Source organism: Erythranthe guttata, chromosome 12 (assembly GCF_056151865.1).
Source record: "Erythranthe guttata isolate IM_541 chromosome 12, IM_541, whole genome shotgun sequence".
NCBI classification, from domain to species: domain Eukaryota; kingdom Viridiplantae; phylum Streptophyta; class Magnoliopsida; order Lamiales; family Phrymaceae; genus Erythranthe; species Erythranthe guttata.
Genome location: NC_142544.1, coordinates 4,728,375 through 4,800,463, shown reverse-complemented (window position 1 = coordinate 4,800,463; position 72,089 = coordinate 4,728,375). Strand labels below are relative to the sequence as shown.

General features: G+C 35.4%; 4 protein-coding genes across 4 annotated transcripts; 2 read left to right on the top strand and 2 right to left on the bottom strand.

The window, feature by feature from the left end:
- Positions 1-6,247: 6,247 nt before the first annotated feature.
- Positions 6,248-8,242, bottom strand: LOC105950273 (uncharacterized). Its single transcript, XM_012973626.2, has 4 exons — positions 7,977-8,242; positions 7,733-7,888; positions 7,522-7,662; positions 6,248-7,292 (listed from the first exon to the last, which is right to left on the bottom strand). The coding sequence occupies exons 1-4, from the start codon at positions 8,240-8,242 to the stop codon at positions 6,248-6,250; spliced, it is 1,608 nt and encodes a 535-aa protein (XP_012829080.2).
- A 1,848-nt stretch (positions 8,243-10,090) lies between these two features.
- Positions 10,091-22,654, top strand: LOC105950086 (phosphatidylinositol 4-kinase beta 1). Its single transcript, XM_012973401.2, has 16 exons — positions 10,091-12,222; positions 13,724-13,909; positions 13,991-14,039; positions 15,092-15,224; positions 15,553-15,997; positions 16,105-16,185; positions 16,274-16,396; positions 17,662-17,731; positions 18,687-18,784; positions 18,877-18,981; positions 19,121-19,174; positions 19,811-19,954; positions 20,112-20,165; positions 20,271-20,345; positions 21,644-21,727; positions 21,816-22,654. The coding sequence occupies exons 1-16, from the start codon at positions 10,546-10,548 to the stop codon at positions 21,915-21,917; spliced, it is 3,480 nt and encodes a 1,159-aa protein (XP_012828855.2). The 5' UTR covers positions 10,091-10,545; the 3' UTR covers positions 21,918-22,654.
- A 20,469-nt stretch (positions 22,655-43,123) lies between these two features.
- Positions 43,124-44,064, top strand: LOC105950053 (metalloendoproteinase 2-MMP). Its single transcript, XM_088826757.1, is given in 2 exon segments — positions 43,124-43,552; positions 43,555-44,064. Coding segments are annotated over 2 exon segments (939 nt in total).
- Positions 44,065-52,367: 8,303 nt separating this feature from the next.
- On the bottom strand, positions 52,368-65,561 carry LOC105950091 (callose synthase 5). The gene is made up of 42 exons (XM_012973407.2): positions 65,036-65,561; positions 64,740-64,840; positions 63,701-63,822; positions 63,489-63,585; positions 63,238-63,348; positions 63,000-63,128; positions 62,816-62,908; positions 62,420-62,511; positions 62,211-62,337; positions 61,946-62,083; positions 61,795-61,871; positions 61,636-61,714; positions 61,427-61,552; positions 61,228-61,342; positions 60,762-61,099; positions 60,394-60,446; positions 60,244-60,304; positions 60,072-60,153; positions 59,941-59,990; positions 59,735-59,821; positions 59,113-59,235; positions 58,924-59,015; positions 58,728-58,815; positions 58,500-58,660; positions 58,118-58,241; positions 57,937-58,031; positions 57,761-57,860; positions 57,481-57,632; positions 57,284-57,393; positions 57,063-57,185; positions 56,903-56,971; positions 56,468-56,657; positions 56,228-56,339; positions 56,023-56,142; positions 55,821-55,936; positions 55,653-55,736; positions 55,337-55,449; positions 55,022-55,251; positions 53,437-54,234; positions 53,295-53,345; positions 53,010-53,195; positions 52,368-52,930 (listed from the first exon to the last, which is right to left on the bottom strand). Exons 1-42 carry the CDS (start codon positions 65,217-65,219, stop codon positions 52,700-52,702), a joined length of 5,730 nt encoding a protein of 1,909 aa, XP_012828861.2. The 5' UTR covers positions 65,220-65,561; the 3' UTR covers positions 52,368-52,699.
- Between the last annotated feature and the right edge of the window lie 6,528 nt (positions 65,562-72,089).

Genomic DNA, 72,089 nt, shown 5'->3' with positions numbered 1-72,089 from the left:
ATTTTTTGCAGAAAAAACCATCAACTGAACCCATATCCTCAATGTCATTTTTGTTGCAAATCCAGAAAAATAAAAAGGGAAGAAGACAGCCTTTTAGTCATTTTTTCCATGTAAAAGATTAGAAGAAAAAACTTCGATTTTGACCTCAGCTTCACCATTCTCGATAACCCAAAACTTGAATGAAATTCACCATTCTCGATAACCCAAAGCTCACTGTTGATGGAGAAGAGACCCTTGGGGCAGCGGCGTGAGCTATGAAGAATATGAATTTGGCCGAATTTTTTTTAAGGAAGAATTTGACCGAATTTGGCTAAAGCTCACTGTTGTTGATAACCCAAAGCTCATTGTTGTTGTTTCTTTATTGAGATACGATATTGTGTAGATACGTAAGAGGAACGACATCGGAGTATTGCCCGCAGTGGCGACGAACGTAGAGATGTAGTGGGTTTCGCTGCTCAACTGGGGTCAAACACAAAGATAATGGCTGTTCGCGGAAAAGAGAAACAAGGGTTATGTGGACATTGTGGAAAACATGGGCACGATGCCAAGACATGCTACCAAATCGTTGGGTATCCGGAGTGGTGGGGAGATAGGGCTCGAACAAGTGACAGAGGCCCAATTCGAGGAAGAGGAGCAGGACAATTTGGGCGCGGCAGAGGAGGCGGTGCAAGAGTGAATGTAACTCGTATGTCTTCTGAAACCGAGGCTCAAAGGCATGGTACTCCTTCTGATTCAGATCCTCGTGCATTCACCGGACTCAGCGGAGATCAATGGGCAACTTTACTTGAGATGATTAATGCAAATAAAGGTGGCATGGAGCGACTCTCTCGTAAGAAAATATTTGATGAATGGGTCATAGACTCGGGGGCCTCGCATCACATGACGGGAAACATAGAATTATTGTCCGACTCGTATGAGATAACACCAATTCCGGTGAAGCTTCCAAATGGAAAAGATGCGATTGCCTTGAAAGAAGGAAAAATATTTCTAGGAAATCGTCATTATTTGCATCGTGTTCTATTTGTTCCGTCCATGAATTGCACTCTTATTTCTGTATCAAAATTGACGAAAGAATTGAATTGCATTCACCTTTACTGATGAATTATGCGTGATACAGGACCGCACCTCGAGGATCCTGATTGGAGCGGGTGAGCAGTGCAATGGGGTCTATCTTTTTAGAGCAATCACACCGGCACGAGCCTGTAAAGCTAGTGGATTAGATGAGCAGGAATTGTGGCACCGACGACTTGGGCATCCGTCCAAGCAGATATTTTCTTTTCTTCTAGTAATTGAAAGTAGTATTAGTAGTAGCAACAATCAAGATCATTGCGATATTTGTTTTCGAGCAAAACAAACCCGAGATTTGTGGGTTTATCTTTTAATTGAAAAGAAAGAAGTTGAACAAACAATTAAAAATTTTTGTGCTATGGTTGAGCGTCAATTTAAGAAGCAAGTTTCAACTGTTCGAAGTGATAATGGAACCGAATTCTTGTGCTTGAAATCGTACTTTCAAACACAAAGAATTATCCACAAAACGTCGTGTGCCGGGACACCCCAGCAAAATGGTCGTGTGGAACGCAAACATAGACATATTCTAAATGTTGCTCGAGCTTTGCGTTTTCAGGCAAATTTGCCTATTCGATTTTGGGGTGAGTGTATCATGACTGCAAGTTATCTAATAAACAGAACTCCCTCCTCGTTACTTGGCGGCAAAACTCCATATCAGTTGTTGTTGGGAAAACCACCACAATACGCGCTCTTGCGAACATTTGGTTGTCTTTGCTATACCCATCGGGTTGATCGAGGCAAATATAAATTTGGGGAAAGAAGTAGAAAATGCATTTTTTTGGGTTATCCTCACGGCAAGAAAGGATGGAGAGTGTACGACATAGAATCTGGAGAATTTTTAATCTCTCGTGATGTGGTGTTTACAGAACATGTGTTTCCCTTTGCATCGCCCGTCTCACTCGAATCTGATAACACGTTGCGGCAGTTCGACGACGTCTTTGTTGACGATGACTTGAATGAGTTGGGTAGTAACGCGTACAACGTGAGGGGGAGTAACACGGCAGAAGTTCAAGATACAGTAGTGCACCATGGCACCGGGGAAATAGGAGAAGTGGCGGTTGTAACTGCAATTGAGCCCGCACTTGAGCGTTTGGGAAAAGGCTGTAGAGATCCCAAACCTTCTATTCTGTTGAAGGACTTTGTCACATATAACGCTCGATGCTCTTATGACCCCGTATGCACGACACCCGACTCTCCCAAAGGACCCTCAGGTACTACTCTTTATCCCATAGTTAATTATGTGACGTATGATAAATTTTCTGCTAGGCATCGAGCTTTCGTGGCTAAGATTGATGCAGGCTTCGAACCCACTCGGTTCTCTGAAGCAATGAAAGACAAAAAATGGAGGGAAGCTATGAGATAAGAAATACAAGCTTTGGAAAATAATGGGACTTGGACGTTGGAGACTCTACCTTACGGTAAGAAGGCTATAGGGTCGAAGTGGGTATATAAAATTAAGTACAAGTCTGATGGGAGTATTGAGAGGTACAAGGCCCGTTTGGTTATACTTGGGAACAACCAACAAGAAGGAATTGACTACAACGAAACATTTGCGCCGGTGGCGAAAATGGTAACTTTGAGGATTTTTTTGGCGGTAGCTGCAGCGAAAAATTGGGAACTCCACCAAATGGACGTACATAATGCATTTTTGCATGGTGATTTAAGTGAGGAGATGTATATGAAATTACCTCCAGGGTGCGCTTCTGCTGATCAAACAAAGGTGTGCAAACTAAAGAAATCGCTCTATGGGTTGAGACAGGCTCCGCGGTGTTGGTTTACAAAATTGGCAACGGCTTTGAAAAAATACGGTTTTATTCAATCGTATTCGGATTACTCGCTTTTCACATATTATAACAATGTTATTCGCTTGAGTGTGCTCGTATACGTTGATGATCTAGTCATTGCTGGGAATAATTCTATGGCCGTGAATCATCTCAAAAAGTACCTTGGAAGTTGTTTCCATATGAAAGATCTGGGTGTACTTAAATATTTCCTCGGGATTGAAGTAAGCCGTAGCTCAGAGGGAATTTTTTTGTGTCAACACAAGTATGCGCTGGACATTGTCGCTGAAACCGGGCTGTTAGGGGCCAAACCAGCTTCTATTCCGATCGAGCGAAATCATCGTCTCGCCTTATCAGAACAACCTCTTATGACTGCTCCAGAGAAATATAGGCGATTAATCGGTAGGCTGATTTATTTGACGATAACCAGGCCAGAGCTTAGTTATTGTGTGCATACTTTGGCCCAATTTATGCAGAATCCGAGAGAAGATCATTGGGAGGCTGTCTTGCGTGTCGTACGCTATTTGAAGGGGCGTCCTGGACAAGGTGTGTTGCTGCGTTCTGATAGCGATTTGCATTTGTATGGGTACTGTGATTCGGATTGGGGTAGTTGTCCATTGACGCGTCGCTCATTGACGGGTTTCTTTGTGATGTTGGGTGGATCACCTGTCGCCTGGAAGACGAAGAAGCAACATACTGTCTCCCGATCATCGGCTGAGGCCGAGTATCGTTCAATGGCCACAACCTGTTGCGAATTGAAATGGTTGAAGGAAATTTTGAAGTTTCTTGGTATTTCACATGCCAATCCAATGCACTTGTATTGTGATAGTCAAGTCGCGTTGCATATCGCTGCCAATCCGGTTTTCCACGAAAGAACGAAACATATTGAGATCGATTGTCATTCTGTTCGCAATGAGGTCCGGAATGGAAATATTGCTATGTCACATGTGCGCACGTATGAACAACTGACCGATATTTTGACCAAGGGACTCGGTAAACCTCAATTTGATCAATTTCTTCGCAAGTCGGGCATTCACAATCTTCATGCGCCAACTTGAGGGGGAGTATTGAGATACGATTTAGATACGATATTGTGTAGATACGTAAGATTATATTATACGTATATTAGGTAGTTAATTTATATAGGAATATAATCTTCTAGCTATGGTAGGATTTGTAGGTGTTTAGGATTTCTTTCTTGCTCATGTATATATACGGGTTGTGACTCAATGAATAGGAGATAACCGTTTTCTCTTCCAAACATCTTTTTACATTCTTTAAGGAAGAATTTGGTCGATTTTTTTCGATTTTGTGTGTCTGGTGTTATTTTTTGGCAGAATTTGTTGTAAGAAGATGAGTAAAATGGCGGGTTGAGATGAGGGCTGACGGGAAAAAGATAGAGTCCCTTTGTTTTTTTTTTTTAATATATATTAATTTATATTTTCTTTTATTTTGTTTGATCAAAATTAAAATATTAGCAAAAATAAGTAGGGACATTAGAGTCATTGCACGTAAGTCAACAACTAATTTTTAAATAAGGGGTTGTGTGTTTTTTAAAATAAAATATAGGGGGGTTTTTGTTAATTTTTAAAACATAAGAACTTTTTCAACAATTACAAATAGCACAGGGGGGTCCGTGCTATTAGCTCACAAATTTTCATATAAAGGGGCAGTGTGCTTCATAAAATATAACATAGGGGTTCATCGCTAATGTTTTTAATACGAGGATTTTTTCGTCAATATGAAATTAGACAGGGGTTTGTATGCAATTAACTCATAATAGTATCAAAGGTGAGAGGGGGAGCCAATGAAGCAAACGATCGACCGCAAATAATACCCTAGGCTTATGCACATTTTACTAATCAAATTTCAAATGAATTAAGAATGGACATTTGAAAGAAAAATATGATGACATTATGATTTTTTTATCAATAAACTATTATTTAATTAACTATGTGCACACCAGCATAATTCTAATTAAGATATTTTGGCCTCATTAATTTTGAATTTACTACGTTGACCCGATCCAATTTTTCCACCATATCTCTCTCAACTCCTAGTTAGGGTAAATTACACCTACATTTCTAATGTATACTAAAATAATTTTAAGATCTCCGTGGTATTGATAATTATAGTCACACCGCTAAAGCAATTATTGGAGCCAAGATTTCATGTTCTGGAGACCGATATGCACTATATTTATTTTCGCAGGGGCTTTAATGCTACCATAAACAAAACTATATAAATCTTATATGAAAATAATTGGATTTAAGAAATGTTGGGGATACATGTCACCCCCTAGCTTTATGTTGTCTCCACCACTTCCTGAAACTAATAATCTTTTAGAACCATAACGAAATAACTTATCCAATTATTCTATTAGGGTCTCTAACAATGTTTCGGGGGGGGGGGGGGGGGGGGTTCTCATTGTAATTAATAGTCCGACCAATATGGATCTTAGAATTTTTTTAGCACAGCTCAGGGGTGTAGGCGTAGTTACATAATTCCTTAATCCTTTGCCCCTTCCAAATTTAAGTAACTGAAATACTATTCATAGTGCAACTTTTACCACCTTGCAGTGCGATTTATTTCATTTGTAACTTTCCTTAAAAAAAGAAAACCAAATTCGTCCGCTATTTCGTGTGTTATATTACAAAATCACACAACAATTTCGTGTATTTTTACACGAAATTTACGTGTTTATTATTATATAACAATCATACACGAAACTGTTGGATTGAAAACATTCTTCTCCTTCGTGAAATAAAACACGAAATTACACATTATATTTCGTAGAGTTTTCCACGAAATATAATGTAATGTTTCATAATATTTAGTACGAAATCACTAATTGATTTGTTTTTTTAATTTAACCAACTTATTTCAAACATTCAAATAAATAAAATAAATTAACATAAATATTCTTAAACTCAAGTAAAAAAAAAAATTGACCTAAAAAATTCAAATACAAATACAAATTGAACTAAAATTCAAATACAACTACAAATTGATCTAAAATTCAAATACAAATATAAATTGAACTAAAATTCAAATGCAACTACAAATTGAACTACCAACCAGACTTTAATTGTTCATACAAGAGTAGTCGGGGGTTTGAACATTTTGAGTAAGTGCCTCAGGTTTTTAGCTGTATGATGTACCCATGCCGGATGGATAGGTGGTAGAGAACTATTCGCGACCAAATTAACAAATATGAAATAATTGTTGTGCAATGTCACAACAATCATACATGATAAGTGACCACTGCCAAACATAGGAAGGTAAGTCATACTCCCTACTTGGGTCAAAAGTACCACTAATGCATTGTATTTGGTAGCAATGCCCAATCCATTTCATTCATGTCCATCCAATAAGCTTGTGGACAAAGGCCCTGAGGTTCAGTCACACTTGCGTATGACCTCAGCGTATCCAGTACTGCCAAACATCGTCATGTACACTTTAGCATGCTCGTATAACTCAATAAGCAACTCCCCTCTCACTTGCGGCCATCTTTTTTGATCCCCGTACACGGCTTGAGCAACGCACCGGTACCCACAGTTGCCATCAGCCATCACGTTAACATAATCTTGAATAAGACGGACAATAAATCTGAGCACGAAAGAATAAAAGTCGATTCCTTCATGTGCAGGTATCGTAGGGGCAACAAATTCTTGTGTGGGAATACGTGAACCACGACCTTTCATCTTAGATTGAGGCGTTCCATCAGTGCTTCTCTCAACCTTTGCTTTAGGAATCTTTGCACCAGATGAGATTTGGCGATCCTTGGAACCACAAGACGACTTAATTGTCTTCTCATCAATATGATACTGCCATCCGGAAGGGTCTCTCTTTGTCGAGTTATTCTTTGGTCGTCCTTTGGTCTTAACAAATGATGGCTCGGACAGATGCGACGTAGACGGATAAGCGATGCCACACAATGATGCCACAATATTTATCTTACTCGTGTAATTCATCTTCTTCAAATTGCAATTCAGGTCATCAATCTGTCTATCCACAATCGCCTCGCGGTTTACTTGATACTCAGGTAGCTCCGAAGGTTCAACTGCCATGGTACTCCAGAATGGATGCAAGTCTGAAATGACGAACGTGTCATTATCTTCCATTTTCTGCAAAATTTTGCACGCGCAAGGGAGCACATGAGTATTCCAAAGACAGTGTGTGAAAATACTCGGATCTTGCATCGCCGGGGACTCCATCTCTTGATCCAATTTCTCTAATGCCAGATGCGTAACATAACAAATCAAACCCTGAAAACGCGGTCGGGATGCAGTATGCTTCCTTATCTTGGATGATAATGAAAAATCGCACTTCAGCTGACTAATTTGGATATAAACTTGGTCCCGAAGTTTACCTTGCACGTTATCCAGACCTCGGATAGAAGCATTTAACCAACCCTTCGCAGAAGAATGAGTACTCTCCACCCTATCCGATCACAACAACAATCAAAGTATACAACGGCAATCAAACTACAAAATAAATATTATTTTTATATAATATATTTTATCATTTAAATAACTAAAACATGTAATACCCCTTGGTTCTCGTGTTGCCAAAATGATACACATTGGGGGTATAGGCTCGGACAAACTTCTCCTTGTATATCAACTACGTATCATTCAAATACTGTATCAGTCTAGGATATCATGCATACCGTCCAACAATTTCATTGTAATTGTAATGATACTCTTCTTCGGTTTCTGATTTCACCAGCTTAGCCCACAATACAAGTCGGAATTTTAGACCTTGGTCTTTGTTGCCTCCCATAAATTTCGTCGCATTTGCCTCAACATTTCTGTTTATTTGGAATATACACAACATATGATACGAAACTGGGAAGACATTTGACAGTGCTTTCAAAAGACCCAACTCCCTGTCTGTCAAGATCTAGCAACTCTCTCAAACAATTCAAAGTCCACTCGTAGGTGTCTGCATCTTCATGCGACATAAATGCAACATCAACCGTAAAATTCCTCCCAACTGGAGTTATCCCAATTATTTCCAAAAGATGCATTCCATACCTACAACAATGTTGTTTTTACATATTTAAACAATACAGTACATTAAAACACAACAATCATAATTTGAAGAATCGTAATTTTTACTCACTTATTGGTTTTGTATGTGCAGTTCATCAATATAACATACGGGAATAGCCGTAGTAACTTAATAGATTCGAGACATGCAAACATAACATTTGTTATTGTGTTGCTCTTTTCACTATCGACGCGATGCCAATATCGATACTCGCCTTGTTGAAAGTTATGCATCATAGTCATGCCCTCCATTTCATCACATTTTATCTTGGCCATCTCATTGTAAACATGCTTCATAGAGGTTTGTATCGTCAGATCATCTTTCCTCAATCTATCCATGATTAACATTGGCTTCACGTGAGAATTTCTCAATCCTTTAATTCTTGCTTTCTGTTGTGGAGTTATACGACTAGTCGTACCATGTCCGTGAGGAAACAAAGCCGGAGGATGAGTATGCCTGCCATCGCTGACAGTCAACCGCCATAATTCATCAAACCTTGACTTTTTGCCAATCAATTTGAACGTACAACCACATTTTTTTGAATGTTTCTAGGATCTTCCACATCGATATTCGTGTGTCGGCCATGTCCGTATTTGTCACACATCAAGTAATGTGCATTCCCCCTTCTAGACTGACAAATTAAACGGTAACACTGACTAACTGCAGTTGCTTTGGCCCACTTGATTAATTTTTCCCTACTATCGAACACAATATCAACTTGGAAAAAGTGAGAGAAATCTTCATATTCGTTTCACTCCAAAACTGAGGGATCAAAATACAAATTATCTTCATATGGCTGCGTATGAAGAAAAAAAAAACAGTTAGATACTTGCACAAAAAATAAAAATAAAAAATAACTAGGGATTTCGTGTAAAAGTACACGAAATAAGTATGTACATTTCATGTACTAATGTACGAAACTCAAAACAAAAACAGTTTACTGCCTGTTTCGTATGGTTTTACACGAAATACTAGTTATAATTTCGTAGTGTTTTGTACGAAATTATTGGTAAACATGAATATGATGTTAATTTCGTACATAACACCACGAAAACGACTTGAATAATTTCGTGTAGTATACGAAATGACTGAAAATAAAAAAAAACCCAAACAAAAACGTAAATTTTTACCTCATTTATGGGATCGATGTTGGCCATCTTGATAATTGTTGGGTTTTAACTGATTGTAACGAAAACAAATCACGATCTACAAAAGTTGGTATATTTTGAGGTTGAGAAATTTCGAAAAAAAATAAAGAATTTCTTGACAAATGAATTATTTCGCACTATAACTGGAAAAAAATGCACTATGAATAATAAACCCCTTTTAAGTAATTGGACAAAACTTTACAAGTCCATATATTTTTTCTTATTCAAGTATATTTAGCTACTAGCTTAAGGGTTGATTTATTACAATTCTTCTAATTATCTAGTTCTATATTCGCAAATTACATTGACCTGTCAAAAAAAAGTATCATTATACTGAATTATGATGGAAATACATGAGTCTAAACCATAATATAAATTTTTTGCTAAAATTTTAGTGGCGACAAAAAAAAACATATCTTTAAATATTTTTAATGAAATTTGATAATTCGATTATTTATCGAACCGTACGATAAACCATAAGAAATTTGGCGTACCAAAATTTCAGTACGATATTACCGAATGAACACCTCTAAATTATCATATGGATGGGTTTTTTTTTCGTCAATAGTTGAAGGGTGACTGTAATTATGCAAACAAGACTTTTTTTTTTTTTTTTAATTTAACCTTATATCAGGGGTAGCAGTAATTTGCCAGTTTTTAAAAGTACATCCATTCCACTTTTTTATTTGAAATTTTATAATGAGTAAAATAACAAAAAAAATCATTATCCAAACACTTCAAAAATTAATTCTAAAAATAAGATTTATCATTTAACAGCTTGTCAGCTCTTTATTTTTTTTTCATACGTAAGAGCTTATCAACTATTTAAATTAAGTTTAGCCAAATGAACCCACACTATCATTATTAAAAAAACTTATCTGGCAATTACCTTTTCAAAATTTTGTATCTAAACTAAAAAATATTTTGTCATTACTTCATTGAAAAACTTATCTAAATAGACTTTGGTCTAAAAAAAAATGAACAATGCGAAGTTGGTATAACCAAAAAAAACAAAAATATATAAATAAATTATTATTTTCCAAATCTGCTGGTACCAAAGTTTCAAAACACGAGCAATTGAAAAACCAGTCGCAAAACGCAATCACAAATTCACATGTGCAACAAAAATTTCAAATTAATTTTTTTCTCGCCAACAGAAAAATTGTGCATTTGCTAACTCACCCCCACTCCAAACTTCACCAACAATCAAATTTAAATTAAAAAATAAATAAAATAAAAATACAAATCTCCGCGCACGTTAGCACCCACCACCACCACCTCTTTTTCCTCCCACGATTCCCCCCCTATCCCGGCGCCGGCCAAATCACACGGCGTCGTTGAAAAACCCAATTGCCCCGCCTCGTATTCCCATTCTCGATTTTCAAACGATAATAGATACACGGACGCGGATACAGAGTTTTTAGAATCTGCAAAAAAAAAAATTAGGGGTTTAGGGCTTGGAATTTCATGATTAGGATGAGCAGGAATTGACGATGGTGAGGCTACTAGGATTGACGCGCGCCTTCGGAGACTGGACCGATTCACCTCGCGAGGTGACTCGGACGATTCCGACGAGTGAAACCACCGGGGAGAGCGGGTGGCTAATCAGATTCTTTGACTCGTCCTTCTTCTGCGAATGGATCGCCGTCAGCTACCTCTACAAGCACGATCATGCCGGTGTGAGGGACTATCTCTGCAATCGTATGTATACTCTCCCCCTCTCCGGCATCGAGAGCTACTTGTTCCAAATCTGCTACATGTTAATTCACAAGCCTAGCCCCTCTCTGGACAAGTTTGTAATCGATATTTGTTCGAGATCGCTGAAAATCGCGCTGAAAGTCCACTGGTTTCTAATGGCGGAGTTGGAGGATGTAGATGATAACGAGGGGATTAGTAGGATTCAGGAGAAGTGTCAGTTCGCCGCCACTTTAACAGGCGAATGGCCGCCTTTGATTAAGCCGCAGCAGCAGGGTATTAGTTTTATGTCGATATCGTCTAGTATTAATGATAATGGAAGTAGCGGTAGTCCGATCGGTAATCAGGTACTGAACAGGTTCTTGTCGTCGAAGCAGAAGCTATTGTCCTTGACTTCGTCGCCTCCGAATGCTGCATCGGTCTCTAGGTCGTTCTCCTTTTCGCCGACACCTGGGAATTCGATAGTGCATGATGACAGTGGTAAGGTGATGGGATCGCCGGACGAGAATAATAAGATTTTTAAGAAGTTTATGCCGGGTCCCAAGGTACGGGATGCTTTGCTGTTTAGGAAATCGGTGGATAAGGAAGATGAGTCTGAGAAGGATGGTGGGTTTTTTAAGCGTCTGTTAAGGGATAGTAGGGATGAAGATATGAGGAAGTCTGTGGGTAAGGATAATGAGAATGACGAGGAGACCGAGAAGGAAGCTGGGTTCTTCAAGAGGTTGCTGAGGGATAGTAGGGATGAGGATATGAAGAAGTCATTGGATAGATCGAAAGATGAAGAAGAACATGAGAAAGAGAGTGGGTTTTTCAAGAGGTTGTTGAGCAGTAGTCGAGATGAGGATGTGAGGAAGTCGATGGAAAAGCATGATGAGGAGTTTGAGAAAGATGGGTTTTTCCGAAGGCTTTTGAGTGCTAAAGACGAGGAGGAGGAGGTTGGCTCAAGCACGGATGGATTTTTTAAGCGGTTGTTTCGAGATGGTAAAAATGATTCGGAGGAAAAAATGTTGTCGAAATCTGTCGAAGATGATGAAAAGGAAGGTTTTTTCAAGAAACTCTTTAAGGAAAAAAATGAGGATAAGAAGGATGACAACGAAAAAAAAGATGACGTAGAAAGAGTGGCAAAGACTTCTGAAGATGATGATAGAGAAGGGTTCTTCAAGAAATTTTTCAAGGAAAAATTTGATGACAAAAAAGCTGCGACTGAATTAAAAGCTGCGACTGACCGGCATGATGAAGATGCAAAGGGAAATGCAAATGGTGAAGATGAGGAGCCTTCAGAATTTACATTGTTCCGTAGATTATTTCGTGTCCATCCAGAAGATTCCAAGAATTCAATGGCAAATGATAATAGCTACAGTAGCAGTTTGCTTGAAAGTAGTCCTGGAACAGAAAACTTTTTCCGCAAGCTGTTCAAGGACCGTGACCGTTCCTTAGAGGATTCTGAACTCTATGGTTCGAAAAAGAACAAAGTGGTCAGTTCCTTATTTTGCTGATTTTATTGTTTATAACTGACAGTGTGTTAATTTAGTTAATTTTGTCCTGTTATGGTATTTGACTGTTTTCATTGCATTCAAAATTAAGAACTGTTTGTGCTATTTTATGGTGGTTTAATCTATTGTCTTTTTAATGTCTTCTCAACTCTAGTCTGAGTTTATATTCATACTATGGGCGTAATTTGTTGCAATGCAAGTATAATGGGATGATTATTTCGGTGTCTAATAACTTGATTTTACATTATTTGTTGGTGGAGTTGCCATTTGTTCGGGGATTTCCTGAATAATAGAACAAGGTATTGAACTATCTTTCAGCTCTTGGAAGCTATAATATGCATTGCATTTAATGAATTCACTTTGGAGAGCAATCACAAACTGGTAGAGGGGAGTTTGGAAACTTTAAGAGACTGCTTGGGTTTTATGAACGATATAGGTTGGAGTAGTATGCTTTTAAATCCTTTTGGAGTTGGTTTATCATGCATTCCAAAACGTAATCAGTGTTTTGGATGTTTTGGTGTTACTGCTGTGGCTAATTAGAGAGTAATGGTTTTTGGTAATGGAGAAATTGTTTAAGGCTTCGCAGTAACATGAGAACCTGTACTTTACTTTTTGAAGTTCAAAATGATTGTATTTGGAGTCTGATAGATACTCTCGTTAGAAGTCTTTTGAAAACCCTCTCAGACTTCCTATTGTTTAAGACTTCTTATTTGCCGAACTAGAAAACAAAATCATTTTAGCGAGAAGAAAATCATTGAATAGTTGAACCACTTCTTTGCACAATTCTTGAGTACAGAGAAGTGCTTAAATGTTTCCCAAAATACATCCCTGGTAATGCCAAGGAAAGAATAGGTCTCTAATTGCAACCTCCATTCCTGGTTTGCAGGAGTCCATGATACTTATGTCACATCTGTTCTTTTCAAAACTTGTTAGACAAAGAAATTTTGAATGTGATAATGGACATAAAGTGGCTTGGATACCTGGCCAAAGTAGTTCTTGTCAAAGTCAATTTCCATATAGATAAAAGTTAAAACAACCGTCATTCAAAAGGTGCTGATTCATGGTTACTCATTACTGATTAGCTGTTAGTAATATCATTATATGCCCCCGTTCTCAATAGTCTTGTTTAAAATACGTGTAAAAGCAAACGGTGAAAGGAAAGAGAAACCATAATCATCATGCATAAAGATGATGAATTAATCGTGTGTGCTAGTTTATGCACTTTTGTTCTGCTGGCATCATTCTGCTAGTGTGCTCATAATTTCAGGATATGTTCCAAACCTTGCATTTATAAATTGTTTCTGTGCTGAATTTTGGTAGTGGTTGCAGCGTCTTTTTGATTTTATTTTAGATTTTTGATTTTATTTTATTTAAGTTGTATCTAGTTTCTGTTATATGTTTTACTTTCTATTCCTTATTGTGAAATACTTGTTATGGACTGGTTTCTTTTAGTTATTGGTACCAATAAAATCTCATTTTGCAGAACTGCCCTGGCTCACCAAAGCAGGGAAATGAAAAGTCAACTAAACCTCCACTTCCTAGTAGTGCATCGCAGCTTAGAAAAGGGACATATCATGAATCACTCGACTTTGTTCAAACTTTATGTGAGACATCCTATGGCCTTGTTGATGTATTTCCCGTTGAAGATCGAAAAGCTGCTCTTTGTGAGGTTGAGCTAATTTTCCTCTACTTAAACATCACCTGGTGCGTCAATTACGCTATACTGAAGTTTTTAGTTTTGTCTTTTCAGTCGCTTGCGGAGATCAATGCACATATAGGTGATGCACAAAATAAAGGAGGTATGTATAGTTTAACATTAATGAATGTCTTAGCTTGTTATTTGGTTCCTTTTCTTGTTGAATTACCTTTCTTTGTATTGTTATCTTGCCGATGTATGTTACTGTGCTAGCCATTTTCTGTTTTTCTTTCTCTTTGGTGAAAACTTGTTCGGAACTTCTGGAAATGTTGATTCTTCTCTTTTTGTTTATATAGTTTCTGTTGCTATATCCTGGATACTGAGGATATCTGGTTGAGTTTGGAGCATGTCGACTGTTATGTTGTGATTTGCTTTACTTTTTATTCACACTTCTCTATCTTTTGTGTAAAATGTCTGTTTGAATTGCTACAATTATGATTTCTTCTTTCCAACTATTTTCATTTCATTGCCTTTTCTTGGATATAGTGATATGTTATTGTTGAATGAAAAATTGTATCTGGATCTAGGGAGCCAGCAGGTTGTAGTCTATGGCAGGTCAAAGTCTGAAAATAACCTTTCACTGTGGTTTGTTCTATAATATTTTCTAACTATAATGACCATGCCTTAAATTTTTTGATATGTTCCTTGATGAGAGAACATTTCCATTCTTATAGACTATTTTAATGTGGTATCAACAGGTTATGAATATGTTTGTTTCCTATCTATTGTCTGATGAGATGAGTTTGTGATCTGATGTGTCTCACTTTTGGCTATTTGATCTTAATAATGCTTTTCTTCATGTAGATTTTGAGAAAATGAGAACTTGGAAGTTTAAGTTGTTACTGGTCAAAGAATTCCATGAAGAGTAGCATCATTACTCATAAGTTGCATTGGATGTATATGTTTCTTTTGATGTTTTTAGTGCAGTTTATGGTTCTTATTAGCATTGACATAATATAATAGCTTATCTTCCTAAATTATTATTTTTCACATACGTGCATATGTACTGTACTTCCTTTTTAGTTATGTACTTCCTTTTTAGTTATGTCGACCACAAATATAAAGAAGAATGTATGGTATTTGCTTATTAAATGTTTAGATATACTAATCATGTTTACTAGAAGATATAATTCACTGTGTCGTATGATGCCACAGGAATATGTTTTCCTATGGGTAAGGGTATGTATCGTGTGGTTCACATACCGGAAGATGAAGCTGTGCTCATGAATTCAAGAGAAAAGGCTCCTTACCTCATCTGTATTGAAGTTCTAAAGAGTGAAGCTCCAAGGTAGTCGCATTTGCTGCATTAGTTATAAGGTGATAGGGTGAATTTAAAACTATTCTTGAGGCTTGGTTCAATTACCGAAAAACGTAGCTAAATTTCAAAATTTTACCTGCTTGAGGTTTGTATTATTGTAGGTACTTTGAGTTACTGGAAATTAAAAATCAAGTTTACAAACATAGCAAGGTTTTTTTGTAACATGTCAAACCTCAAGGATAGTTTTTTGTTGTTTACCCTTATTTATATATTACTTTAATTTTAAACTTCTGTGATGATTTCTAATTTATTCGATGATGAATTAATAGATGTGTTTCTTTATATCTCCTTCAAATAGTAATCCAAAGGATGCTTCCAATTCACACAAACTTTCTAGAGGAGGAATCCCATTGGCGAATGGGGACGCACTTTTGCCAAAGCCTCCTCCATGGGCTTATCCTCTGGGGCCAGGACAGGATATGTACCATAGTGGTTATGATAGAATGTCAAGTTCTACATCTGAAGCGATAGACCAGGCAATGTCTCAGTTGTGGGAGTCCAAAGTGAAATTTGTCCATGTTAATTTTTCTGTGGAGAAGCTACCGGAACCTGCTTCCAGTAGCAGCCCGACCAGAGAGGTTGTTAGTGCATGTCAACTGAAGGGTAGCTGTGATTTGGAATGGGTGAGGGTTGTATTATCTGCTGAAGCTGGGATTAACATGGAGGATATAGTAGACCAAGATATACCTCGACGGAAAGAGCATCGACGTGTTCCTAGTACTGTGGCTATGGAGGAAGTTAAGGTAATCCTCTCAAATTTATTTATAAACATTCTTTCCATGAGACAGTTCTTCGTGGGTAACCTCTCCTATTTGGTCATCATATTTATTAATTCACATTATGCCTTTAGGCTGCTGCATTGAAAGGAGAAGCACCTCCAGGTCTTCCCTTGAAAGGCGCTGGTCAGGATTCATCAGATGCACAACCAAAGGTGCTTACTTGGTCAAAATCCACATTTTGTTTGGTATCAATATCTATCTTACTATGGGTTTTATGGGTACTGGTCCAAATATAAACAGGTTGCAAATGGTGGTGTTGCCAATATAGGCGATGCATTAGCCGGTGAACTTTGGGAGGTAAAGAAGGAAAGAATCCGTAAAGCCTCAGGATATGGAAAATTATCTGGTTGGGACTTGCGCTCAGTAAGTTGTTACTCTCTCTCTCTCTCTAGAAATGACAAATTTGCAGTGATCCAGTGCGTAGGTCAATGGCCAGAATGTTATGTTTGATGAAACGCTGTTTTTTGGTTTTAGTTGTGGCTTTACCAATTTTATTCCCTTTACCTTTACCATTTTTCAAGGGAAATATGCATTTTGGAAAAGCTTTCTTGTTCTTTGTGGTCATAGTAATTTGACATTACGGTTACCTTTAATGTCTATATTGCAGGAAAATTATTGACAATAATTTTAAAATATAGAGCTTGTGAGGATAACTTAAGACAGATTTCAGTGTTGGTCAGGCATATAAATGAGAGGAAACTATTTTTGCTTTAGTGATTCAAAGACTTGAGCAACGCTCTGGGCTGTTAATATTACTTAGAATTGCTAGTTTCTATTGATTTCATAACCTATTGACTTAAATTTGTCCATCACGTAAAACATTGATTGTAGAGAATGTGACGTGTAATATGTAATTGTTAGAAACAACCAGATTTATTTATTTATTTTTATTTAAAAGGAGGATAGTTACTCGTTCCCCAAAATTTCCCTAAAAAAGATGCAATAACCCTTGGAAAGTTCCCAATGCATTGAAATCCCAGAAAGGCTTAAAGAAAACTGATGCATGATTCTCCAATATGTCACAACACCTGCTAACCTAGCATGGAAATAATATCAATTATAATCTAAATTCATTGTTGGTGTGAGTAGGTCACATTTATAAAAATACATGATGCATCTCGAGTCACCTGATTTTGGCAGTCATTTATCTGGCATCTCAATTCAGTATGCCGAAGATTCTATTTGTAATGTATTGAATTGCAGGTTTCGGTGCCTTTTGATGGTCTTGTTTCATTCAACCTGGTTTCCTCAGTTTGAAAACAAAAATAACTGTATATAGTAAACAGTTTCCCAATATCTATGTCTAGCATATCTTCATCTGTGTACGTAATTGCTTGAGTATTTTATCTGACATGGAGTATAGCAAATCTAGCAATCAATTATATCCCCAGATATCAGGAAGGCTTGTTGCGTACATTTTCTTGACATATACTGTTTGCTACAGAGAGATGTAATATTCATTCTTTGGGTTATCAATTGCTTGGTAGTATGTCTCACTTTAGGTGGCAAATGGTGGCAAGCACTTATCAATCTTCTTTTCAGATTTTCCTTTGCAATGTCGTTTAATATGCACGCTCCTCATTGTTTCCCCTGCACCAGCTAATACATCCTGCTCTTGCTTTATCTAGGTAATTGTGAAGAGTGGCGATGACTGTAGGCAGGAACACCTAGCTGTACAACTTATTTCTCACTTCTATGGTAGGTCCACATGCTCCCATTGAATTTTGGTTCAAGTTACTTGGCCTGTTTTTTCCTAGATTCCTTTTTTCTGCATGTGTTTTAGTCTTCCTATTTTCTTATTATCGCTTTTCAAAAGGTGAGTAACATTTATCTTCTCTTAAGGTGGACAATTGATGATTTGAGAATGTGATTAGGGAATTGAATATGCTTATTTGCTCTTCCAGAAACTATAACTGATAATAAGCTCAGAAGAATCAAAATGCTGTGTGAATGTTGAATTTTATTGACCCGCTTGTTAAAATGTTTTATTAGAGGTTCTTGAGCTCCTTATCAAGGCACTTTATGCAAATCAATTAGAGTAGCTCATAATGTCTTGAGAATTTGAGAATTATGATTTATGAAATATAACTTATTTGTGGCATAAATCATTGTACACTCTTTTTGTCCGAACTGAATTGCCCCACTCTTGTTTTTAGGATGTCAACAAATAATGGGTTGTTTCCTATAGTGGAAATCTTCTTCCGAAATTACCTCTATTTAAAATAGAGATGTTAGGCAGACTGGCAAACATATGAAGAACTTTATTTTTTTCAGCTCTAGTACAATTCAAAAAGGGATGAGGCTCAGGTGTAAATGTGTATTGCTGATTGAAAAAATGTAGAAGGGTGTGCTATATGTTGTACGATAGAAACTATACTATAAGAAGTTAACTTTTCATTGATTTTATTTGAAGTTTCCAGGAATATTTTTTAAAGGCAATTTATTTGATTTTACATACGAACTTCTAAATTTTTTATAAGTGGACGGTGTCCAAAGTGTGGCTGTGTTACTCCTTGATTACCTAGCAGTTTATTTCTTCAGTTACCGAATTATGATGCTGGAATTGAACAAGTCATGCTGGTTCCCTAGCATTTTTGCTCTTGTGCTTCATTGTCAAACTTTTGATGGGCTCTTCTTACTTCCGAAATGCTAGATATATTCCAGGAAGCTGGTCTCCCTCTGTGGTTGCGTCCTTATGAAGTATTAGTTACTTCCTCTTATACAGCTCTCATTGAAACTATTCCAGACACGGTAATTAGAGTCCTCCTATGATAATCAAGTCGAATCCACTTATATGATATCTCATAGTTAAAAAGAAACTTTTACTCTCTCTTTTCCACCAGGCGTCGCTTCATTCGATCAAGAGCAGATTTCCAAATATTTCAAGTTTGCGCGACTTCTTTATCGCTAAGTATCAAGAAAATTCTCCCGCTTTTAAGCTTGCTCAGGTAAATAAATATAGAAATACTGTTAAATTTTATGGTTGACTACTTTGATTAATTTCTCTTGCTTTGCTTTCCTATGACTTTAAACTACGACTTTTTAAAATTTATTAAGTAAGTTTAGCGATTTCATTATTACTTGTAGAGGAACTTCGTTGAAAGCATGGCTGGGTACTCTTTGGTTTGCTACCTTTTGCAGGTAATAAACTTCTCTCCCTCTCTTAACTTGTGTTGTGATATCAGTGGGGTACAGTTACAAACATAAGGATAATCTTTGTTTTTGTTCTCTCAAAATACAATCAAACATACATCATGTTCTCGAATGCAGTTTATTTTTCTAATACATCACACTTTTCAATATATTTTACCAAAACAATGTTGACGAGAAACCCAAAACGGATCCAACAATTTTTTCTAAGTTTTCGTTGATGAATATGTACATATCTAAGATCTGCTTGGTTGAGTTTTTTCTATGGAGCAACTTTACTTGCTTGGTGCATTTTCTCTCTCATTTTTCTTTCTGCATTTCTGTTCCCATATAAAAAATTCCAACGCTAAAATAAGTGAGGAAAATAAAAAACTTAAACGAGTCTCACAGGATAGAAGCTGGTGATATTTGTTTTTTTCACTTTGTCAAATGTCATGATTTTCTGTCACATTTCATAATGTATGATGTCAATATATCTACCAATTCTGGATAAAGAAACTGGTACAACCTAAAGCCACGTGGTCACAGATTTTATTGTTACGATTTGGTCATAATCTATAGTTGCTGCTATTTCAAATGACTTTCTCTTACATGTGACCTTATCCAATGCGTCTTTTTTTATCTAAGGTGAAGGATAGGCACAACGGAAACTTGTTGTTGGATGAAGAAGGTCATATCATACACATAGACTTTGGTTTCATGCTTTCTAATTCACCTGGGGGTGTAAATTTTGAAAGTGCGCCATTTAAATTAACACGTGAACTTCTTGAGGTAAGACGTTATATTAGTACTTATTTGGCTGATAGAATCAATACTTGTTACAGTTGTACATGACCACATATGGCCACATTTGGTGTCTTTCTTGGAGTTCTTTTGATTATGTAAACTGTAGTGTGGTATGAACTGCATAATAATTAATTTGTACTAGGTGATGGACTCTGATGCTGAGGGGGTGCCAAGCGAATTTTTTGATTATTTTAAGGTAAATGGTTGATTTTGCTGCTATACACTGTTCTCAACTTGTAATTTCCACTTTTCCGGTTGTTTTGTGAGATTTATAGTGTTTATTGCTTCTCTCTCATTCCAGGTTTTATGCATCCAAGGTTTCTTAACGTGTCGTAAACATGCAGAACGCATAATTCTTCTTGTTGAGATGCTGCAGGTAAGATTAGCTGAATATTTTTTTGTCTAGCTATATTTATATTTTCATAGACTTGTTCAGTAGGGGCCCGTAAGCTGTAGTGTGTGGATGGATTTGACTTTCTAATCCCATTTGAAAGACTCCTGAAATTGTTCTACCATTTTATACGATAGAGCATTATAGTTTAATCAATATGTGATACTTTGCCATATATGATTTTGTTTGAGTCAGCCTTCTTTTCCTCTCCACTCCCGAACGGAAAGATTATTAACCTTCCAATTTTTGTCCTGTCCATGTTACGATATTTCAACTGCAACAAAGACACTCATAATTTAAATGGAGAACACGGATTTCCTGACTATTACATCATAAATAAACTGCATTTTTTAACCTAGATTCTTGTTGTAAGTTCTAACTCTCTTTCAAGGCAAGGTCTAGGTCACAACTTTTGACCTTGTCGATTGTTCTTGTCTGCAAAAAAGAAGAAAAAACAAATTCTGGAATAAACCGTAGAATCAGTTTTTTGAACCTGGGTCGTCAAAAGGGAAGTTCTCTTCTTTTTTCCCACTATTTTTGGGGAAAAGAGATGAATTTCGCTGAATATATGTTTCCTTCAGATAATCATTGTTATGATTGGAGCCCCAGAGTTGTCTTTGAATCCTTTAATTTTCTCTAATAGAAAAAGAAGCTATGCAACTCAAATTTAGTGATTGTGCAACTTAAATGTAATGTTTAGAAGGATACACATGAATGGAGGCTGAAGCCTTTTCCTTGGCTTCATTCATATACCTTTCAAAATTATTTTGTTCTGCATTTGTGTGATCTGATACTCCCATGGTTGTTAGTTGTTATTAAGTGGCTGGAGCTGGAATGCCCTAGGACTCCTTTTGAAATTCCAAAGAAAATTATACTAGTTCGTTTAAAGATCATCTGAAATGACGTAAACTACGATCAAATTTCAAAAAATGGGAGTTTGGCCTAGTTCTTTAAAGCCCTTGAGCAGGGCTAGAGCCGTTTACCCTTTAAAAGATCTTTAAACTCATTAAGATTATCTTCCGACATGTCAAATGCTCAAAGGTTTCCAGTCATAACAGCAATCAATTTGGTCATATTTTTTTAGCCTTGTCCTAGAAATATTTGGCTGAACTCACCATTTTTGTATATAGAAGTCTACTGGTATATTATTTTACAGTGTTTGTGCATGGATGAATATGAAATTTCCTTTTTCTCATGGCATGAGGGAACAGTGTTGATTATAGATGAATACTCCTCTTTGATTTAGCATTTGGAATATGAGCTTTGCCCTTTGGTTATCTCAGGATTCTGGCTTCCCTTGTTTCAAGGGTGGTCCACGAACAATACAAAACTTGAGGAAACGCTTTCACTTGAGTTTGACAGAAGAGGTTTGTTTTCTCTTTCGATAAATCAGCTTCTTATACATCATATATGCTCTATTGCACATTTTTCACAAATGTTGTTAATCTCTAGCAGCACTGTGTGTCGTTAGTGCTTTCTCTGATAAGCAGCAGCCTGGATGCCTGGCGTACACGGCAGTATGATTACTATCAGAGGGTCTTAAATGGAATATTGTGAATATGGGATATAAAGACGATTTATGAGCTCGATACTTAAACTTGGACATATCCAACAAATCAATCAAAATGAGTTTTTACTGATTTGTGGTAACAAAGGAGCGTTATTCAGATAGAGTATTTCGGATGCCTTCTTCTGTGAGAGTGGGGAAATTGTACCTATATAGGCGAAAAAAACGATCAGAAGAAAAGATACGGATGATGAAAGAGCACTTCTGACTTCCGACTTCCGATTTGCGTATTTTTGTTTATCATGTTTTGCTTTTGTTCCCAGAAAGAGGTCTAAACTGACTGGGGTGAGTTTTCCGGGTGTCGAACATTTTTGCCCATGTTTGAGTGGGATACACTGTACAGAGTGTGAAAAAAAGGAGATGGGAAAAACGTTCGGGACTTTTACTATCATTTTCGATTTGCTACACCAATTACTGTGTGGCAAAGGATTTGGGTTCTGTAATATTCTTTTTTACTGTAAGCTTTTGATCAGATAAAAGTTATATAAGCTGCAGCGTGGCGTTTTTCTCTTTGGCTTCCTTCCAACTCTCCGGCATCCATTCATCCATCTTTGATTCTAACTTGTTTGTACGATTATTAAGAAATGCTAAAGTAGCATTGTCGTGTTGTATGTGTATAAGTTTCAGAGTATAGAGATTTATAGGAGTGTGCGAGTTCGTTGGGATCAATTTGTTTGATCCTTTGTGTAAAAACTAGTATATGTAATGTGCTATCTTCGATTTTTCATCGGTGCATTTGCACGTTGTGCCTTGTGTTTTTTTTTTTTTCCTTTTCCTCTTTTGCACCAAAGTTTGGTTTTAATGGTATACAGTTTACTAGCTTTTGAGCAGGTGCATAGCACGGAGACTATTTATGAGTGAACAAAAACAATTATTTGTAAGTACAATATTTTTGATTGCATGTTTCCAATTGAAATTAATATAATTGTTGTAAATAATATGGAAAAGTGGGTCTTCCTATCCTAACACATGAGAGGTTGTAACCTCCATATTCCACTGTAGATTCTCAACTTCCCACTACCCCATTATCCCCACACATTGTAGTGGTTGTAACTCCTTTGTAACTTCCGGTGGATTACACATATATAAATGAGAATCTCCCCTCCCCTAAACATCAATTTTCTCTCTACGGATTGTTGTTCCTTGCATTCTCTCTTTCTCTTATTGTCTTGTTATTTACATTCTTATGAATTTCCACAAACACAAACCAAAGAGCTAGATAAATAGGCCATTTTACAACACGTTATCAGCACGAAGTGCTCGTTGTTATTGTGGAAAGACAATTGTTTATGGGGCGAGGATACTTGAAGAATTCGAGGTGCTCGTGGAAAGGTAATTGTTCGTGGGACAAGGTTACTTGCAGAACTTGTGACCCAGGTTTATATGTGAAACGGTAATCTCGAAAAAATATATTATATTCTTCGTAATATTTGGATTTAAGTGTTTCAAATAAACTTTAATCTCCTTGAAATTTTGATTTCGTAAGAGATGCATGATAGATCTATTTAATGGCATGAAATATATGAATAAACTTTATGTTCAAGTCATTACTTCATTTATGCCGTGGATGATTTGAAAATATGACCTGGTTGGTAGTCCTTATTATGTGAATAGTATGATTAAAATGCCTTCATATTCCATATAATAATTGCTCTGAGCATGTGAAATGATTTCTTGTTATCGGGCAAGAGTATTGGATGTTCAAGTATGAAATATTGTCATGAATTTTGCCGTCTCACTCATGCTATATGATATATTGGAGACACCCCTCAAATCAAACCTAATTAGACGTGAGGGACAACCCAAAATAGAATATTTTAATTAAATTCTTAGATTAAAATAAAATTTGACCAACATCCTTTTATTTTTATTTAACCCAAAAATACCCTTATTATACCTAATAAAATCAACGCTTCTTTCTCTCTTGTTATTTCTTTATTTCCCATTCTCTCTTCCTCTCTCGTCCGCCGCCTACTGGCTTTTTCTCTTTTGTTTTTTTTCCAATTTCTCATCACCCCATCATGGTCTTTTTTCTCCATTTTTTCATTGGCCCCAGCCCTTCATCTATTCTTCTCTCTATCTCTACCTCTATCTTTCTCTATTTTAGATAGTGATGCTATTTTGGAGGTATTAGTTGTAGGATTTTTTTTCAGATCGGATCTTGGTGTGAGGGCGGCAGGCGGCGGGCGGCGGGTTTTGGTCACTGGGGCTGCGGTGGTTGTGGTCGCTAGGAGCAGCGGCGGTTTTAGTCCCTAGGTGCGGCGGTGGTTTTGGTCGCTCGGGGTTGCGGTGGTTTCGGTCGCTAGGGGCGGCGGCGGATTTGGTCGCTGGGGACAGCTGGCGACGGTGATTTTGGTCGGTGGGGGAGGCGGTGGTTTCGGTCGAGGGGGGCAGCGGCAGTTTTGGTCGCTGGGGGTGGACGAGCGATGGTGGTTTTGGTAGTTGGGGGCGGCGACGGTTTTGGTCGATGGCGTCGGTGGTGGTTTTCTTCGATGACGACGGTAATTTTTTTGTTAGAATTTGATGTTGTGTTTGGAGAAGGGGAAGTCTAATTAAGATGGAGGATGAGGATGGAGGTGGTGGTGGTGGTGGATCTAGGGTTTCATATTGGATGATTCCGAATGACTACGGGTTTCTCTGAATTACTATGAGTGTCTACGAATGGGTAGCGGGTATGGTTCAAAATGTGAGTTAGGGTTTTAAAAGTATGTGACTACGAATTACTATGGTTTCTATTGGTATCTATGGTCGACTGCGACCGATTTTATTTTTTAAACATTCATAATTTTCAATATTAGTAAATTATAGTATACCATAGTACACTATAGTATACCATAGTATTTTAAAAACTGCTGTTTTATTTAACAAAAACGAGAAAAAAAATCGTAATTTTATGTAAAATGTAAAAAAAAAAAAAAAAGTAAGTTATTTATAATAATGTAAAAAAATGCTAGAGTGAAGCAAAAAAATAAAGACGACAAAATGTATAAAAATAAAATAAAATATGTTAGATGAAAAATTAAGATATTAAATGCATAATAAAAATGATAAATGCAGTTTGAATTTTACTAAATGCAGTGAAAGGGCATTTTTGGAATAAATTTAATAAATGATGTGAAGCAAAAGTTTAGTTTAACTTGTCATTTAGTTCTAATTAGTTTTGTCACTAGGGACCTATATCTCAAGCCCCCTTCTATGTATTTTGTTATATGTGATGATTCAATGTTTGAGATTCAAAGTGATGAAATCTGGTATATATTCTTTTGTCTCATGCTCTTAACGTATTATCACTTGTGCCCGATGTGATTGTATGAATTTTACATTATGGATATGTTTAGGTAATTGGTAATTAACTATCTCAGTCATTTCAAATTAGTTCGTGGAATTTGTATGAGATATATATACATGATAATTATGATTTATATCATGACAAGTTATACGGTTTTGGTTATCTTTTATACTATATTAGAGCATGCTATATGTCTTTAATGTTTGGCAAATTTACATTGTCTTGATTGCATAAAGACTTTGGTCAATCTCTAATTCAGAATTCTCGATTGACGTATAGTTTATTTGTCATATGTAATTTTATGACATAAATATGGTAAGCAATATTTCGTTTGTCGTTATGGTTTATCGTATGAAATCCATGAGTGTGTATGAACATGTGGTGTATGAATTATTAGACCAGAAGTTCTAATATGTGCAAAATATTCATGAAATTGTTTATGGAGGTTACATCCCCATAAAACAATAATACTCCTTATTCTATTTGATTTGAGATGAAACACATGAGCAAACTCGAGTTTACCCAACTTAATGTATTTGGTGAAAGTTTTGTTGGTTGGAGAATGGATGTTAAGATCCATAAGCTTAGTGAGCAATTGAGAATGGTTGTTTTCGAGTATAATTTATTAGGTAAAGCCCAGAAGGCTGAGACTATGTTTCTGATTACGAGATAATTAGATGAAGTCCTTCGTCTAGACTATTCATCAAACAGTCCCCATAAAGAATGGGATAACCTCACTAGTCGTCTTGATTACCAAAAGACAATATGCTTGCCTGAAGCAAGGAGCAAATGTTCATAAACGATTTTTATATGAACTTTAAAATCCGAATAGAGCTCAAAATCAGAACATAACTATATGTTTTATATATAGTGGATCTAAGAATTGGTCGCGCACCTGAAGTGCGAGGAACGTTGGGGCTGGAGATGCAAATAATAATGCACCAGCATAGACTGAGTTGGTAGAGGCAAATATTTTCTATGTATAGCCCGTCACTCAGCCTCCATACTTGGGCACATCTGACCAAATAACCCTTGTTGGGATATGATTGAACTGTTGATTTCATGCATTATGTATTACTCGGGTTTATTATTTTATTGAATTTCAACCATCTTACTTCATATGCTCATGTTATGAACCATATTCGTATTTTGATTATGTTTAGTTCATGCTCTGGATCATATATTTATGTCACTATGTGTTAATTATTATGTTATTCAGTGGTGTTTGCTTGATGAATTTATTTAGTACCTGAAGTACTGAAAATATGTGATTAGAATATATAACGCTCTAGACATGACATGTGGGGATAAATGTCTGGCAGATAGTGCGACTACACATACTATCCTTAGAGATAAGTCGTATTTTTATTAATTTCATGTCTAGTTGTAGCAAAGACCTCTTTGATAACTAAATGAGGCCGATGTAGTTTTGATAGATGGTTATGGTAATGTCCACATTATGTTATCACATGGCACAACTTTTGCCATTAAAGTAGTTATTTTTCCTCCACGTTCCAGTAGAACGTTATTAAACTTTAAAGATATTTGAGCTAATGGTTATTATGTTGAAATCATTGAAGCCAAGAAATCGAATATATGTGCATCATCTCTAACATGTACGACCAGAAGCGTACATTGGGAAAATTAGAGGAATTTTTCGACACGGTTATGTAGAACCACAATTTGAATGCCAGAAGCATAAATTGTCGATTGCTTGTAATTTGATTATATGTCAGCATATGCACATACATGAAATGATTGAATATTTTTTGGAAGAAATCCAAGAAGATATATGTGAAATATGTATCACCATCTATAACTTAAATTTAGAACCTTAGACAGGCGATCTCTTATCCGCTCAAATTGCGGACTGTCACTTTGATATGATTGTCTTCCCGCCGTTAGGGGAGGAAAGAACGTCTACACTAACGTTCCTGAAGAACGGCGAGAAGTCGTGTGAGACGACCCCACGTGTCTCATCAAGATCTCTTACAGAGAATTGATATATAGATTAATAGATCATCCACACTAACGTTCCCGAAGAACGGCGTGAAGTCGTGTGGGACGCCTACTAAATCTGCAAAGAATGTCAACACTAATGTTCCTGAAGAACAGCGTGAAGTCGTGTATGGCGAATAATGCCAGACTCATTCTATGGTTTGAAAAAGTGACGAGATCTCAAATAAGTCTGCAAGGATAGATGTCCTAGAAGGACAATGACGGGTAGGCCATCAATCCATGCTAACAAGTCTTGCATCCCTTACTAGGAGAGGGGGAGCGCAATGGGACCAAAGGATTCTCACCCCCGGAAGTGGATGAATGTCCAACAATCGAATCCGGTTAGCACTAGTACAAATGGGATCCCACCTGATCCATCTCATAAACTAATTCCGGACTATGGATTCGTCATGTAGACGAAGTCGGGGGACGCCTCGACATTAATATCCATTCCCGTGAATAGAAAAAACTCGGTTAGTTATTCATGCATGAATGAGATGTGGTATTGGGATGAAGTGATCATCGATGATAAACTTCTCTACACAGTAGCTACTGAACTTTTTATCGAGTGGTGATATAAAACCTCGATCAATTGATAAGCGTAAACAAATGGATGATGGCCGAAATGAAAACAAAAATCAATCCAAGCTGAATTTGATTCCTTGATAAAATGAAGAGTGTAGAGACCAGTAGTTCCTACAACTCCTTGAATTTCACCCATGGGATATAAGTGAGTACTCACAAAGAAAAGAAATGAGATTGGGAGCCAAAAAGCTCATCTCATACCTCAAACGAGATTGGGAGCCAAAAAGCTCATCTCATAGCTTAAACGAGATTGGGAGTCAGGAGACTCATCTCATAGCTCAATCAATGAAATGAGATTGAGAACCAGAAGATTCATCTCATAGCTCAAATGAGATTGGGAACCAAAAGATTCATCTCATAGCTCAAGCGAGATTGGGAGCCAGGCTCATCTCATAACTCAATTAATGAAATGAGATTGGGAACCAGAAGATTCATCTCATAAATTAAACAAGATTGGGAGCCAGAAGACTTATCTCATAGCTCGGCGAGATTGGGAGCCAGAAGACTCATCTCATTGTACAATGATTTAAGAGCAAATGAGATTGGGAGCTCGAAGACTCATCTCATAGTTCAAGGATTTCCTCAGCAACCCGAGATTGATTTTAAAGAGGTATACTCTTTCATGGTGAATGTTATTAAATTCGTGGTCACAAAGTATCTTACGGGGATCTAGATACAAATATTTATATGAAAGTCCCTAAAGGACTATGTTTCCCCGAAACAATTAGTTCCAGACCACGGAACATAAACTTAGTTGGGCTGAGACGTTTACTTAAATTGAGGCTTGAAATATTCCGGAAGAATATGATAATATCCTAAGTGAGTAATTGCTCCGGAAGAGAATATGTGAACAATAATTGATTTTGATTGTTCCCATTACTACAATTTATGTTTAAGGACATGAACTTGATTTGGACTCCTGAAGAAATCAAGTAAGAGAAACTCAATTGTTGAAAATTTGAGTTCAAGATCAAAGATCTAAATGAGACTAATTTGTTGTCTCTGCCAACTTAAAATTATCATGTCAATTATATTTATGTCCATCAATCGAATTACATCGAGAAGATGTTATGGATAAGGAGAAATTATCGAGTAACACCTATGGGAGCTGGAAAGTGGAAAAGGGCCAATGATTCATTTCGTCCCATGGAGCAGGACGAGGAAGTGTTAGCACCAGAAGTGCCATATATAAATGCAATATATGCATTATTATGCTTAACTCCATGTACTCGATATGATTTAGCTTTTTCGGTAAATTTATATGATAGACTTATCTCACCTTACCGACACGCCCTATGCATCAATGAATGAGGAGAAACTTGTGGTTTATATTGGCATTGACTAGAAGTCATATCCACAAAAGGCTCGTTCCCAATCCATGGTTAAGTATTGGGAAAATAGCTATGTCTTGGGGTTCTATGAAATGTACCTCGGTTGTCACTAGATCAAATCATGCATGATGTTTGTTTCACAAGATAGTGAGTGAATGCACTAGGCCTGAAGCCATGATTAGGCATGTTCGAGATTCCTGTGAATTGACTAACACAGAAGATCCTACGAGATTGTATTTTACTGTAATACAGTATCCATTGAGCAAATGAAGACGGGCTTCATTAAAGTGACAATTCCATGTACATAGCTTTGAAGTTTTCTTCAATCAGCAACAACAATAGCCTAAACAAATAATGATCCCGCAGATCAAAATTTGAGATAACTGCTCCAACTTTAAGAATAAGTTTTGCCTAAAGTCAACTTTTGAAAACATGTTAAGGCTATTGACTTGAGTAGATTATCCGAGCTCACTCTCTTGTACATATCAGGGGGAGTTAACTTGAGGGGGAGCACCGTGTAGGTACTCAGTATCCAGAAGATACCCGGGTGCCCTGTTGTACTCTTTTTCCTTTTTGCGATGTTTATTTTTCTTACGGGGTTTTCGTTACTCGCCAAGGTTTTAATGAGGCAACACATGCTGATTGGAAAGATTGTGCGTTGTACTCTTTTTCCTAACCGATGTTTTTTTTTCTCCCACTGGGTTTTTATTACTCGGAAGGTTTTAACGAGGCAACATGAAAAGCACAGTAGTGTTTTGATAGGAATCCCCAAGGGGGAGTGTTGTAAATAATATGGAAAAGTGGGTCTTCCTATCCTAACACATGAGAGGTTGTAACCTCCATATTCCACTATAGATTCTCAACTTCCCACTACCCCATTATCCTCACACATTATAGTGGTTGTAACTCCTATGTAACTCCTTTGTAACTTCCGGTGGATTACACATATATAAATGAGAATCTCCCCTCCCCTAAACATCCCACAATTTTCTCTCTACGGATTGTTGTTCCTTGCATTCTCTCTTTCTCTTATTGTCTTGTTATTTACATTCTTATGAATTTCCACAAACACAAACCAAAGAGCTAGATAAATAGGCCATTTTGCAACAATAATTTTATTTTAAAGAGATGTAAACTCAGCAATTAAAATACAATTTTAGTAATATTAAAGTTCTCACGCGCAAGTACTAATATTATTTGTTTCTTATTGGATAAGGTATTTCATTGTTTAATTATAACTAGCATTTTTTCCCCGTGCGATGCACGGGATATTATTTCAAAAGTGAAAAAAATAATCAATTTAATACATGAAAATAAGAAAATATTGTACACGAACATAGTAAAATTTAATAATGTAGTATTATTCATCTTTTATATAATATTAGTTTTTTTAAAAAATTTACAGATTGAGATTTATAATCCAAATATATAGATTAAAATTTAACCATTAAGGTAAGAATCTTCACGGTTTAGTTTCAATTTTGATAATTGTTAAAAGTTATAGTTAAAAATTAGTAGAGAAAAAAATATTAAAAATAAATATTTACAGAAATACCATTAGGGTTTTGATTGGGTTGCCCATCGTTTCTTTCTTTTATATATAAATATAATAAGGGGTTTTTGAGAAAATCCCTCATGAAAGGACCCACATCATTTCTTTTAATGGAGAGAAATCCAAAATATTTCTTTCCATTTGAGAAGAACCCACATCCATTTTCAGCTATTATTTTTTTCAATTTTGTCCACGCTCGCCACATCATCATGGCATCACGCGCTAGTCATCAGCGATTTTTTTTTTTCGGTTTTTTTTTTCTGTATCAGTTTTATTAATCAATTATGAAACATAGTCGATTAAGGAAATTCTTTAAATTTTTTAATTTTTTTTTTAAACTTTTTTTGGTTTTTAATTTTTTTTATATCGGGTCTATTAATCAACTATGATGAAGCATAGTCGATTAAGAATCTGCTACTAAAAATAACAAATCACCACCGAAAAAAAAAAAAGCAAAATCAATTATATTTTACAAAAACAAAAAATATAACTACATTATAATTGATTTATACAATTTAAATCAATAAACAAAAAAATCCAAAAAAAATAAAAAATTGGAGTCGATCAACCTTAACCGACTACCAGAACATAGTCGATTAAGAATCTGACAATGTTGTTAGAACCAGACCGAACCGGCCGGTCGGACCGGTTCGACCGTGACCCGGAAATAAAGCGGTCCGGTCTAACATCTAAAACCGGACAAATCGAAAACCGGGGTCAAATGACCAAAATTCGGTTCGACCGGGCAAAAACCCGAGAACCGACGTGTCAGTCAAGGAACCCGGTTTTCAGACAAAACCTCTCGAATCATCGTTGAGTTGGTTATTTGTGGCTAGATTTTAGCGAACCTTCACAAATTTAGTAGTGGGTGACCGGAGTCATGAGTGGTCGAAGGATTGTGGGATATGATCATGGGTGATCGAATAGGGGTGGCCGATTACCGGATTTGAAGAACAAAAAATGGAAAAATATAAAGTATAAGCAATAAAATATAGTAAAAAGTGAGTGATGTAGATAAAAGTGAAAATAATAACTAGGAGATTAAAAATATAAAGAAAATATTTTTAAAACATTAAAATTAATAAAATAATGGCTTTTTAAAAAAAATCAAAAACCCGGTTGAACCGGTTCGACCCTATAAACCCATGACCCAAATGGTCGTTCGGTCCTATAGCCGGTCCGGTTCTGAAACATTGGAATCTGCTACTAAAAATAACAAATCACAACTGCAAAAAAAAAAATGCAAAATCAACTACATTTTACAAAAACAAAAAAATATACAAACATTATAATTGATTTATACAATTGGAATCAATAAACAAAGAATCCAAAAAAGAAAATAAAAAAATGGAGTCGATCAACCTTAATCGACTACGAGAACATAGTCGATTAACTTAATCGACTATTGAACATGTACATAGTCGATAAAGGTTCCAGCCTGCGCGAATTTCTCTACACGCGCCGTCATCCGCCCGATCTACAAAAAAACCCTAACTTTGCCTCCCCATCGCCACCACACCGCCGCCACACCACACTATTCAACTAATCCCCTAACAAGAATAAAATAAATAAAATAAATATATCATAAAAAAACACAAATTAGCATTTCAATGTCCAAAAAAGAGAAAAAAAAAAAGAAAACAGAAACGATTCAAAATATTTGTTAACTGGCAAATTGCATGAGATGTGTAACAAACTGTGGGCAAATTATGTGCAATGAACTCAATCCGGAAACTATTGGTAAGAAAAAAATTGAACTCGGATTATCAAACGTTATATATCTCTTCTATTGTGTCAACTAAACTATCGTTGCGGACTACGGTAGAAATTCGATATAATAATCTCGTTTAAATAACATATTTTTCTGATTCGAATTCGAAAAAAAATGTACTACTCCCTCTATTCCACAATAACTGTCTCTTTTTAAAAATATTTTGTTCCATATTATCTGTCACTTTAGATTTCCAATACTGCATTAAATACATTTTTCTTGTTTTAACCTTATTAGTGAAACTCTATTTATTAATTTTCACTTATAAATCATTCAATAATAAAGGTTGTTTTAGTCATTTTTATATGATTTTTCTAAAATCAAGATATATTTATTGAGTTTCTTAATCTTTGTGAAAAGTGAAAAGTGACAATTATTTAGGAACGAAGGGAGTAAGTTATTAGTTCAATAATTTAATATTTCACTAATTTAATAGAATTTGGTGATGGAGGATAAATTTCTGACGGTTAGACTATGGTTTGCAAATTAACAAATCATATGTGTATATATATGGTTTGTTTGATGCAACACCCGGTAAAATACACCGGGTGATTATTAACCATTAATCTACACATAGTTACACAAACATTTAGTACGTGTATTCAGTGGAAAGTTATTTCACAACATCAACAATTAATAATTATCCAGTGTATTTTATTAGGTGTATCATTTCAAATATATCCACCATCATTTAAATCCGACGTTAATTAATATATGCATGGTTACAGATATGTTAGGCCTAACTTACATTAAACAATTTTGACATTTAAGATGTCTGACTTAATTAGTCTGAAAGTGGCATTAATTTTAATTTGTCGTAGATTTAAAATATTCTACACGGTCCATAATCATACTTGTGGGCGTTTATGTATATAACGATGCACTCTAAAGAAATCTTATATATTTTTAGATATGTGTTATTTTCACTCTTAAAATATTTTTACTTCACCACCAAATTAAATATATTTTCTATCTTCTTCATTTTGTTCTCTTTCACGCATATTGTTTATAAATTCATAAATTGTCCACCACCAAATTAATTAGAATATTAAAAAAAAAAAAAAAACTCTAACTTTTTCCACTAAAAATCTTTACCAAAAATCTCGCACTCTCCACCTTAAGCGAGTGATATCTTCGATAAAGAAAACACGCGAAGGTAAAAAAGAACAGAAATTCACATTTTTTGAGAAATAAATTAAGAGCACTCGTGTACATGTAGAAATAAATTAAAGAAAAAAAAACAGAGATTTTTGATATTGTTGTTTTTGGTGGATTAAAATTTAAAAAATGGGTTAACATTTCAATCATCGCAATCTGCCCAGATACTGATTCAGATTAGACGATTATTAGAACCTTTTTTTTTTACCCTTTTAGGATTAATTTTAGGATGGATCAACCGTGAGCTAACTATATAAAATTTAAAGTTCACAATTTAGTTGTGCAAAATTAAATAAAATGCTCCATTAACACAAGTTACATAATCTGTTGGTCATCATCTGATATGGAAGTTTATATATTTTATAATCAATATTTCATTGCAAAAAATATATGAGTAAGCGAATATAAAGAAGGGTGGTGGGTTAGAAATTTGAAGGATATTTATGATATTTTGCATAAATTTGATAGTGAATTGAGAACTAGGAGGCGGAAATAGAACCACTCTATTTTTATCAAGATTTACAATTTAACTTTTATAAATTAATATTGTTGGGTCTAATTCTATTAATTTAGCAAAATATTAAATTATCGAATATTAATTTAATACAGTTATACCGAGTCAAGACAAAAAAAAAAATATTATTTAAATGAGGTTATTAACTTATCGATGTTCTATTGTATTTTGGAGCAACGTAATTGGTGGATTGAGATATATCCCTATCAAGAGTCTTACATGTGGCCTCCTTGTATTTTTTTTTTTTTTTTTTTTTTTTTTTTTGAGTAATTCAAGTCATTACAAGGGGAAGTAGGGGTGGGGGGACTCGAACCCTAGACCTTTTACCCTATTGGTAAGGCTAGGTACCAACTCTCCTAATGAGGGTTGGTTATGTGGCCTCCTTGTATACATGGTTATCTATTATTATGGATGTTTACTTAATGTATCTATAAAATTGGTTGCCAATTGAATTTCATTATTTAAAATAAAAGATTAGGTTTTAGCTTTTTCTAATACCATCCACTTGATTTTGAAAAATTGGCAACTAAAAAATCCAAAATTAAAGCAATACAAGGTTATATTTATGGGTCTTCAATACAAGGTTATATTTATGGGTCTTCATTCAGTAATATCGTACCGAACTGTATTGAAATTTAATAAATCGAAATTTTGGTACTTTGAAAATTTGTACCGTGTTAATTCGATATTTTCGGTTCAATAACGGTAAAATCGGAAATATATTTTAATATTTAAAAAACTATATATATAAATTGTTGTAAAATGGGCTATTGATAACTCTTTGGTTTGTGATTGTGGAAATACATAAGAACATAATAACAATAATAGAGAGAGAATGAGAGAACACAAGTAAACAAAATCTGTAGAGAGATAATTGTGGGTATTTAGGGGAGGGGAGATTCTCATTTATATAGGTGTAATCCACCGAAAGTTACAAAGAGGTTACATAGGAGTTACAACCACTACAATGTGTGGGGATAATGGGGTAGTGGGAAGTTGAGAATCTATAGTGGAATATGGAGGTTACAACCTCTCATGTGTTAGGATAGGAAGACCCATTTTTCCATATTATTTACAACCCTCCCCCTTGGGGATTCCTATCAAAACACTACTGTGCTTTTCATGTTGCCTCGTTAAAACCTTCCGAGTAATAAAAACCCAGTGGGAAAAAAAACAACCTCGGTTAGGAAAAAGAGTACAACGCACAATCTTTCCAATCAGCATGTGTTGCCTCGTCAAAACCTTGGCGAGTAACGAAAACCCCGTAGGAAAAATAAACCTCGCACGCAGGAAAAAGAGTACAACAGGGCACCCGGGTATCTTCTGGATACTGAGTACCTACACGGTACTCCCCTCAAGTTAACTCCCCCTGATATGTACAAGGGAGTGAACTCGGATAATCTACTAAAGTCAATAGCCTTAACATGTTTTCAAAAGTTAACTTTAGGCAAAACTTATTCTTAAAGTTGGAGCAGTTATCTCAAATTTTTATTTGCGGGATCATTATTTGTTTAGGCTATTGTTGTTGCTGATTGAAGAAAACTTCAAAGCTATGTACATGGAGTTGTCACTTTAATGAAGCCCGTCTTCATTTGCTCAATGCATACTGTATTACAGTAAAATACAATCTCGTAGGATCTTCTGTGTTAGTCAATTCACAGGAATCTCGAACATGCCTAATCATGGCTTCAGGCCATGTGCATTCACTCACTATCTCGTGAAACAAACATGCATGATTTGATCTAGTGACAACTGAGGTACATTTCATAGAACCCCAAGACATAGCTATTTTCCCAATACTAAACCATGGATTGGGAACGAGCTTTTTGTGGATATGACTTCTAGTCAATGCCAATATAAACCACAAGTTTCGCCTCATTCATTGATGCATAGGGCGTGTCGGTAAGGTGAGATAAGTCTATCTTATAAATTTACCAAAAAAGCTAAATCATATCGAGTACATGGAGTTAAGCATAATAATGCATATATTGCATTTACATATGGCACTTCTGGTGCTAACACTTCCTCGTCCTGCTCCATGGGACGAAATGAATCATTGGACCTTTTCCACTTTCCAACTCCCATAGGTGTTACTCGATAATTTCTCTTTATCCATAACATCTTCTCGATGTAATTCGATTGATGGACATAAATATAATTGACATGATAATTTTAAGTTGGTAGAGACAACAAATTAGTCTCATTTTGATCTTTGATCTTGAACTCAAATTTTCAACAATTGAGTTTTTCTTACTTGACTTCTAGTCTAAATCAAGTTTATGTCCTTAATATAAATTGTAGAAATAGGAACAATCAAAACTAATTATTGTTCACCTATTCTCTTCCGAGCAATTGTTCACTTAGGCAATTATCTTATATTCTTCTGGAATATTTCTAGTCATAATTAAAGTGAACGTCTCAGCCCAACTGAGTTTATGTTCCGTGATCTGGAACTAATTGCTTCGGGAAATCGAAGTCCTTCTGCAACTTTCATATAAATACTTGTATCTAGATTCCCTTAGATACTTTGTGACCACGTATTTAATAACATTCATCATGAAAGAGTATACCTCTTTAAAATCAATCTCAGGTTGTTGAGGAAATCCTTGAATTATGAGATGAGTCTTCGAGCTCCCAATCTCATTTGCCCATAAATCGTTGTACTATGAGATGAGTCTTCTGAATCCAAATCTCGTTCGAGCTATGAGATGAGTCTTCTGGCTCCCAATCTCGTTTAAGCTATGAGATGAATCTTCTGGTTCCCAATCTCATTTAAACTATGAGATGAATCTTCTGGTTCCCAATCTCATTTGAGCTATGAGATAAATCTTCTGGTTCCCAATCTCATTTCATTGATTGAGCTATGAGACGAGTCTCCTGGCTCCCAATCTCGTTTAAGCTATGAGATGAATCTTCTGGTTCTCAATCTCATTTCATTGATTGAGCTATGAGATGAGTCTCCTGGCTCCCAATCTCATTTAAGCTATGACATGAATCTTCTAGTTCCCAATCTTATTTCATTCATTTGTGAGTACTCACTTATATCCCATGGGTGAAATTTAAGGAGTTGTAGGAACTACTGGTCTCTACACTCTTCATTTTATCAAGGAAACAAATTCAGCTTGTATTGTTTTTCTCATTTCGGCCCATCATCCCTTTGTTTACACTTATTTGTTCGAGGTTATATATCATCACCCAATAAAAAGTTCAGTAGCTATTGTGTAAGGAAATTTGTCATCGATGATCATTTCATCCCAATACCACATCTCGTTCATGTATGAATAACTAACCGAGTTTTTCCTATTCACGGGAATGGATATTAATGTCGAGGCGTCCCCCGACTTCGTCTGCAGGACGAATCCATAGTCCGGAATTATTTTATGAGATGGATCAAGTGGGATCCCATTTATACTAGTGCTAAACGAATTCAATTATTGGGCTTTCATCCACTTCCGGGGGTGAGAATAATTTGGTCTCATTGCGCTCCCCCTCTCCTAGAAAGGGAGGCAAGACTAGTTAGCATGGATTGATGGCCTACCCGTAATTGTCCTTCTAGGACATCGATCCTTGCAGGCTTATTTGAGATCTCGTCACTTTTTCAAATCAGGGAATGGGTCTAGCATTATTCGTTCTACACGACTTCATATTTTTCTGTTGGAACATTAGTATGGACGTTCTTTTCAGATTTCTAAGTCGTCCCATACGACTTGACGCCGTTCTTCGGGAACGTGACGATGCACATTACTTGCAAATCTATATTTTCATCCCACACGACTTCACGTCGTTCTTCAGGAACATTAGTATGGATGATCTATTAATCTATGTATCAATTCTCTGATGTAGGGGATCTTGATGAGACACTGTGGGGTCGTCCCACACGACTTCACGCCGTTCTTCAGGAACGGTAGTGTGAACGTTCTTTCCTCCCCCTAACGGCGGGAAGACAGTCTCATCAAAGTGATAGTAAGCAATTAGAGCGGGTAAGAGATCGCCTGTCTAAGGTTGTAAATTTTAGTTGAAGATGGTGATACATAGTCCACATATATCTCCTTGGATTACCTCCAAGAAATGAATTGAATCATTATATGTATGTGCGTATGCTGACATATAATCAAATTACTTAATTTCGAGCAATCGACAACTTATGCTTCTGGCATAACCGTGTCGACAATTCCTCTAATTTTCCCAATGTACGCTTCTGGCCGTACATGTTAGAGATGATGCACATATATTCGATTTCTTGTCTTCAATGGTTTCAACATAATAACCATTAGCTCAAATATCTTCAAAGTTTTAACAACATTCTACTGGAACGTGGAGAAAAAGGAGCTACTTTAATGGGCAAAATTGTGCCATGAGATACATAATTTGGACATTATCATAACCATCTATCAAAACTACATGTGCCTCATTTAATTATCAAAGAGGTCTTGCAACAAATAGACATGTAATTAATAAAGTACGACTTATCTCTCAGGATAGTATGTGTTGCCGCACTATCTACCAGCCATTTACCCACACATGTCATGTCTAGAGAGTTATATAAATTTAATCACATATATTCAGTACTTAAGGTACTAGATAAATTCATCAAGCAAACACCAATGAATAACATAATAATTAACTTAGAACATACATTGACATAAATATATGATCTAGAGCATAAACTAAACATAATCAAAATACGAATATAGTTCATAACATGAGCATATGAAGTAAGATGATTGAAATTCAATAAACTAATAAAGCCGAGTAATAAAATAAACATAATGCATGAAATCAACAGTTCAATCATATCCCAATATGGGTTATTTGGTCAGATGTGCCCAAGTATGGAATCTGAGTGACGCGCTATACATTCATTTACCTCTACCAACTCAGTCTATGCTGGTGTATTATTATTTGTATCTCCAGCCCCAACGTTATTCGCACTTCAGGTGCGCGACCAATGCTTAGATCCACCTTATATAAAACATATGTGTATGTTCTGATTTTTGAGCTCTATTGGGATTTTAAAATTCATATACAAATCGTTTATGAATTGACTTGTTCCTTGCTTCAGGCAAGTGTATTGTCTTTTGGTAATCAAAACGACTAGCCAGGGTATCCCATTCTTTATGCGGACCCTCGTTTGATGAATAGTCCAGACGAAGGACTTCATCTAATTATCTCGTAATCAGAAACATAATCTCAGCCTTCTGGGCTTTACCTAATAAATTATCCTCGAAAACAACCATTCTCAATTGCTCACTAAGCGTATGGATCTTAACATCCATTCTCCAACTAATATAACTTTCATCAAATAAATTAAGTTGTAAACTTGAGTTTGCTCATGTGTTTTATCTCAAATCAAATACAATAAGGAGTATTATTGTTTTATGGGAATGTAACCTCCATAAACAATTTCATGAATATTTTGCACATATTAGAACTTCTGGTCTAATAATTCATACACCACATGTTCATACACATTCATGGATTACATACGATAAACCATAACGACGAACGAAATATTTCTTATCATTTTCATATCACAAAATTACATATGGCCGATGGATCAATTGAATAGAATTCTCCATTAGAGATGGACCAAAATCTTCATGCAATTAAGACTTTGTAAATTGTCAAATATATAAAATATAACATGCTAAATAATATAAATAATATATAGCATGTACAATCTCATATAAATTCCACGAACTAATTCTGAAATTATTCCGGTAGGTAATAATGAATTAACTAAATAGATCCATAATGCTATCAAGTATCAGCAGTGCATTAGATCATCTTAAAATGAAATGACCAAGTTATTGTAGCAAAATTTTCTAACAATTCATGCAATACAAATTCAACCAAGAAAGAAAATTCTATTAATATGGCTACAATCACGTTCAGTAAGAAACATAAACAATTTCACATTCATCATCAAATATATTCACTCCTCATTCTACAGTGCATATTTATTCATAAACTTCTTAGTGCCACTGTATTCTAAATATTATGATAAAACATTCATAATACAATTTCATATAAAATCCTCGAAACATGAAATAAACCAGCAAGATATCATAATCCTTTGACAATATACAATCACACATTTATCGTCGCTAACCATAAAATAATTTACCACCACATACCAAAAAACAATCATTGTGATATTTATACCATACTATAACATATAAGCATGCTTCCAATAATTACGATTCACATCATATTTTGAAATTATCCACAGTATGAATGAAATAATGACTTGAAGATAAATATGTACTTCATGCCATTAAATAGATCTAGTGCATCTCTTACGAAATCGAAATTGCAAGGGATTACGGCTTACTTGAAACGCTTAAACCCAAATGTTGAAGAATTTATTGTATTCTTTGAACAAGATTACCATTTCACGAACGAACTCGAATCACAAGTTCTTCAAGCATTCACGTGCCAAAAATGGTTCATTTTTCACGAGCACCTGAATCACAAACTCTTCAAGTATCCTAGTCCCACGAACGATTGTCTTTCCACGATCACGACGAGCATTTCGTGCTGATAACGTGTTGTAAAATGGGCTATTGATAACTCTTTGGTTTGTGATTGTGGAAATACATAAGAACATAATAACAATAATAGAGAGAGAATGAGAGAACACAAGTAAACAAAATCCGTAGAGAGATAATTGTGGGTATTTAGGGGAGGGGAGATTTTCATTTATATAGGTGTAATCCACCGAAAGTTACAAAGGAGTTACATAGGAGTTACAACCACTACAATGAGTGGGGATAATGGGGTAGTGGGAAGTTGAGAATCTATAGTGGAATATGGATGTTACAATCTCTCATGTGTTAGGATAGGAAGACCCATTTTTCCATATTATTTACAACATAAATAATATATATAAACTAATTAACTCTTGAATTTGACATTCAAATTTCAATAATGGGTCCTAAAACAAAAGGTAATTATCAGTCAAGACTAATTTGTAAATAATGAAAAAAAAAATATCAATATCTAAAAGTGTTCTATAATTTATCATAACCTTAAAGAAATTAAAATAAAAGAAGAAAAAAAGTATTTATTAAATATATCGGTATTCAGTATGGTACGGTACACCAAGCATCAATACCTTATATTGTACTGAATATCATAATTTAAAAAAAAGTTATCGGATACCGAACCGAATTGTTGATTCAATTTTAGAATTCATTTCGATTCGCTCAATTTACCGACCGAGTGAAAACCCCTAGTTAATCAGCATCTCTCTCTAAGGTCGCCGACCTTAGTATCTAACCTAGTAAATAATACCGTACCTCTGATTCTGGCAATCAAAGCTATCAGTAGAAGGGAAACCCATGTAGATAACATGGTGGGAAATTAATTTATTCATTTTTTCTATTTCTCTAATACGTGGATTAATTATTATCATAAAATTACAACGTTATATTTCTTTCATCTATAAATAGTAATATTAAAAAGGGGGTATTTGACAAACACCCCTCATTCAATTTTGACTTCTTGATAAATCCATTTTTTTAATTGATATTTGATATAAATCCAATTGCTTGGAATTATCCAAAATACCCCTATTTAATATTACTAGAAATTACCATATTATATTATTTTAAAAAATTCATTATTTTGGTAAATGTGCACATCCCCCAATTTTCTCCCCACACAATCCACCAATTATCTCCCCTACGCCATTTCTGTTGAAGTTTTTTTTTTTTTTTTTTTTTTAATTTTTTTAAATAGTTTGTTTTATATCAATTTAAAACAAAAAATTCGTTTTTTTTTATTTCACTTTTTTAAATGGTTTATATTTTAAAAAAAATTGAAATTCACTACATACATATCGAAAACCACTAATTTTTTCGTAAACCACTATGAAATTAAAGTAAAATTACTTTAAAATAAGTACAATCCACATTAATATTAACCTAATCCACTCTATAATTAATGAAAACCACTATGTAATTAACGAAAATTATTATGTAATTAACAAATTCCATTACAAAAATTCACTAAAAACTTATCCATTAACAAAAATCACTTAATAATTAATGAAAACCACTCTGTAATTAACGAAAACCACTCTGTAATTAACGAAAACCACTGTATAATTAACGAATTCCATTACGAAAATCCACCATGTAATTAATGAAAACCACTTTGTAATTACAATTTTGACTTCTTGATAAATGGGGACTCGTCATCAATAGCTTTTCAGGGGTTGCACAAAAACACGAGTTTGTTTGGCTTATCGATACATGTCGAATTCCATTCGTTTGTGAGAAGATCGGATTATGTACCAATTGCGTTTCCTGAATATTCCCGCATGCTCCTGTCCCTCGGGTTTTAGTCTCTGTTTTTACGCCACAACAATGGAAAAACTTGTGTATTTGAAAATCTCTCAATTTAATTAATTTTGTATTTGTATATCTATTCTTTTCGACCCACAACAATGGAGAAACTTGGGATATATGTGAATATAATAATGGGAGTTGTGTGTGTGCGCCCGTGTGTTCAAGAGAGAGAGACTTTGTGTACGTGTGGTGTGTGTGCAAGAGAGAGACTGTGTGTGCGTGTGTTGTGTGTGTGTGCAAGAGAGGTATATATCTTTTAATTATAAATTAAATATAATTTTTTTCTTAATTAGGGGTACAATGGTAATAATTAAGTGTAATTAATTAATAAAAATTATCTTGGATTTATCTTAAAAATGTAAAATAAAATTGGGCTCATTGTAATAAGACTTGTGTAACTGGGGAGTTTTGTCAAATTATCCCTATTAAAAAAAAAAAAAAATAGAGCAATCCAAAGTGGTGGTTGTGGTGGTTGGCCATTGAGTTCAGGCTATCACAAGTGGTGGCTATCTATGTAACTAACACTCTTTAATTTCAATACACAACTAAATGTCTATAAAAAGAGACATACTAATAACATTATCTCACAACCAATTTTCTTTCATAATCTTCTTAATTTGTTTCTTGATATTACTAACTTAGTCATGACAATTCAACACTTCTTTCCCATCTTTCTCATTTCCTTAATATGCCTTTCCTCCATTGGCTATGCCTTGAGGGTGATACCGCTTGACGAAATACTGTCACCATTCGATTTTATCAAGATACTGCAAGGTTCCGTTAAGGGTGATAGAACCCTAGGTATCAGTGGACTCAAAAGCTACCTTCAGAAATTTGGTTATCTCGAGAACCTAAATAACACCCAAGTAAATAATGTATTTGACGATGCCCTTGAGTCCGCCATCAAAACCTACCAACAAAATTTCAATATTAACCCCACTGGCATACTAGACGCTGCAACCGTGTCGACAATGATCATCCCTCGATGTGGGGTCCCCGACATCATCAACGGTGAAAACACGATGCTGCCTGCAAAGGCAGAAACCCTCTAATCGAGCTCTAGCAGCACCCATGGAAAATCCATACAGTATCCCACTACACTTTCTTTTCAGGAAACCCTAAATGGCCGGCTTCCAAATATAACCTAACATACGAATTTTTGTCCAACGTACCCTCTAACGCAGTGGCCCCTGCAGAGCGGGCCTTTCAGAACTGAGATAACGCCACCCACTTTACTTTTAGACGGTCTTCCAGCGATCAGACCGCTGATCTGATCATAGAGTTTCAACGTGGGTATCACGGCGATGGAGCCTCGTTCGATGGCCCAGGCGGGACCCTAGCCCATGCGTTCGCTCCAACCAATGGAAGGTTTCATTACGATGCGGACGAGAGGTGGTCCGTCGATCCCGTCGCGAATACTTTCCACTTGGAAACTGTGGCACTGCATGAAATTGGGCACCTCCTTGGACTTGGGCATAGCTCCATACAAGCTGCGATTATGTACCCTTCAGTATCAGCAGGAACAGCCAAAATCAAATTGAATACAGATGATATTCAAGGAATTAAGGCTTTATATAATATGTGAAATTCAGCATTCCCTGTTGAATTAGAAGACCTATTATTATCATGCATGCATGTGACAATAAACGTCCATTATATGGACTAATTATTAGTACGTACAAAGGACGGATTTTCCTTTGCTATCAATAAAATAAATTACTTTTTATGATCATTTATGTTTTTGTTTTCCATTGAGCTTGTATTTAAACATTTGACGGCTATAAAACGTGTTTTTTACAACGACCATTAATCGTAGTAAAATATATCAAATTTGTACTAACTTTTGCAATGCATATGCAATCAATTTCCCCCCGTAGTACATACGGGTGTGCCAAAAATTTGCTACGTTAAATGGCCGTAGCAAATACCTTTTTTGCTACGGTAAAATCCTAGCATTTACCACGACTCCAAGAGTGTCCCGTAGTAAAAAAAATATTGGTCATAAAAAAAATGAACTCGGATTATCAGATGTTATATATCTCTTCTATTGTACCAACTAAACTATGGTTACAGACTACAGTAGAAATTTGATAAATTAATAATCTCATTTAAATAATAATTTCTTCCGATTCAAATTCGAAAGAAAATGTACTAAATTATTAATTCGATAATTTAATATTTCACTAAATTTAATAGAATTTAGTGATGGAGGATAAAATTTTAGATGATTAGACTGTGGTTCACTCCATAAACAATTTCTGAACACATGACAAAACCAACACTGAATTAATAAAAACAAACAAACAAACAAATACCTTCATCAACATCAATTCCAACAGTGATTTTCTCATGCCTCATCCTCGTAGCCGTCAACCCACTGCGCCCTCGACGACGAGCGCTAGTCATCAGCTTCAACGTCGTCTGTTGAAACCACCGCCGCCAACTACTGATCAGTCACCACCCTTCACGCGGCGGCGGGAGGCAGCAGCAAATACTCTTCCGCCACCACCACCGTTGGTCGACGTCTTTCTTTTCCTCCGAATTTATGTCGAGAAGAGAAGAGAACAGAGAAAAGATGAGAAAAGGAGAAGAGAGAAATGGCAAATGAAATGGGTTAGAGTTTTGAAACGTGAAAATGTGATTTAATATTAATAAGGGTGGTTTGGGAATTTTAAAATAGCATTTGGGTGAGATATTAACTAATGGGGTTTTCTCTAATTATTTTTTGGAGGGGGTGTTTCCTTAACTCATTTTCCTAGATGAGGGAGTTCTTGCTAATTTTCCCTAATAACAATAACTGCGGCTATTCGAACTAGTTCCACTAAGACGAAGACCAGCTACAAGAAAGACCACACAAAAATATTATTTATCCAAGAGGAAAATCATGAAATGATTAATATGCCCATTAATTATATTTCTCTTGTTTTGTTATTGAAATACAAAAAAGACAAGTTACTTTTGGAAATAAAAAAAAACATTGCAAGACTAGACACAACAAAACCCTTCACCGTCGAAGCAAAAAATCTGGCCCCCAAGCGTCGCCATCGGAACCGAGCAGTCCTTATCACTGGAGAAATGTTGAGGTTTTGTGTATTTATGGAAGAGGAAAGAGTTGTTTTGTGAGTTTTGGAAGATGGAGAAGATTAAAATTTGGTCTTGTGGTTTTGTAATTAATTTTTTGTGATTTTTTAGTTTATGATATTGCATCTATTTGATTTTTTTCTAAAAAATAGGGGTAAAATATTATTTGTTTTGTCATCCATGGGTTCAGAAAATAATTTTGTGCATGCAGCCACTCCACACTTGATGGTCATTACGACCACTGGAGCATTTTGATGGAGAATTTTTCTGCGATCCAAAGAGTATTGGCTAGTCGTAGAAACTGGTGTTGGAGAAATTGGAAACGTCGAAAAAGGTGTAAAAACAAACTTGGAAGCGAGACGGCTGAAATATTTAAAGGCAAAAAATTATCTCTTTCAGGCGATTGATCGTCCCATCCTAGAAACTATTCTTTGCAAAGAAACTTCCAAACATATTTGGGATTCCATGAAGAAGAAATATGAAGGCTCGACGAGAGTGAAGCATGCATAACTTCAACCCTTGAGAAGGGATTTTGAAACACTCCAAATCAAAGATGCATAGAGAATCAGTCACTAGCTATTGTGCTAGAACTATGGAGATCAGCAACAAAATGCGTTTCCATGGCGAGAAAATGGGAGATATTGTTGGGAAAATTGGTTAAAAATTGAGTCATGAACAATTTTTTATCAATGTTATTGTACGGTCTAATTGAGTATATAAATGAATTTTGGATTAGAACCAATTTTGTGGTGAATGAAAAATTACTAGTCCAAAATATAAGGAAAGTGGGATTTGAGTTATCCCACATTGGAAAAGTAGAGAAGTACTGAGCTGTATATATATCAAAATATTGGGACGGGCCAAAAACATTAGGTCATGGATTTTTAACCCATTGGGCCCTTATTACTCGAAGCCCATCTCGATTGGTCTGACTGGTCTGAATTGGTGCGGCCGAACCAATGCAAACCATTCGGCTCAACTCGAAATGGTGCAACCACTCCCAATTGGCTCAACTCGAAATGGTGCAACCATTCAAACAAAAGGTACCTTTTGCTCCAAAGGACACTACTTTTCGAACCTTATAAATAGACCATAACTTTCCCAAAATTCCTCACTTCAATCAAAAAAAAATAAGCGTACTACATATTAAGCCTACCCTTCACAGATTCTCTCGAAAAGTTCTACACAAAGTACAGTTCGTCGTACTTGGGATTTGGAGTGCTCCTATTCCAAGTTTAGCCGTTGTATCTTGGGAGACGATTTCCATTTAATCCGTTAGCACCGTTGCGGGGAAATTTCGTCTTAAGGACAGAGTCAACTCGCCTCGGCTAATCTTTCCGTATTTTCACTAATTAATTTGTTCAACCAATTTACTAAATTCACTACCCGTTTTATGTATCGGGAACAACAATCTTAAGACGAAATCTTTGTGATTTAGTAAATTGTGTTTTCTGCACACGTTGGTAAACGAGATGGAGAAGAAGATAGTCTGCCAAAAATCAAGAAGTTACAAAATACAATTGGAGAAAGTTCATTTTCGGACAGAACATGAAGTCCACATTCTTTCCCATTTTCAAAGGTGTTAAAGTCCGAATATGGCAAATTAACATTTCACAGAAGTTGTAGATAATCAAGTTAGCTTTCCAGAACATGTTAAATCGTCACAATCGGAGATCGTATGAGGAAGTTATGATGAAAACACGAAAGGGTGGCAGAACTGCCGATGCACCTTTTCATGAAAAATTACAACCGTTCGTGACCAATGCAACTCGTCGCATATTAACGCATCACCAATGTCCAATGCACGAAATTTTGGTGAAAGAGGACTGAATCGAAGATCAATAATGAGGTTTTATATTATTTTTGATTCATGAATATTATTTAATAATTTTTTCTGGTTCCATTGTAGGTGCAAATTTACAGCACACCTATTCCGACTTCGAGGCTTATTTTGATCATGATCCAGTCCGAATCTCAGAAAACGTAAAATATAAAAGTTGTAGAAAAGTTTGTTGGCTGTTCGGATCATATTGAATCAACAAAATCGGACTTCAGACGGAAGAGATATGAATAAATCATTCAGCACTGCCATAATATTGACACAATTTGGTGCTACCCACAAAATTTTAAATTGACGAACATATAATTTATCGGGTACGTTTTTTAATTATAAGATATCTATTTGTGAAATATATTGATAATGCTATATGATGGTGGATTATTGCATGATAGTTTAATTTTCTATGTGGAAGCATGGTAAACCATATACAATATATATGCTTAATGAATATTCATTATGTTTGTGTATGTACATAAATAATAGAAATATGTTTATCCTAAATAAAATAAAGTGATAGCGTATGTGCTAATTATTTGAATAAGTTTATCATAAACCGCATGATAAGTGCTATACTAATGACATTTCTCATGAAAATGCAATATAGTTTGATATGGGATTAACTTTCTCCCAATTTTCATTTGATGTGGAACTGTCCGGTTGATTGATTTTCGAATATGTGAGTACGTGATCTTATTAACGTTTTTTTTTTTGTCATGATCGATTAGACTTGTCTCGTATATTAAGTATGAGTTACTTAGTAAAAGGAATATTATTATACATATTATTATTTGCGTAAGCCATACTAATTCCTTAGAATTGTGTTATTGCATGGACATGCATTGATTACGTGCTATAGAATTTTTATCAATTCATTATGTTGGATATGAATTTATTTATGCCATGAAATATTATGTTCAAATTTGATGATCGTGTGTATACTATGTATATGTTGATATAATATGCTTGATATATTGTTTCTTTCTATGATCACAACTAGTATGAAAGACGTGCTCACATGTCAAATATTATGTTTATTATAATATTGATGTACATATGTTTTATATATGAATCATACTACGGTTTAATTAAAAGCATGAATTGAAATAAAATAGAAAGAAAGAGAAGCTCAATTCATGAGAGCACATGAGTAGTTCTTGTCTCAAGAACATAAGAGAAGATCGAATTGTTGGTTCGATTTGATTTTTTTTTTTTGATATCACATTTACAAGGTGATGATCTAAAATGTGAATGGATGAGATTGGATTTTTATTTTCAAACATCCGAAATAATTGTAAACAACAATGAATGCTTTGTTGAAATAAAATTCGAGCAATTTACTTAAGAGCTCGTTTTGTAGAATTAAATCGTTGGATTTGGCTGAATTTTGAACGGCAGTTTAGGACATACAATCCTAAATTATGAATGATTAAGATTAGAATTTATATATTCTAACTTTAATGTTGAATAGTGGAGATCAACCAACATTTTTAAAGATTAATATTCTCTTGTTTATTGACAAAATTTAAGTATCTTGACGAATTTTCTCTTTTGAGGAAAATGAAGAAATCTTACTATCTCATTTGTTGACAAGATTTAAGTATCTTGAGAAGATTTATCTTTTTGTGATTTCTTGAAATACATTTTTTTGTAATTAAATCATATTGGTGATCCAATATATTTCTCTAACTAAAAAAAGAAATGTATTTTGTTACAATGTGTATCCTTATTGATAAATAAAAAATAAGGATTTCAAAGCATTTAAATGCTATGTGAATGAAAGTTGGAAAATCCAACTTTGACAAATGAATTAAAAAATGAGTATTGAAACTCTTGGAAAAAGTTTATGGATATTATATTGATAAATTCTAGAATACATACTCTAGAATTTGTGGGGGTCTTTAGGCCCTAACCAGTAACCACATTAATATTTAGAAATGTGGGGGTGTTTAGGCCAAGGTAAAAAAGTACCTAAGTTAATATAAGGCCTAGTATAGTCAAGTGGATAAATATTGAATATATCTAATGATTGTGCACGAGATAGTCACTCTTGATGCAAATTGACTATATTTTGTTTTCTTGTAAAATAAGAAAATAAATAAGTTCGTAATAAAAGAACTTATAAATGTGTAAGTGGTAAATCATCAAAGTGATGAACAACCAAGTTAATATATGTGTGAGTGGTAAATCATCAAAGTGATGAACAACCAAGATACAACAAGATGACAAATAAAATCAATATGTTTGATTTTGATTTGATTTTATAACTTATGAGTTATAAAATGAACAAAGGACAATTATTGAAATATTGTCTACATTGGAAGGATGTACGTTGAAGTTAGTTTGTCTTCTTCCAAGTAGTAAACCATTAAGGTTTAAATGGACTATTCAAAAGAAGGATTAATGGTGGTCCTATAAAGCTAAATTAGTAGCAATGGAATTTTTGGTAATTTATAACAAGATATTGGAGTCCGTTAAGTCCTTCTAAAGTAATATTTGATAAAATTGTGTTATCAAATAGTTCTCATAATAACGAGTGTGACCATTGTGTTTATATTAAAAGCACATGGAAGTGTATGTCCATAGACGACATTATAATCATGAGATAATGATCATGATATTAGTTTGAACGTTGAGAAAATATTGAAAATAGAAATAAAATTATGTTTGATGTCAAAAGACGAGGGTCTAGACGATGTAATCTTATAGATTAAAATCACTAAGACAAAGATAGTCATATTGAAAGTCTCATGTTGAGGCACTACTAGAAAAATTGATCTAGTTATCTAAAGACCAAGGGTTTACCTTGCCAAAAATAATGATGAACAATGGTTCAGTTACAAATATTTTTGGATAGTTTGGCAGCATAATGAATTGCAAAGTAGTAAATATGTAATTCCAAAATAAATAATCATTCAATGATATTATAAGGGTTCTTAGGTAATCTAAGTATCGCCTTTAAATGGATTACATTAAAGAAAATATCCAATTGTATTAGGAAAGTACATTGGATGTAAAGAGTCCACTAAGATTATGTATCTTGGAAATCCTCAAACAAAATTGAATAGCTCGATTCATGGTCGAATTCGAATGTATAACTTGAGATAAGGATTATAAAAGAAGTTGAATAAACTTCATAAAATTATTGGAGGATGTTCCGTGTTGGACTAAGTCGGTGTCTACAATTATGGATAAATTGTGATAACCAATCGGTTACGTTAAGGGCACAAACGACATGTATAATGGCAAGTATCGATACACTCGTACACATAAGACCATTGGGCAATTGATCTCAAAATAAATAATATAACATTGATTATGAAAATCAATGGTTAATAGCGGATCCGCGACTAAAAGTCAACTAAAGAGATCAAACATATTGCCTATCTAGGGCAATGGGATTAAAACCCATAAATTAAGGACAATCTTGGTGGTAACCCAACCATGCTGACTGGAGATCCCAAGAACTGGTTCAAAAGGGACAACTAAGCTAAGAAAGTTCAGTTGAGCACTAAGGAACTCATTCCTAACTCATTCCCGCGAAAGATAATAGTGCTACCTGCAGAGAGGGTAAAGGATAAGCGAAAGCTTTTAATGATTCCAAAACCTTATAACAAAAGGTGAGGTATTGGCAGGATACCTTTAATAGGAGATCACCTATGTAAGTGTATGAAGTGAGGGCCGCTTCAAAAACTTGACAAACACTTATGAATCCAAGATGTGTGTCCATGGCCAAAACGGACACAATCATGAGAACTAAGGAAATGTGAGAATAGTATTGTGTGGGTTGCATTGTCTTGGTTTACACGAACGGCTGACAGTTCAAGACATCGCGTTCACTACTCAGCCTAGTAAATCCGATGTAACTCCACTACGGAAGGTTCAAAGCTATATGCTACCTATCCCGATGCAATACTATTCGTGGGAACTCTAGAGAGAATCGACGCCCTCGTTTTCATTCATGTGGGGGATTGTTGGGAAAATTGGTTAAAAATTGAGTCATGAACAATTTTTTATCAATGTTATTGTACGGTCTAATTGAGTATATAAATGAATTTTGGATTAGAACCAATTTTGTGGTGAATGAAAAATTACTAGTCCAAAATATAAGGAAAGTGGGATTTGAGTTATCCCACATTGGAAAAGTAGAGAAGTACTGAGCTGTATATATATCAAAATATTGGGACGGGCCAAAAACATTAGGTCATGGATTTTTAACCCATTGGGCCCTTATTACTCGAAGCCCATCTCGATTGGTCTGACTGGTCTGAATTGGTGCGGCCGAACCAATGCAAACCATTCGGCTCAACTCGAAATGGTGCAACCACTCCCAATTGGCTCAACTCGAAATGGTGCAACCATTCAAACAAAAGGTACCTTTTGCTCCAAAGGACACTACTTTTCGAACCTTATAAATAGACCATAACTTTCCCAAAATTCCTCACTTCAATCAAAAAAAAATAAGCGTACTACATATTAAGCCTACCCTTCACAGATTCTCTCGAAAAGTTCTACACAAAGTACAGTTCGTCGTACTTGGGATTTGGAGTGCTCCTATTCCAAGTTTAGCCGTTGTATCTTGGGAGACGATTTCCATTTAATCCGTTAGCACCGTTGCGGGGAAATTTCGTCTTAAGGACAGAGTCAACTCGCCTCGGCTAATCTTTCCGTATTTTCACTAATTAATTTGTTCAACCAATTTACTAAATTCACTACCCGTTTTATGTATCGGGAACAACAGATATTACTATGGTGGAGAAGATATTGCGTTCCCTAACACCAAAATATGATTATGTTGTATGTTCCATTGAAGAATCAAAGGACATAGATGCACTTTCTCTCGATGAACTGCAAAGTCCATTGTTGGTCCATGAGCTAAAAGATGAACCGAGGTTCAACAGTAGAGGAGCAGGCCCTAAAGGCTTCTACTAATACTCAATTTTTTTTTTTTTTTTGTTATAGGGGTCTAGGAATTTCATGTAATATGAATATTGTAAAGAAATTGTGTATAACAAATTTGATCTATTCTTCTATATAACAGAAATCCGTATGTGACTGTGTTCTCTACAAAATGATTCTCTCATGCATAGCACAAGGTATACGTATATATATGTGTGTGTGTATGTGTGTAGAAAAACAAGGCCTAGTAGAAAAAATCTATACAGCCAGCTTTATGGTCACTTGGCCTGCATTTCTCTTCTCATCTGTACTTCATTTCCTCATCATTAAGCAATGATCAAGAATATTTACTTATTTAGTGTTGCGTAATGATCATATACATACATACGGAAGTATTATTTGATCACTTATTCTTCTTTCCACCGGCAAGAATACGCTGAATCTGCAAACCTCGGCTAAAAGCCTGGTTGAATAGCAGCCTTGTTTGGAACTCTGACACAAACGGGAACCAAGCTAATATCGCTACTGGAGCAAAAATCACGAATCCCATTAGGTACTCGTAACCTCTTGCTAGAGCTTTTACCGATCCCCACATTCCCAGTCCCTTTGTAATAGGCCTACAAGCTTGTGCTATCTGTTGGAGATTACATACGGTTGTTTGATCAAATCAACGAATAAATAAAGTGTGTATGTATAGATATATATATATGTACCAATAGAAGTGCCCATCCGGTTGGTAAGAAGCCTAACAAGCTGGCAAAAATGTCTCCGATTGTGAGCTCGAGGAATTTTATGGAGATGATAAGTCCGATTATGAATGCGATGAATAAGAACAGTTTTAGAAGTCGAAACATCAGCTGGAAATCTGCGCTGAACTTCTTTCTCCCCATCGACACAATCTGCGGATCGAAAAGATTACTATTTTTTAAGTTTCTCTCTTTACAACTGAAAATATAGAATATTTATATGAAATTTGATGATATTTATATGATGCTGACCTTTAAAATTATCACCACAGCAACAATGACCAGCCAAGATAAACCATAAACCTGCAATAGTAATAGAGGATTAATCAATCAATATTCAGAAATGTTTTCAAATTCTGCTCAAATGAAAGGTAAATTAACTCCAGATTCTTACCACAATGCTCTTGTCATTCTGTGTGACATGCAACTGATAAACAACTCCATACTGGTACAAGAAGAAGCGCAGAGAAAGGACGATTTCCCAGAACCTTCCGGAGAATCCCGTGTATTGGAGATGCTCTTGCTCCTCATCCCACCACGATTCCCAGCTCTTGGTAGCTGGAACTCCGATTCCACCATGGTTACTTATCCACTTAGTCCAGTCCTCCAAATCCTCGACTATCTTCTGCCACTCGAATCCAGAAGGATTGAAAAGAAACGGAGAAAACAGCCACGAAATAACAAGGAACCACATCGAGAAAGTGAGGAACAGATAAGCTTTAGAGTTGGGGGTAGCTGTTCCATAGGCATGATAAACTATGAGGAGAATCATCAATTCGAGAGCTTTAGTGAAGTGGCTCCTCGAGTACATTCTGTAATTCTCTGCGAATTTTTCATGCCTCACCACGAAACCACGGCCGGTGGCTCTGTATTTAGCACCGCCATGCAACACTGTTCGGCCAAAGTAATGGAGCTTCGTACCGAGTGAGAAAGTGAAGAAGACAGCGGCTAGTTGAAGTTGCATGATTATTACATCGCCAGCTGCAGTTGTAAAGCCCCTCTCGAGTCCGATTTCCATAACCATGGGGAGTGTCATTAAAATACCTAGTTGAACAATAGATTGAGAAGCCATGACAGCTGTCAAAGCATCGTCTCCTCTAGCTCTTGCGTGTCTGACTATGGTCTTCTCTAGCCCACTTAATGAAAGATAGAGCTTACCGTACAAGTATGCATATACCGTAAGGACCACCAGCTGCATAGGATCAAGGAATATTATGTTCAGTTAAAAATTTTATGAAGTACGTAACAAAACAAATCCATTTAACTATTGAGATCTTATGCTTAGGTTCTACTAGGTAAGCGTAATTGATCCCGGATATCTAATCATAAATCCTACTAAATGTGTTCTTACTCTACTAAGTTACAGATGAAAATCTCCATACAGTTTACCAATTCAACATGCAACCATGTGAAGATAGGTATCACGTATGATAGGTTTAAACAATAAGTGCACAATGTATACATGATTAACATTTAATTAAAGGGAATATTTTGTCGAATCAATTAGTTTAGGCGAAAAATCACTATGTCCAGTCAGGGATGATTTTAAATCGTACTGTTCTAGGGACTGCCAAGAAATATCATACTTGTACCAAAAGCATGCCATAGAAAACAGCTGCAAAGAAGAATATGAATTTCCATGTACAGTATTACAGTATGTAATTATCACTTAGCTTGCACCAATACTAAAGTTAAACCTACCGAATAATTAAGGATGAAACAAGACCTAATCAGAATGCTTTCCTTTGGAAATTACGCAACACGAACGTTTACATTTTCAATCAGAAAGTAATAGGCAGCAAAAACTGGTTACGAGGAATAAGCCTTGCCCCTACTCATGCTTAAGTTTCTGTAGCCGTCTTAAAAATGAAGGATGCAGTACCGTTAAACATGTATCATTATGGTCGAATATTATTTCTATAAGAAATTCAAAGTTCACGATATCTGTAGTTAAGATTAGCAAAAGTGAAACATATTACCATTGAGCTGACATAAAAACCAGTTGTTGTGTAGTAACATGACAACATGCGGAAGAAGTCAAAGCGATGCCCTAATCTGTAGATATCCCGACTGAGTGTCTGCTCCCCATTACCGCACGCAACTTTGGCTTCAAAAAGTGAGATCTGATTGAGGCCAACATCTCGTCCCTTTCCAACTTGAATGTATTCATGGTGAGTTATATTTCCACGTCTTAGTGTTGAATTAAAACCTTCACACATCAAGGCATATATGTCAGTGTGTATGTATGTATAACATAAGTATATATGTGGGTAAATATTGTTTCAAGGTCTCACCAGCAAATATATCCTCACTAAGATTAATTCCCCTTGAAGCTTTGCTAATACCCCCTCGGGTGATGTGGAAAATTCTGTCGAAAACGTCCGGATGCCCATAGTGAAATCTCACCCTGTAAAAAGCAGTTAGAGAGAAAGGAAACATGTAAAAGCTGAGAGTGCAACCTACTCCAGAATTTGCTATAGTTATCATCACATTTTCTAAGTACTTATACTCCAACCATCAATTAAAGATGAGGTATATTGTTTCTTGGACAATAGAACAAGCACCAAGAGCGATTGTTCTGTTTTTGATGAAAAAGAAATGAGAACATACTTCAATGGTCTTGCAAGAACTCTCTGGCCAATGGTGACAAAGCTTGTCTCTTGGTTCGACATAAACCAAGCCAAAGACGAGACACTGCAGTTGAAGATGTGAAACATTAGAGACACCTAAACCTGAATGCGTACCGAATGGACAAGAAACCAACAGCTGATATCCAACCTTCCAGTGAAAATATGCTCACGAACACCCAGGATTGTAGGCGATCGCACCCCATGATCCTCGTTGAATTCCTCAAGTAGATTGCGCATCTTAAAAGCTTCCTCCAAATAGTTGTCCTACAAAGAAGAAAATAAACTCGATTTGTTTCTGTAGGTAACTTCTTCACCCACATAATGACTTCAAAGTTCACCAAATTCTTTACCTGATTCATGTCAATGGTCTGAAGAGCTTCCCCACGAGTAAAGATAATAGCATGGTTTTGGTTTTCAGGTTTCCCTTCTCCTACCTTTGCTGAACCAGGCAGCTTTATACGGTAAATTTCCTACAGAAGAAAACAAACTTTAATCAGCTTTGGAGTCAAAACTGAGTTGGTTTGATATTTAATTTGAATTTGAAGCACTACTTACCTGATCAAGATTATCAACAGCTTTTACCAATACAGAGTAATAAACCTTCTGATTTTTTCCACTTTCCCTTTCCTCAACTTCATCTATATATGCTACACGAAGAGATGGATTACTGCAAAGAAGTAGAGAGAGAGAGACAAAAGAAATTCCTTTCAAATGAGCTCATTAACATAAGAGTTGCGATATATTCTTAATATATACTAGATTATATTCTGAACTCGTCAGAAATGACCAACTTACTTAACCATCAAATTTAAAATGTCAGTTGCGCGACGATCTCCACTGAGCTTCTGGTTTCCATAGTTCTGGCAGGTGGCAACATAAGTAAACTTCATGTCAGCTACAGCCTCTAACTGTGTATATACGGATCTTTGACTCTTCTTATCTTCCGCCGATGGTTCTATAATAGTTTTATACCCTTCAAGTATCTCTGTTCAAATTAAGCAAAAGCAGTCAGAAAGAAAAGCTGATTATCTCTGGTAGTCTGATAACTACTTGTTTATTCGGCTTCTTCAACAGTTCTGATTTAGAAGACAGTGAGTTTCGAGAATTTCACAGATGATACAAAGAGTCCGATAAGAAGAATAAACCATATGTACTCTCTTTCAAAGTTTCTGCAAAATAATTAGAATTTTTTGTAAGGTCTCGTGTATAATTGTGAAAAGAATGTGTTACCATCTTCTGTAGCCATGTCTAGAAAAGCTTGAAGCTTTAATGCCCTTCTATAATACATCATCCCTCTGACTGCATGAAAAAAAGATAACTATCAAACTAACAATTTGATGCGATAAGAGAGCGCAGGAAAGATAGAGACAGCAAGAGAAACTAAACCAACTTGTTCTGCTAAGAGTTTGTCCTCTTAAGGAGGCCCAGTGGCGTAGTTGCAGTATCTTTTCTTCATTTTCCCAAATTTCGGATACTTTACAATTCAGGCGTTCGACGAAGTTATTCCATTCATCTGAGTGAATTATAAATTTTGTTGTCAAATGGATAATACCACATTGAGGAACCAATAAACGCTCTACGAACATGTTTGATTGGGAACATTAACCAAACCTGGATAAATCTTTTGAAGGTAATATATAATTGATACACCATCTTCATTTTCCATTTCAAGGTCGCTTTTGGAGTAGACAGTCTCCTCACTATAATAGGGAGTCATAACACTGCAATGCCAATATACATTGTTGATTGTTGGTAATCCAGGAAAAATATGTAGTGCATTGCAGGTACTAGAAGGACCGTATTAGCACCTGAATGACAGCATTTTGCGCACTCGAGGGGCACGCGGCATGTACATGAAAAGTGAGTTTGTGAAAAATGCTATCCTCCGTCGCGCTTCAAGATTTGTTGGCACATCAATTGCAGATTCTTTAACAGTAAGTAGCAAATAGAGTCGTCGTATCTGTGAAATGAACACAGATGTCAAGTAGTAGGGTTACATATATTCACCAATAGGTTTTTCTTCATTCGTGTGATTACATGAGTGCATGTAACTGATAGGTATAAGTCGAAAAAAGCATTTGCATATACCTGCTCATCCCATTGTGCAGTATTTGGGGGAGGGAATACAATATTGGCAAAAAGTTGCTTCGCAGAGTCTTTGCTTCCTTGACCAACTTCGGCAAGTTCACTGCATTCGGTGAAGTAAATTTCATGAGGACCCACCAGATAGAACACTACTTCTAAATAACGCACTATTTACCAACCGAATCTCATTCACCATCATGTCACGGCTGACTACTTCCAACATATCTTGCAGCAATAAAACAACCCTATCTTTCTTGGATGGATCGCTATCTTTCTGCAGTATACATAGAAAAATTTGCATACATGAAACTTGAAATTGAAAATTGTAATACAATGAAGTACAGATAATACATGGCATACCAATATCTCCACAAGTTCCACAAATTTCTTACAAAGATCAGGTAAAGACCTCATTCTGAAATTTGTAAGCAATGTGTTCTTTGTTATATTGCTTTCAACTTCTTTTATGATGATCCCGATAATCCTGTTCCAGGCGAAAATGTTAAACGGCAATGCAGCTGCCAGCCAGTAATGATACTTAACTGTAGTTCAATATTTATGAGACACAGAGAAAATATCTTGTATGATATAAGTAGTTTGAAGTGCAGTAACAGGAAAGCTTGAAACTGATTACTAGCTGCATATACTAATGACATACATATTTCACTGGGAAAAATATATATATAGTATGACAAGCTAATGCAAATTAGAAGCTCCATAAATAAGTAAGAACAACTATGACCTTTTCTCAGTTTCTCCAACGATCAAGGCATTCAGTACAAGTTTAAATGATTCGTAGCATTCAATGACAGCACATTTCATATACTCATCCGCACATATACGTTTCCAGAGGTCAGCATCCTTCGATTTAAATTGAGCTGCCATATCCAACGCTATCGGGATCTGCAGAGACAGATACTCAAACGAAGACTATGAACATAAATAGATAACAAGTATATAATTTATGTACCTTGCTAGCAAGCAAGAAGGGGGGCCATTGTATTAATTTCAGGCTAGGATCTGAGGAGTAAGGTACAAGAAGCAGGTCCATCTCCCTGAGGTAAATAATTCCAAGTTTAGCTCCAGTCTGTCATAAATTTTCAAACAAGTAAAATAGAAAGGTAGGATAGGATACAAAGCGTAGTCTGTTCTAGGGGCATTTCCTGTCGTTTATAAGATCTTCTTCACGGAAGCTACAGATTACTTCATTCCACAACTGAGCAAATTTTGCAGCTTCACATCTCCTACTTTCATTTACCTACGTATGGCAGGAAACTGACAAGTTCAAAGACGGGATCATAATAGCCATTTCTTGGCGAGATGAAGAAATATCAAGTCCAGTGTTGAATAAAAACCTCTTTCGACTGCTTTGAAAGAGAGTATCCTCTTTTCCTAGCTTTGTTAGATGGCACCAAATGAGCATTGAATGCACCAGGTAAAGACTGAAAACGTGACCTTAGCATACCTAAAGTTCGAATCTGTGGAGAGGCAAAAAGTGAACAGAGAAAAGATGAACAATCTTAACTTGATATAGAACTCATCAAACGCTATTATCAAATAATCCCGGAACTTTATAGTTTCTACCCTCAGCGAGTAATAGAAAGCAAAGAGACTGGAACCTGAAATATTGCTTAATAAATATATGCTCTGAAATTGTAACTCTCTGTCGTACATGACAACTCCTACGACTATAGAACATAAATAAGAGTGGAAACAGAGTTATTGAAGCTTGGGACATGATAAACAATTGTCTAATGTGCAATGAACATAGTTTCATCTATTTTAATTACAATAACCCTTACTTTTTATTAGAGATGAATTTCACATTTTTCGGTTTGTTCATTTACAATATTAGAGACTTGGATTTTTTAACTAAAAACGGTGATAAGAAGACAGTGTGAAATCACTGCAACCAAAACTGATAGAAAATCATAGTAAAATAATAATCAATTAACTGTCTTTAATAGTGTCCATTACCTCACCAAGACGATCGAACGCACCAATAAAACCTCCATAAAGGGTAGAGAATATAGCATAGAATATCTGGGTGTCCATGAAGTAAACCTGCATGAAGATTATCATAACTCGGGTTATGGAGAATAAAGAATTTGAATGGTGAAGATTTAAAGGAATATGAATATGAAAAATCATGTTAAAGTAAATGTCGTAATGATAAAACGTACCAAGATAACTGGTGCCCAAAGTGCAACAACAGCTCCATAGTTATGCTTAGCTGCATCCGCAATAAGATTACCTCAACATTTGTAAATTGAGTAGATGGTTCTGGAAATAAATCGAAGGTTTGAACTCATACCATTTGGTAAGAACTCGTGCCAAGCATAGTCAACATGGTTAATGTCCATTATATCTTGTGTGGGCTTTACCAGAGGTTTTATCTGGACGAAAAGAGGCTCGAATTATAACCAAAAACAAAAAGCAATTGCCAGTATTTATATGTTTGACTGACTAAGTATTGTAAGACATACCATCATAAAATAGTCAAATGCAAATTTTGAACACAGAAGTAACACCCAAAATAGAGTATACCTGTTATCAATTAGAACAACAAGAACATGGTCAATGACAGATGTATAACAAAAATGACTTAAGGAGTAAACCACTTGGCTCAAACATACTTGAGAAGTGAAAATTGACTTTCATGCATTCCCCTCCCGACGTAAATTCTTGGCTGCAAAATTATAGGCCAAGCTTATACGGATGAATCTAAAATCCTAACTCAAGAAACAGATAGAGTGCACATAAAGAAATTCAGGCAGGCTGCAAAGGAGAAAGAGAATTGTATAAAGTAACAGTTCGAGCTTTGCATTTTATGATCCGATGAATCGTTCTTCTCCTGCATATTATCTCTTCCCTAAGATTCTAAGTTATAAGTCGGGACCTTGAATTTTGGTATAGATCACACTAGGGAAAATGTTTTCCTTCATATGTATTTCAAGGAAAACATAATGCTTGCCTAAGAGTAGAGAAGAAAATTAAGGCATACCTGTGACCACCAAAGGAGAAACCTAATAATAAGCCAATCAGAGTTCTCGATCCAGCGTCGCAGCATTGGAAAAATAAACAAGACTGCTGCCAATAAATTTGGTAGCAGGTATACAGCTACGACCACGATGTATAAAGAAGACGCTCCCTTCATTTTATTAAGGAATGGAAGCATATCTTTGATCTTGCTAAATGACGGTGAATTGTTTTGGCTCACGTAACACATAGGAAGTATGATGGACCATGCAAGGCTCACAATTATCTTGAGGAAGTTTCTCAAAACATCAGTGATCTTCCATCTCAGATAGCCTGGGAAGTTAAGAATTAAGTCCAAAACACCTGAAAGAAATTTAAAAAGAACTTTTTTATCAGTGAAACAAGCTTTAGCAGTCGATTACTAAATCTTAACAAGCTCAAGCTACATACTCCGAACAATAATTGGTAACTTTATAGTAAGAACTACATACTCTGAACGAGGCGAAGAAGTGCTGCTGTGATAAAAATACTAGACATGCTGTATAAGACATTCTTCTGGAGGATATCGAACAAAGAAATGTTACTCCATGCAATGATAACCATTATCTGCATGAAACAATCCCGGAATTCAGCAAAGCAGAGACAAAGGAGGAGATTATTCCTTTTCATTCTGTTTTAATTAGTACTTACCTGTAGAGCAAGTATTAGAAATGTCCACAGACGATCAAAACTTCGGAATGTATGCCATAATGTGCGGGTTTCTGCAAAGTATGATTTCCCCAGTTTTCCAGGCTTTTTCTGATGAGCACGTTTCCCCTAAAACAGCGGTTGTCCCACTAAGCATACAAGCAAGATTTATTCACCCAAACAGGTAATATTACCAAGAATATTGATCTCACCTGTGGTACCTCTCGAACTGATTTGAAGAATTCACCATCATCACGCATTGGCCAACCCAAGGAGAAGCAATCTGATGACCTGTACTAGTTTGTCAAATTACAGTTGCAGAAAGGATAGATTTATTTCGATAATGAACAGTACTTTTGGCTTCTGTTTACCAGAAATATTCATTCAAATCATCGTAGTTGCACCAAGCTATGTGGGGGGCTTTACCATTTTTGCCTTTCTTGGCTTCCTGGAGCAAAATAAGCACCACTTGGTTATCTCTGAAGCAGAAACGCAAATGCAATTCTTCTGAGAAAAAAATACCTTTTCAATAACTCGGTAAATGGGTGTTATAACTTTCCGTAAGAAAGATTCATCGTCCCCACCATAAGAAGGCTTGATGTTTTCTCCAGTAACAATGCTAACGTTTCCAGCTAAGAGTCCATGGAGTTCGTATGCCATCTGAACATCAGGTCATATAATCCAAAACGATCACATTTATAGGATTCGTGAATCACTTCAATGGGGCATGTCACCACAGTTTTTTCAACATCAATTTACTTTTATGTAAAGAAAGTAAAAAGCTCACATTGTGGAAAATGTAGCATAGGCACTCTGGCATGAACCGCACATTAGCTGCTTCACCCCATATAAGAAGATAAAGGCCCATATAAAGAATCTTTCTTTGTTGCACTTCCTGCTGCGCCTGGGGGAGCCTGTGACAGGATAATTTATTCGGGAAATTCAATACCTCCATGAAATGAAAGCTTAGTTTACTGCAGAATTCTATCATCTCACCTTAAGCTGTGTTTTCTTCCCAAGTATTTACACCATGACTTGTAGTTTTTGAAAAGTTTATTCATAAGTGCATCAGCAGCTCGATCATCAAGCTAAGGAAATATAATTAGTAAAATTTACTTCAATAAGGTCAGAAATATATATCGGTCAATGTACAACCATATATGATGCACTGCGAAAAATTGAATACAAAATGTGAACAAAGAACTGCTGAAAATAACGAAAAATCTACAGCATGCAAGTATGCAACAATTAGTATTTCAAGGTTAAATCTGAGGTCAAAACTGAAGACATTGAAACGTAGTAGAATATTTGATTTCTTTAGTATTAACAGTTAAAATGATCAATTTATGAGATTCCACTTCATTCAGAGGAAAACAGATAGGGGAAACATACTTTATTTTGCGGTTCAGGCTTGGGGACTAGCCTTGTATGAATATTTGCAAGCAACAGAATCAAGTGCTCCCTTTGGTTTCTGACGTTGTCCCTCTGTAGATATCAAAATAACCCAGTCACTAAATGTCCTCATCAAGAAAAACACAGAATGCATTACTGTATTTTAATAATTCACAAGACATGCCTGAAACCCGAACATGGCCCTCAGCCAATCAAGAATGTCCAACTCCCCTGCTTTCTGCCGAGTTTGCTCAAATGAGCTCGGCCATGCTAAACCCACAGTGTTCCGTAAAGCAGACACAGAAGCTTTGACCTGACATTATAAAGAACGTACCCTCTCAGTACTTAAAAGCTGACTATGTATCTTTGGAAAGTCACCTCTCAATATGCCCATCATTACTAAGATGGCACAAATGCATTACCTCATCAAGTTGCATAATGGACTGTGATGCTCCGGCAGAGTCCAGTGGAAGAATGTTATACGGAGAATAGATTTCCTTTTTCGCCTGGACGTCGTTTGCTGCAGCCATAATCTGATTGATAACAATCAATTTAATATGCTAAGTTCTTTATGATGTCGAATTGTGCCTCAAGTTATAAAAATATTAACAAGAAAATAAAAATTGGACTTAATAAATATAAGATAATCTGTACGGCTATGATGAAAACTGACCTCAGGAGCAACTTCCTCAACTTTTTCAGTCTTGTTAACGGCACAAAGCACTTCAAAGAGCACACCAGCTGTCTGGTAAGCTTTTCCGAGCTGAGCTCTGCCAGAAGAAAACCAAATAAATTATTGATCAGCTTAAACAGGTACTTTTTAAACATATAATTTTCTATGAGAAAAAAGAACTGCTGTAAAACTAGTCTGTTCTCAGCAGGTACCTATCAGCTTGCTCCCCCTTGTTAAGTGCCAAAACATAGTGCTCATAGTATTGCTTGTAGAAGCTCTCAATCTCTCGGGCATCGGTTTTTTTAACCCGAGAAGCAAGAGTTGAAGCATTGTCCTGATTAGGAGTTTACCATAAGTCTGATTATCGAGATATAAGAGGAATAATAAACTATGCATTAAACTGTCTACATGGTTCACTTCATACAAAGCATTCAATCAACCGTTTTTTTTTTTTCCTTCTTTTGAGTGAGATTCCAATCTATCTATAGATATATTACTCTTCAGATCATCTTTATTGCATTTTTTTCTAAATTTACGCAGAAGAGCTCCTTGGCCTATTCCCATCCAGTATCTCAAGAATCGAGCAATTATAAGTGGGGTAGAAGGCAAAGACAAATATAAACAAGGGCCAAGTTAAAGCAAGTACATGAGTGCATTATGAATCACTTCTCCCTCGAAAGAAAGTTGGTGAAAATTTCTGAAGGAAAATAAAACAACTTATCGAAATTCATTGGATTTTTGGAATATACAATGTGAAAGAAAATCATACGTGTGTGGCCGCGTGAGCTGAATGGCCTAAACAGAAAATAAAAGTAATAATAATGTTATTATAAAATTAATTAATGGCCCGTTAACATTGAATAACCGTATTAATATGTCTTATCTACTGTTAAACTTATATTCATTAGCCTAATTCAAAATTAGCTACTTCTTGGGGACTGATATGATATATTCATGATTCTGTCTTAACATTAATGAAAAAATTTCACACATTCTATCGTTTGTGTACTTATTATTGCAAAAATATAAACAACATGCTGACTTTAATTTAGCCGTACAAAAATACTTTTAATATGGTATGACGGTTTGTTCTGTACTACACTCGCATTAACTTCATCGGTCAGTTTATATCCTAACATATACGCGTGGGAACAACTTGTTGCATTCCATTACGCGTAGCATTTACGAGATCGGAACGAAAATTTTCATCCATATACATATATATAGGGCTAAATAAGGAAGTATATTTACCCGGTCTAATCTTTGATGAAGACTTGTCTTGAATTGCCGTACACCTCGTCCACTGGAATTTGGATCCAATCTGTGCGCCTTCTCAAACGCATAAAATCGACCTGTCGAACAATTGAACCCGATTGAGTGAGAAAAAATGATGATGAACTTCAAAAATCAAAATAGAATTGCATGCAAGCCAAAAAAAAAAAATTATCCCCCAAAGAATTCGTCTGAGAACAGCATAAAATGAAGACGTGGGAATAAATAAATAAACAAATACTTCAGGAACGGAAATTGGAAAGGTGGCTACGTACAGAGATATGCTACACGGGGGCGTTCATTCTGGATCTCTTTAGCGACGCGGAGGATTGGGGCAATTGACTGGAGCGATGACGGAACAACCTCATTGTCAAACACCTCCATGGAGAAAGTCGTCATGGCGGCGCTGCGCGACGGCCGCCGTGACAGGGTGTGCTCAAAATTCACCCCGGATGCCATCTTCGTTCGGTCCAATTAACTATCCGCCGGAGCAATTGATCGAACAAACCACCGCGCACAGTCCAGCTCAGCCGAGCTGCAAAAAGGAATCTCCTACTCCTCCTCCGCCCTTTTGTTTCCTCTCGCCGCCCAATCAAATCAAATTACGGGAAAAAATAAAAGCAAAAACACAGCCTGAAATCACAAAACAATTCGACATTATGCGTACGTAGATACGTCTGAATTCTCGCTCGTGTGAATCCAGATTCAGATGATGGGTAATTTCTGTAGAGAGAGAAAGAAGAATGTGTGTGTTTTGTGCGTGTGCGTGTGTGTGTGTGTTTTGTGCGTGTGATTAGAAATGAAAGGGAAAATGGGGGATTGTGCGGGAAAAAGGAGGGAGAATTGAAATTATTAAGAGATGGACACGTGGTTGAATCTGAGGCTTCTGCGGATTTGACCGTTGGAAGATCGCTATTTTAAGTTTCCCTTTCTTCTCTCCTTCGGTCTTTTTCCTATTCATTTTCCTCTTTGACCCAAAAAGTCAAAATTTCTTGACATTCTCTTTGGTAGCGCGGATTTTATCGGTCAATCGATCCATTTTGAATTATTTGTCATAGTCAATAAGCGATAATTAAGTGATGATAGAGTATGTCGACGATTTTAACTGATTCATCATGTATTGGCTGGTGGTTCAATTTCGCAAAAGTCGATTGACCGATAATTATTCGCTCAATCGATTTTTTAATAATAAAACATTATTATAAATATTTAGTTGTAGTTAATTTACTAAAATTATGATAATATTTTCCTAATAAAAAATCAAAACTTAAAATAATATATAAAAGACAAAACTCAAAATGCAAAATTATAGACCTCTATAATTTGATTTTCTAGTTCATATTCCCTATTATCTTTTTATATATCTACTTCTTGTAGAATTTAGTAAAAAAAACTATTAATTTAAGGTTAAGGCTTTTGCAAGACAAGAATTTCCCAATATTTAGATTATTTTTTTAAAACCTTTTCTTTTTTAACCATGTTGGTGGAATATCTTGTCCATGTAAAATAATTTAATTAATTTCAATAATTTGGTGTTCAGTAATACCCACTAACCTAAGCAACAAAGTCGGTTGGCAACTATTATCCAATCTATAATTGTCGGGCGAATAGTTTTTAATATTTCGCAAAGTCAATTGGTTGGTCGGATTGAGTCGGGTAGATAAATATCTGACCCATGCTAAGCCTTATTATTCAAAATGGTTAGAGATGATCATGGAATCGGTCCAACTCAAAATCGATTTGTGAAAACAAATTGATTAATTCGGCAAATCGAGTGTAGACTCGATATTGAAATCCGATCTTTGAATTACTTACCAACTCCAATAGCTATTCTAAAATTTGCAACTTCTTATAAAATTATACACAATGAACAGTATTTTAGGACACTATTTTTATGACTCACTCCAACAGTGATTGTTTATATTTTAACACACCATCTTAACACACCATCTTAACACATCAACTAACTCCAATAATAATTTTATAAATAATAAAGAAATATTATATTTTATTATATCTATACATAAAAAGAAAACTTTTGATGGGGAGTTGATGTGGATCAAATCTTCCATGTTTTTGTATTTATGTGTCAAAAAGTAAATTTTAGCATACAAGCTTGGCTTGTCAAATTTAGTGCTAATTTTTAGAATAGCTGTTGGAGTTCATTTTTCTGATAAAAGTTGTAAAATATGCTAAAATTTAGCATATAACACATCTCTTAGAGATGCTCTTCGATTTTCTAAACATTTTTTTTAACTAGTAACTTGACTCGTGCGATGCACGGGATTGAACAAAACAAACATAACAATCATTAAAAAAACAGAATATATTGAATATTTAACTGAAAAATCTAATAAAAACTATATATTGAATATTTTACTGGAAAATCTAATAAGTCTCTATCCACCAAAGAATTAATCCGGCCACAACAGAGTAGTTGTCTTCAACTCTTGATCATATGTCACCTGCACCGTAGGACAAAAAAAGATGCAGGACAAAAAAAAAAAGAAAAAAAAAACTTTTTATAAGTTGAAAATAAATGTTAGAAAGCTCATTTATAGAACTTTGAAGACAAAAAATCCATATATAAATTTAAACAAATATATAAATAACTTACTTAGTTCAGATTTTGGAAAACTTCTTTATAAACGATGTTCGTCGTAGTATTTGATGTGTTCTCGTCGTTGTCACAAATAAGTATCTTCAAGCCTCTTCGACTCGTAACTCTTGAGATAGCAACATATAATTGTCCATGTGAAAACACTGGTTTCTGAAGATATATACCTACATGTTGAAGAGATTGGCCTTGACTTTTATTAATCGTCATTGCAAATGAAAGAGCGATAGGAAATTGTCAACGTTGGAATTTAAAAGGAATCCTCCTATCTGATGGCGTTGTAGTCAATCGTGGAATAAACATCTTGTGACCAATGTTGGTTCCTGATATAATTTTCGCTTCCAAGACTCGATTTCCTAATCTTGTGATTGACTGTCGGGTGCCATTGCACAAACTTGAAGATTGGTCTATATTTCTCAACAACATGACTGGAACACCTTTGGAAGACCAGAAAGTATATTCTTGGGTGACTTATGTGTTGGAGTCACTTAACTATCATTCCAATTGAAATCCTACAAAAGCAAAAATAAATTATTTGTATATTTTTTTTACCTTAGTGTTAGTATCTTTTACAAAAGAATATAATATACAAAATTTTGAAATAATTTAAACTGATATGACCATCAACAACTAACAACATGCTTTGAATTAACAAAACTATTAAAATATACTAATACCTTTATATTATCATCAACTTCTTGGGAATTATTTTGTACGGATATTGTCTCATCTTCTTCATAACATGACTGCAACAAACATATATCTATTAAATGATTGTTACCGAAATAAAAAAATGTAAATAGAGTATTTGTATTTATCACCTTTATAGAGTGTAGAGTCTTAAACTATTGTATAATATCCTCATCTTCTGATGCACTTTTAACCGTATAAACCGGCCAATTAGTTTCAATATTTCGGGAACTGATTTATATTTGGAATAAAATTTCTTTATCAATCAAAGCATTAATTTCTTCAGGACAGTCGTAATTATGATTTTCCTACAAAATATAAAATGGTTATTAGTCTAATGTGGATTTAATTGTACATAACTTATTACAGCAACAATACCTTGTTTGATGCACCACCTAGGAGTTATGAAGCACTTTTTCCAATTAATTGCATGACAATACGATCAAACATTACGAATGAAGTCAATTCAGTACTATCAATGGCACTCACCTGAACTTTGAACCTGTACAAAAATTTGTATATTTCATATACAAATTTCGAATATCAAGAGGAATGATGGTGCAATAATTCAAATGAACGTAGCTAATTTATGTTGCTATTTGTTATTGTTAAAATTGATTGACAGATCGTTTTAATAATTAGAACAGGGATAGAAGAGCCTTCGAGTAGTTTTCACCGGATGAGGGTGTTAATTGCATGTATTATCATAGACATACAGATAATACCTTAGGTAGCCGTTTACGAGACTTGTTATTTAATGCTTTATTTATACTAGGTTTGCATAGACATATAGTGAATCTTTTATGAATAATAGGCTTATAATACAGCGACAGCTGGTTATGAGTAATTTCGTGTCTTGGGTTAATAATCGGGAATCGTAACTTGCATGATAGGAGATTAATTGGGTGAAGAATTATCGCATAGGGGGAAGATAAAACCCTAGATCCGTTTTATATTGATATCTTCTCGTGATTACTTGCTTTCTTAATTAGTTTAATTTATTTAGTTAATTAAATTGACAACCCTGCGTAGGCTGGATAAAAATCACAATTGTTAGAATTTGGTACTTAGGATTAAATAATTTGCGTATTCCCTGTGGGATCGACATCCGACTCTCACGAGTCTACTTTACTACTTGTTTGCGATACGTACACTTGCGTGTTGGTATTTAGCATCCAACAAGTTTTTGGCGCCGTTGCCGGGGAATACGGCTAAATTATTTATTTATCCTAATATTAAATTTGAGCAATTTTTCTTACTTCAGGATAATTCAAATGAACTTATTTCGTAAAATATTACCAAATCAAAGTATAATTACCTTGGTACAGCAGGAACAAACTTGTCACACTCTTCACACCAATATTTCTTTGAGACGGGTTCGACCTTCTTCATACAATTTTTACATGAAGCATACCACCAATCAGCTGCCGACTCGATTTTCAGAATTTTCGCCAGCACGGATCCAACACACTCCTACAATATGTATACAACAATCAATCTTAAGCATTATATTTGTTCATGTAAAAATATATCAGATATATGTTAGACAAATCAACATACCTTTGTACTCTCAACGCACTCATCTATGGTCATTCTATCTGCCTGGAGTGGAGCGTCCGATCGAGTCAAAGAAAGTTGGGACGATAATTGACTAACTGATGGGACATAGACATCTTCGCTCAATGCAAGCCTGTTAATTTACTGGTATTAAAATATACAGCGAATGATTATACTCAAGTTTATATATTAAAAGTTGAATGATCAAATGCTAGTACTTATACCGATAGTCTAAAACTTCTTTCAAATTCGAATCGATCAGTAGTTGTGATCCATGTCGAACATTTGTCAAACTCGTGGTTCCTAAGTATGATTTCAGGTGAAATAATATACAAAAATATGCATCAATATGTTAACAAATTCTTAAATATGCATTAATATTAGGGTATGTAAATATTAACACGCATCACAATAAGTTTTAGCCCTGAAACACTGAAGTATGACCACAATAGGTCCATTTTGGTCAGCATTCGGTACATATGCATCAATTTGTTCAGCAAATGCTTCCCATAAAGTACATTTAATTATATTTTTCCTGCAATGTAAAATAAATTACTAAAAATATTATAAGAATAAATCCATATAAAAATTGTAAAAAAAAATTATAATATTTAAATTACTCTAAATCTTGCAGAATAACATCCAAAAGCTTGCTTTTCTCTCCTTTTGTAGTGATCTCCTTTATATGCCCCTTCTCTACCATATGGCCAATACATCTGTACAAATAAATAAATTAAATTAAATGTACCAGAGTTATATACTGAATCAAATTGCAACATTATTTTGATTACTGAGGATTTCTACATAACCCTTGTGATACAAACGACACAAATATATTAGTGATTAACGGTAAGACAGAACAAACATTTACCAACAAACTAAGTTACATGAAAAACTTGCGTACCAAATAGTAAATATTCATCCACATTCTTATTTATTGTGTCGAAAGAAACGAACTTGAAGTTGGTTGTCGGAATATTTTCGGCTACTGTATTAGTAACTACAGTCATCCCGAAAAAATTGAGCTTAAATCTGTATGTAGATACTCTAAATGGTGAATTAGAATCACCCACCAAGAAATTTTGAAACATATAAGTTTCGTCTTCTTTCACCAATTCCTTAAATTTCATAATGTTTTTTTTATGGTAGCATGAATACGCACCTAGTTACAAAATTAATAAAATAGTTAGCTCCTAAATATTGGAAATATAAAACAAAAATAAAAATAAATAAATCGAAAAGAATCCGGAAAAATAAAAACACCACCTTCTCATCCAAACAAAACCATTTCAATGCTACCCGTTTCTGTTTTTCTCCACCTATATGGCACTAACCATAAACGAATTACCCGTACAATTATTAATTGCCTGTATCAATTTCACGAAGCAATGAAACCTGTGTAGTTGAAATTCGTGGAGCCATAACTGCTTCAATGAATAAAAATCCTTCAATGAAACAAAATGTAGGATATTTGAGATTGCGTGAAATTGGGCAAACGAACTGAGACCGAAGCAAGTGAAAACAGATTAAAGAACAGGGACCAAAGCAAGGGAACGGAAAAAAGAACAGGGCTTTCTTTACCTGAGGTGTTGGAGCAGCAAATACAGGGAGAGATAGAGAGAGATACAGAGAGAGGTATGCTTATAAAGAGTTTGTGAGGAAAACCTAAAAGATATCCACGGATCTTCTAAGATATATATATCAGATTATTGTTCCCTATAATTCTTTGGGGAAACGTGTGATACAAAAAATCGAGGAACCGTGTCATTGAAAAGTTGTGGATTTAAAATGTTGAAGCATTAGTAGAAATTAATATATAATTAACCGTGCGTGTGATTGAAAGATTTGATAGATGTATGCCAATGTTTAGGAGAGTAGTTGAAGGATTAGTAGAAATTCATATTTAATTACGTGTTTAATTAGTAGATTATATGAAATTTAATAAAATATGAAAAAGTAGTATTAGAAAATTAATTTAGATTTATGCCAATATTTAGAAGATTAGTTAAAGGATTAGCAGAAATTAATATTTAATTACGTGTTTAATTTTTAGATTATACGAAATTTAATAAGATAAATTAAATTTAATTATAAGATATCCTCCAAATGAGCGGGAAAAATTGACCTTAGGATTTTTTAGGATTTCTCAAGGAACCTTTCTTTTCCTTTTGTTAATAAGATTTGATATTATTATTAGCAATCAAGAAGGTGACTATATTTAAACTTGGATCTCCAATTCCATGTGTACCGGTTGATTTGCATGATGCTAGCTAGCTAGTATATTGCAACCAATATTCAAATGGCCTATAATATTCCCTCCTTTCGTTTGTTAAAGTCCTTTTGTGGATGACATCATTCTCGTGTTTATAATTGGAGTTTGACTCAAGAGACCCAAAACTGATCCATTTAAAAGGAAAATTATCGTATACCACATCGTTTTTTACAAGAAAACCACTTCACTCTCA

What these genes read in the sequence shown, in the direction of transcription:
- LOC105950091 (XM_012973407.2), bottom strand. Translation starts at nt 65,219, where the DNA reads ATGGCATCCGGGGTGAATTTTGAGCACACCCTGTCACGGCGGCCGTCG. An exon ending in TTTACCGAGTTATTGAAAAG is followed by an intron (nt 61,872 to 61,945) that starts GTATTTTTTTCT and finishes ATTTTGCTCCAG; the next exon opens with GAAGCCAAGAAAGGCAAAAA. An exon ending in TGGAACTTGTGGAGATATTG is followed by an intron (nt 58,032 to 58,117) that starts GTATGCCATGTA and finishes TGTATACTGCAG; the next exon opens with AAAGATAGCGATCCATCCAA.
- LOC105950273 (XM_012973626.2), bottom strand. Translation starts at nt 8,242, where the DNA reads ATGGATAGATTGAGGAAAGATGATCTGACGATACAAACCTCTATGAAG. An exon ending in CTTGACAGACAGGGAGTTGG is followed by an intron (nt 7,663 to 7,732) that starts GTCTTTTGAAAG and finishes CCAAATAAACAG; the next exon opens with AAATGTTGAGGCAAATGCGA. An exon ending in TACAATGAAATTGTTGGACG is followed by an intron (nt 7,293 to 7,521) that starts GTATGCATGATA and finishes GTGATCGGATAG; the next exon opens with GGTGGAGAGTACTCATTCTT.
- LOC105950086 (XM_012973401.2), top strand. Translation starts at nt 10,546, where the DNA reads ATGGTGAGGCTACTAGGATTGACGCGCGCCTTCGGAGACTGGACCGAT. An exon ending in CTAAAGAGTGAAGCTCCAAG is followed by an intron (nt 15,225 to 15,552) that starts GTAGTCGCATTT and finishes TCCTTCAAATAG; the next exon opens with TAATCCAAAGGATGCTTCCA. An exon ending in CTGGTTGGGACTTGCGCTCA is followed by an intron (nt 16,397 to 17,661) that starts GTAAGTTGTTAC and finishes TGCTTTATCTAG; the next exon opens with GTAATTGTGAAGAGTGGCGA.